Raw genomic sequence first — 72,089 nt, 5'->3', positions numbered from 1 at the left:
AGCTTCAGTGCTGTGTGTAGCTTCAGAGCCACAGGAGGGTCTCTGTTCAGAGTGAAACCACACAGTGTTCTTTCTCTGAAGATGGACTAAAGATGGGTGACAATCACAGAGCTGTCCAAGCTTCAGGATGCTCAGCAAGATCACCAAGAGGAGCAGAAAGCAGCTGACTCCTGTCAGGGATTCTCTAGAAAACAAATATAACCAGGACACCACCAGTGCCCAGAGAAGAGCACAGAGGTTGCTCTGAGCTTAAGGAGATGTTGCTTCCTTCACTACAGGGAGATTGGAAGGACTGGCAAGAAGAGCAATTCTTGGTGATGATCTTCCTCTGGTATCTGAGATTCTTCTTCCATTGTTAAAAATCTTCTGACTAAAGTATGCCTAGTCAGGACTATTGCCATCACAGTAGAGTACAGACTTAGACTTTTCATAACCTACTTTAATAAGGATTCGTAAATGCTTAACCTTCCTTCTAATACATTGATCAAAGGTAGGGGAGAAAGATGGATAATCAGATAAGGAGAAACGCAGCTGTTTAGAAGTAGTTCTATGGGGAGATTGTAATGTTCATTGTCAGAATATGAGCAGTCCTGTCCAAAACATCAAACATGAATCAGGAGCTGCCATCCAAGCAGTAGCTGCAGTCCAGTCAGCAAACACCCAAACATGAACGGTAGCAGCAGCCATAACCAGAAGAAACCACAAGGCTCCATCAAATTGGCACAAGTCTTCAGAAATAGCAGGAATACTATGAGAAATTCTTTGGCAAATCTCTCTCTATGAAGTCATGACAATCAAAAATCTTTGGAGACCAGCAAAGTGATGTAAGGCATAGCAATGCAAGAGCATTTTCAGTAAAGACCAGTGAAGCATTGCAAGGTAAACTAATGCAAGAGCATCCTCTCACTGTCTGTTGGGTTATATTTATACTTTTTATAAACATCCCTCACACTCTCAAGCATCTGCTCCAGGAAAACATCATATACCTTCTCACAAGACAGCATCCAGAAAAAACACACGTGTCTCAGCAAAACCTCCTCTCATAAGACAGTTTCCAGAAAAGCATCACATGACAGAGTCGAGTCTCCAAAGAAACCAGAAATTACCACTTCAGTAGGGAAAGCAAGTTTTTGTATCTTTCCTTTAATCTACAGAAAACTCACTTCCTAATTAGAGAACAGTGTCCTGTAGAGAACAAATTTCAAAATAAGTATAAAATTTTGATGTGCTTCTCACTGTCTGGCTTTCACCCGACATGAACTAAAGTCACTTGGGAATGGGAAACCTCAACTCAAAAATTGTCTCCTTGAGGTTGGGGAACTGACTCACAGTGGACCTTGTATCCTGGGCTGTGTAGAATAGCGAGCTGAGCACGCCATGAGGAACCAGCCAATAAACAACATTTTTCCATGGCGCTTCTTTAGTTTCTCCAGGATTCCATACCTAGACTTTGCTTAATGATGGACTACAGCCTGTAAGCTGAAATAGACCCTTTCTTTTCTAAGTTGGTTTCATCTCAGTTAACAGGGACAGTAACTAGAACAGAAATTGGTACCAATTCTGATGGATCTGATCATGTGAATTTTTATGCCTTGGACGATTTTATTTATGAATGGTAGAGAATTTGGAGCTTCTGACCATGCTTAATGAGATGTGGGAATATGGAAGAAAAGAATGTTAGTGATGATCCCCGTTTGAAAAGTTCTGAGGGAAGCTTAAGATTCCCCCATGGACTCTACTTGGAATGTGTGTGTGGTATTTTGAGATAAGAATCTATGGCTTCTGGTCAGGTAGGACTGAAGAATCAGCTGTGAAGTGAAATTTCTGCTTTACTAAGATAATTAATGCTGGTTAAGTGAATATTAAAAATCACCTATGATTAAGAAGAGACAAGAATAATTAAAGTGAAATTTAGAAAGTATTTCCTCAAGGTTTACACACAGATGTGGTTCAGAGGGGACCCAAACTGCATCTCAAGATGGCAGCCAAATTTCGTCAATAATGTATAAATGTCTTTCAGAAAAATACATAGTGATTGAAGAGGTCATATAGAGAATTTGAGGCTTGGTGATTTGAGGTAGAGTTAGAGTCCTTGAAGATGTTGTAAGAGGGTCTTAGTAAACGGGAAGCTTCAGTGGTAGTGGAGATCCTAGCATAGTAAAGATGTCATGACTTCTGTGGGGAGCACCAGGAACTGCAGTTGATATGAAGAAGAGCTTGTTCATATAAGCATATGAGACAAGCACGGCTTGTAGTGGCTTGGAGAGTCAGAGAAATTGAACTGCCAGTCTCTTTGGAACCGGGAAGACCATGAGTGAACTCCAGAGGCCAGATACTTAGCTCCATTATTTGATTTGCACTGGGGAATGTTGGGATTTTCTTTGATATGACTGTAACTGTGCCCTGGTCCATCATTTTTGATTCTGCAAGAGAGTCTGAGTATTTTAGAGACCGAACAACAAATGTAGGGCTTTTAAAGTTATACCGTGCTTTATATCATATTAGCAAGAGATCTTAGAAATAACAAGAAAAGAAAGGCCATGTTTTAATTGTGTTGCCTTTGTGTGTCAAATTGAAAAAGGGTCAATTCTATGGGTCAGTGTTTTATCAACTTGACACAAACTAGAGTCACCTGGGATGAGAGAACCCCAATTAAGTGTTTGCTTCCTTATGATTAGCCTGTGGGCATGTTTGTTGAGGTACTTTCTTGATTGGTGATTAATCTGGAACTTCCTAGCTCGTTGTGGACAATTCCACTCCTGGGAAGGTACATGGTCTTAGCTTGTATGAGAGAGCGAGCTGAGCAAACACAAGAAGCCAGCCAAAAAGCAGTACATCTTCCTGGTTCTGCTTTAACGCCTGCCTGGAGTTCCTGCCCTGACTTCCTCAATTGTGGCCTGTAGCCTCTAAACAGAAATAAGAGCTTTCATATACAACTTGCTTCCGGCCCATCGTTTGTTATAGCAAATGGAAAAGTAGCTGGAACATTCATGTATCAAGGAAAAGTTATATTTTCTAAATTTAGCTATAAATTCTAAAATGTTAGAATCTAAAGTGTTAAACTTGTGACTTTAAAATTTTTTGTGAACAGAAGATGTGCACAAAAATTTTAGTGTGAAAAATACAATATCTTGATATATTAAAGGCATTTATCAGAAATATCACAGTTCAGAAAACTATAACATATTTTATTGCTAAAGTTCAAAACATCATCAAAATGCACCGTCGGTAGAAATTCGACTGATGCTACTACGTCAGGATTTCTTTTTTCCCCCCTCCCAGGAAACATTAAAAATGTACAGTTACAAGAAGACCCAATTAAGAATTATTGAACCTAAAAAAGAATTACAGAAGTAAATCAAGTAAATAAAAACTATTATAGCAGGCTTGAAACTTACAATTTCCAGTTTGCTGCACTAATTCAGAATTAAATTCAACAGGTGTCACACTGATTAGGGACTAAGTTAGCCATGGGAACGTCTCTTTGCCATTTCTCTGACGTGTCACCGAGTCCTAGGAATGACGCCTGTCATAGTGTAGGGCTGTCAACAAGAGACTATTCCAGTCTTGAACAGCAGAGGGCGGCAGTCATGAGCATCACCTTCCATTTCTACTGCCAGGATTGTAGTTCTAGTGAGGGGTTGTGTATTAAATTATGCAAAGAAACATAGAAGAATCAGAATAGTTATTGTAAGCCTTAACAGGTCCATTCAGTGAGGCAATTTTGTGCCAAAGGCAGCACACAAAAGACAGAAGCCCCCTCAGAAAGACCAGAGGGGACGGTGTGGCCACAGTGAAGAGTGAGAGCAGAAAAGAAAACTGGAGGAAGTCAGGGAGGGAAGATAAGGATCCCAACACTGGAAACTGTTGGGAAATAAACTGACTCTGAGTTAAGCAACCGAAAAAGAAATCACAATATAAAAAAGCTGCAGCTAAAGGCTGTAGGATCTTGGTGACACCGAAGTGTACAATGAAAAATACGTTGACCACACAAGTCTGTGAAACTCAGCTATTCACTTCCTCTAAATCCAAAATATGTTTATGGCCACCTTATCATCTCTTGGAAAATTAAAGTCGTAATGATTGGCATCGGCCAATCCTAAGTGTGGGTAAAGGGTTCATTAAGTTGTGTAGACTCGGAGTCTAGTTAATTTTGGTGTGTGATATTTTTATTTATTTTCAAGACTTTCTTTTAATAAAGTTTATAAAGCAAAATAAAATTGTAGTAACAGGGAATTCGGAGAGAGAAGGCTTTCCATACATTTTAGTTTTAAAAACAATATAAAACTCAAAACCATGCGGACATCCCAGAGGGCTCTTCTTGGGCCTACGACTCAAAGTAAGAAACTCTGAAGCATGAACTTTCTAATCCCACGTGGAAGTTTTTAGATCATTTATCATCTAAATGATACAACAAATATTTTAATGTATCCGTTTATCACCTTAATATTCATACCAGTGAAAAACAAGAAATATGGACACTGACCTTTTACATAAGGAAGGCGAGTGATCAGCTTGTACAGCCTAAGCTAATGCATAACTTATTTATTATCCCATTGGAGGTCACTTGGGTTGTACCCATCTCCTAGTTGGTGGGAAGTGTGTAAGTACAGGTATTTTTGTGGTTCATGGTCTGAGGGTCCATTGGATATATGTCTCAATCACGTGGTTGGATCATATGGCCATTCTACAATTTTTGAGCAGCCTCCACACTGGTTGGTATAGTGACCATACCAGTTTATAACCCCTCAGCAGTATATGAGGACTTCTCTTTCCTTACGTCCTTAGTGGTGTCTGTGTTAGTTTTATAATAATGACTTAGCTGAAGTGACATTCACTTGACTGAAGCCTTCATTTGTGTTTCCTGATAGCTAAAGGGATTGAAAACCTTTTATAATACTTACTGGCTATTTGCATTGATATTTTGAGTATCTATTCAGGTCATTCATTCATAAATTGGTTAAATGATTTGGTCTTTGAGCTTTCTTGAGGAAAAACCTCCATAGTTTGATCTGTAGTGAGTCTTTAGGCCATGTGCTTGGTTGAAGATTGGTGTGGGAGGGTCCAGCTCAGTCATGTGGTCCTGGATGGAATAAGAAAGCAGGCTGAGCATATCGCATGGGGCAGGCCAGTAAGCAGAACTCCTCCACAGCCTCTGCCTCTGTTGTTACCTCCAGGTTTCTGCCTTGATTTTCGTAGGTAATGAAACATAAAACATTCCCTTCCCAAGTTATTTTGGTTACAGTGTTTAATCACAGCAACACAAAATTAAACTAGACAACCTTCTAGTGTCCTTTTCAATTCTTCCTTCATTAAAGTTTTCTTTGGGAGATCTTCCACCTCTTTGTTTATGCATTTTTAAGCCATAGAGAAATAATTTTTCTTGATTTACTTTATGCCTGGTTTTTTATTACTTGCACACAGAAGGTGTCTGGTATCTGTATACTGGCTTTTGTATCCTCCACCTCCCAGTATTCCCTTCCTAACTTAATGGTTTTTTTCGTAGCCCATTAATTCCAATGAAGGCTTTTTATACTCGCGAGGGTCTGGGGCCATTGATTGCAACATGAATCTTTCTTCCACATTGTTTTTCCATTCTTAGAACTGCTTTTCTCATACCAACTCCCTTCCCTCTGCAGTCTGACTTTATTCTCTATGCCCTGTATTGAATTCACCTTTAAATTTAGTAGTTGACCAGTCATTTTCTGGAACTTAATGTGTTGCATTGATCATTTATTAAAAAATCTAAAATATAAAATTGTGAACCCTTCAGGTGTAAAATTAGTAGTTGAAGAGTTATGAGCTTTGGGTATAAAGTTATAGTTTTCACATTTCTTATGTTTCTGTGATGTTATTTGCCCATGTATTGCTTTGGAAACCTCTGAGAGTTTGCATTGAGCAAGCTACTGTTGATGTGGGGGAAGGGCAGAAATAGAGTAGAAATGAGATTAAATAAATTTCTAGAAATAAAAAGGAACAGAGGCAATGATATGGGGAAAGCAGAAAAGAGCAATGTACTAGAACATAACAAAAGCAAAAGAAATAAAATAAAACTTCCCAGGAATTTAGAGTTAAATTGACATTGCAATGAAAGTTCAAAATGAAGTTAAATGAATGCGAGAAGGGAAGCGATGAAGGTACTACTAACAGCGTAACAGAGAGATGGAGAAGCATAGTTGACGGTAAGAGAGAAGATGACGTGGGAACAAAGTTGGAGGTGTGTATGAAGGGGGATAAAACATTAGAACGGTTCATTAAACACAATTAAGTAAATACACTGCTAAATATTCAGTTTTAAAGAAAGAAAAAGATGACGCTTTGGGTAACATTTTTGTGCTTTAAAAACTGGAGGAAGTAGGCTCTGTGCAGGAGAGGGGACTGTCTGGTGACCGCTGTCTTTTCTTGGTTTCTGCTAGCGCTCAGTCTGTTTTGCACTCGTGCTTGATATCTACCAGAGACGGGTTTTTCCTTTGTTTGTTTATTTGTTTTTAAATATCTTCCTTTTTTTTTTTTTTTCTTTTTTTTTTTTCGGAGCTGGGGACCGAACCCAGGGCCTTGCGCTTGCTAGGCAAGTGCTCTACCACTGAGCTAAATCCCCAACCCCATCTTCCTTCTTTGTATACCCAGAGCCTCTGCTATCCACAGTTAGCTTTGTTCTTCCATGAGCTAGTCAGAGTCACTCATCCAGGACTCCAAGATCATATTTCCTGGGTTGGCTATTGTGCTAGACGTGGGGGTATCCTCGAGTGTGCTGGGAATATGAGAAAGAACCACGTCACTGAAATCTATGCAAAGTGCTCCCCCTCCCCCGCTCTCTCTCAATGTGTCTGTGTGTGTGTGTGTGTGTGTGTGTGTGTGTCTGTGTGTGTATGTTTTATGAGCATGTACATATATGTGCACATGAACATGGATACAAGTATGTAGAGGCCTGAGGAAATTGTTAGATTTTTTTTCAACCACTCTCCGACATTTTTTTTTGAGACGAGTCTCTCCCTGATGCTGAGCTCACTGATTCTGCTGTGCTCTCGGGTCAGTTGAGAACTTCTTCCCTAGTGTTCAGATTGCCAGAACTTGCCACTAGTCCTAGCTTTAGTTTCAAAATTTTGATTTTAATTAACATAGCATTGTACCATTTCATTCTCCCTCTTTTCTCTCCAGCCCCTTTTGTATTCCTCTATCCCCTCTCAAATCCACAGCCTCTTTTATTCAACTATTATTGTTACACACATGCATGCATTCACGCACGCACACATGCCTGCACATACACGTGCACATACACATCATATGTATGTTGTATGTATGTTGTATATTTATATATAACATGGGAATAAATATATAAATATAACCTGGTGAGTCCATTGAGTGTTTCTTGTGTGTATAAGCCTTTAGGACCGACCATTTGTACTAGTTAGCTTTACTTTGAGGTGATGCTGGGGACTGAAGTAAGGAACTCACATTTGCACATAAGTCCTTTGCTGACTGAGCACGTACCTCTTGTCTTTCAGGTCTCCTGTGTACTATCATGTCACTTGATGTCGGGGAACATCAAGCTACTAAGCCTGTGTCTTTTTGTCTGGAACAAGATGACAAAAAGGACAAGCAGAGTAAAGCATGTGGGTTGTGGGCAGGTTCAGCTAGGGCAAGACAAAGACAATGGTTACAGACAGACAAGGGACAGGCTAATAGGTAAGGACGAGCAATGCTTTGTATCAAATGTAGTACCTGCTTAATAACTACCTTCATTCTGTTTTCAAAATAGAAACGTATCCCAGTCCACTGGATGCAGAATAGGAAGCCAGGTAAGCAAAGGTGCGAGACCCTAGACAGTTGGAGGAGGGAAGCAGCAAGGGAAGGCTAGTTTTACTTTCCTTTAAAAAACTTAACAGTAGAATTACTCATTTGATCTGAAAGTAATTTAATAGTTTTCCCATCTGAATAAAACCAACACTAGATTATAAAGCTGTACTGAATTGTGTTTTCCTTTTTTCTACATATACATTTTTGTCACAGGCAGTTTTTAATCAAGTGGCTGAGTGCAACATAGACCTAACAAAAAATTCCAACCAGAGGACTCGGTAGCAACAAAGTGGAGATATGATGAGCAAGAATGGGTCTCTGAGATATGGGGTGGATGGTGAGTAATTTCAGGAAACCCCTAAAATAACAGCAGAATCTCTAGACTGCAGCAGAGTCTGGAGCCTGGCGGCCATTATCAATCACCTTACTTACAGAAGTTGGAATAACCCTCCTGCAGTCTGTGATAATGGATCTGTGGCCCTCACCCTGAAAGATGTGCGCTGTTATGTCTCCTGCGTTGGCCTGTCCACCTTTTACATGCTTGCAGCCTGAATCAGTTAGGACTTGGATTGAAATTGAAATTGTTCACTGTTAAAAACTGTTGCCCCCCCACACACACACACACATCACAGACCTCCGAGGATTAGCGGGGTTTACCCTGTCACCTCTGTCATTCTCTGAAAGCCAGGGTCCTGTGCCAAGTGACACAGCATCAGGGTCATACCTTTTATAAAAACTTGGCCGGCCACGCTCTTTTTCTCTCTGCTCTTAGCAGCTGTGCAGCTTGGCCTTTGTAACCCAGCACTAGCTGAGGCTTTGATGTTGAAGAGACCCCACCTAGGAACAAGGCTTTTAAGTCCCCAAAAGATGAACTTTTATTATTACTTTATAAGGGGAATCCAGGATTCAAGATCTCTATGACTACCCGACTCTCAGCTTTCACAAGAGGGGTCACTGGAAAATCCAGATGCCTGGTGAAGTTCAGAATGATCATGTGGGCATCTTCCACATTTCTTCAGCCTAACATACTAACAACATTTCTAACGTTTTGTGAAAGGAACCATAACATGAATTCAATGGGAAATCAGTTTACTTATGTGTTATCACCTATTCTCACCCCCTGTTTTTTTTCCACCTCTTCACCATCCTAACTTTTTCTCTCCTTTCCTTCCTCCCCTTCTCTGTCTTCTTCTCCTCCTGAGTCGCACTTGTTTAGACACTGCCTTCTACTATCTGATGTGTGCTGGCATGGTACTGACATCCAGGACTTGACTCCTTCTCAGTTACACAGTTTATAATGAAGACCCTGGACAGGCGACCCACCTGAAGTGTCCCCTCAGCAGAAGCCTCCAAATGAGATCGGTATATTTAGGCAGATTTCAAAATTATATTTTTGCCCAGAAGAGGGCATTTGTGGAAGTTTTATACTTGTCCTTGTTGCACAAAGGCTTTTGTAGTATGATTATAGAAAGAGGTCTAACTTAAAAGAAACTTTTCTGCCTTAATTGGTCCCAATTCTAGCTTTGATAAAAGTCAGTGTATGACATCTTATTTAATAATTTGTCTGGCAGTTAGACATTCCATAAAAATACTGCAGAAATGACAGAACAACTCTTCAAGTTAAAAAACTTAACAGTAGAATTACTCATTTGATCTGAAAGTAATTTAATAGTTTTCCCACCTGAATAACACCAACAGTAGATTATGAAGCTGTACTGAATTGTGTTTTACTTTTTTCTACATATACGTTTTTGTCCCAGGCAGATTTAATCAAGTGGCTGAGTCCTGTTGATTTGCTTAGATACAAATTGTGGGTAGACAAAGAAATACTTTCCAAATGCTAGTCTGTGCTTACCTCTGAGCTCTGGGACTACAGACATTCACTACTGCATCTGGCTCCAAGTTCCTCCCCACTGACCTTCCCATCTCAGTCTACTCATGTTCTGCCTCTCATTAGAAAATATTAGAGAAACAACAACAAAACTTAAAAAATAATATATAACATAATGATAAAATAAAGTCTATCACATCAAAATTGAACAAGACAAACCAAGAGAAAGAAAAGAATTCAAGGGAAGGCACAAGAATCAGAAACCCACTTGTTTGAACACTCAGGATCCCACAAAAACACTCAATTGGAAGCCATGATAGATGCAGAGGACTTAGTGCCGAACTGTGCTAGCCCTGAACATGTATACCTCAGGTAACTGATTTAAAATGGACATCTCACATGAATTGTACTAAAGTTTATTGCCAAACCCTTTCCTGTGCTACCATAGTCCTTGCCTCTTCCTGTCTGTGGAGTATATTCTCAGAATCTTTGTCTCTGGTTGAGGTTTTTGTGGGGCTCTTTTAGATGCCTCTGCCACTGTGCCCTCACTCATAGCACAGAAATATACTGCTGAGTCCTCAATCTGCGTGGCTCTGATGATGAGTCCAATGGAACTTTTTGACTTCTGGAAGTTCAGAGAATAACGACCCTCTGTTGCATTTTCCTTGTAATAGTCCTGACGAATAAGGAAAACCATTTCCGCACTTGCCGTTTGCTTGTACCAGAATAAGTAGTAAGAACTGTCCCAGGTTTCGTACATACAGTCCATTGCCACAGTTTTCGTCTCCATCACAGAAATTGAAGCCTGAGTTTGCACTACCTTCTGGGCCATGCTGGTTGCTAAAGGACAAAACACAGAGATATCAGCCTCTTTAACTACAACAGCGAGAGTCCAAAGGATGATGTAGCTTATGAGCCAGAGTTCCAATGATCTCTCTCTTTTGAGCCTCAGCAGAGAACAATAACCTCTCCCAGTGACATTCAGGAATAAGGGTCTGACCCTATGCTGGGAAACATCCTTACCAAGGCAAATGGAGCTGAAAGCTGCTCCCAGAAGGCTTAGAACCAGCATCTTGTTAACTCTTGTCTTGAGTGAAATTTTCTATGTTCTCTCTCAACCCAGATCTTAACCTATACTGTGTGCTTCAGAGGAACAAGCAAAGTTACTGGTCTGCGTGGTGCAACCACCCCAACAGGAAATGCCGCTGTCAGTTATGGGGCAGGTTTAATTGTGCCCTGTGATAACTTCCTGTATGGATGTGGGAGAATGTTAGACTGCTTTGAAGACCTGTCGATCTTATTATAATCGACTGGAAACCATCGTAAGAAGATGAACTAATTTTCAAATTGCTCAGATAGATAATGCAGGACATGCAACTTATTATGAAATCTAGTAATATGTGAATGACCTAGCCATGCTGCTTCTGGTTTTATAGATTCATCCTTTTTTCACTAGAGAAAAACAAAAGGTTGACAATTTAAAAACAATGCAAAACTTCATCTCAGTCTTGCTAAAATTCTAATGATGGGATTTGGGAAATTTATATGAGAAATAAGGATTTCTTTTTTGGCAACTAACATTTTTATTTTTCATGAGTTTCTATAAAATGACTGATCAGAGAAATCCTTTTTGTTTAATTGGATATGTTTTATTTACATTTCAAGTGTTATTCCCTTTCCCAGTTTCCTGTGCATAAACCCCCTATCCCATTCCCCCTCCCCTTTCTTCTATGAGGGTGTTCCTCTTCCTTTCTGCCCGCCCTAACATTTCCCTACACTGGGGGATCCAGCCTTGGCAGGACCAAGGGGCTTCTCCTCCCATTGGTGCCCAACAAGGCCATCCTCTGCTACATATGCAGCTGGAGCCATGGATCTGTCAATGTGTACTCTTTGGGTGGTAGTTTAGTCCCTGGGAGCTCTGGTTCGTTGGTATTGTTGTTCTTATTGCATTGCAAATCCTTTCAGCTCCTTCAACTCTTCCTCTAACTCCTCCAACAGGGACCCAGTTCTCAGTTCATTTGCTAGCATTCTACTCTGTATTTGTCATGCTGTGGCTAAGTCTCTTAGGAGACAGCTATATCAGGCTCCTGGTAGTTCTTAGTGAAAGCTTTCATATGTCCCCTGAGTAACAAAATCAGGCATATGTGACATGTCAAATAACAGAAGGAAAATACACATAAATGCATACATAAACACACATACACACATACACACACCCTACCTGTCTGTCTATCTACATGAAAATGTGTGCTTCATACTTACAGGAATGAACAAAAATAAATTCACAAAACTTTTATTGAATGAGAAGATGGAATGGCTTTCTCACAAGGACTCTTAAAACCTTCATTCCTCATAAAATCAGCACACCAGCCCTTTTCCCCTTTCTGTGTTCTGCTGTCCCTCTCTGTAGAATGGGATATTAAAAACTGTTTCACTCTAGTGAAGTGGAAGTAGTATAGTCTCCCCTAAGGTCTGTGACCTCACAAGCTCCAAGGAGTTGACTACGTTTCCAGTATTAGGCACAATTTCCTCCCCATTGAGCAGATCTTAATTCCTATTAAAGAGCTTTGGTTACAAGGAAGGTAGCGATATCTTGCCACACAGTTTATTGTGTCCTTCAAAGTTGTCACAGTTGGACAAACCTGTTGGTTGCTTCACTCTCTTGGAAGCTTACCTAGCACATTCGTGTACCATGAATGGTAGACTGCCAGAAGAAGATTTCAGGTTAGATCTATTGGAATCTGTGGAGTCCTATGTCCAAAGTGTGTGGTGTCCTCTGCAGAGGGACTTATGTTCCACCTCTGAGCTGTAGCTAAGAGCAAGAACAACAGCCTATATTAATTTGAGAGTCATGGTATCGGGATTTAAGTTAGTCTGTGGCTCTTACGTCAGACCAACTGTAATAATTTCAACATGCATACATGCATACATACATACATACATAGATACATACAAACATACATACATACAACACACATACATACATAGATACATACATAGATACATACATAGATACATACAAACATACATACATACAACACACACATACATACATAGATACATACATAGATACATGCAAACATACAAACATACATACATACAACACACACATACATACATAGATACATACATAGATACATACAAACATACATACAACACACATACACACACACACACGCACACGCACACGCACACACACACACACAGAGAGAGAGAGAGAGAGAGAGAGAGAGAGAGAGAGAGAGAGAGAGAGTTTCTCATCAAAAAGCTTCTTTTTGCAGTAATAAAGGCTCTTGAAGAAAAACATGACTGGCATCAAATCACTTGCAAGATTTTTTAAAAAACAAAATTTGTCGTCTCATACATTAAGCAAGACAATCATTCCCCTCAGCCTGCGAATTCTGTTTAGAGGCACTGGGCGAATTTGTATTTATCAATAGCATAGAGGCGTCGCTCCCCCTTGTGGTTCCCGTCTGTACTGCAGTGTGAGTTTCTCTCTATGTGTGGTAATCTGTCCTGGATCATTAAGTTGTAACATTGTGTTCTGGATGGGAATGCAAGAATGCTACACCAAAAACGTTCTGCAGAGTTTATCAGGGTATCTCAGGCTTCAAAAGTGGGCTTTAGCTTTGTTATCTGTTTGACATGTGAGGGAAAGAGGGCCTCCTATGTTTCCCCAGTCCTCAAATGTCATGTCTATACTACTTCTCTTCATAAACATCTCCCAGCGCACTGTGTGCATGACAAAGGCTGTTCTGAGATCTCTTAACGTCTGGTCACCGTTTCCCTGGAGCCCAGGATAGACCCCTTGATTAGATACTTTCGTCTGTCTCTCGTTTTGCCTATTAACTGCGTCATGAATGTTTCTGATAGGGGGGAGGTTGCAATTTTTAAATTAACCCAAGAGTTCTTTAATAAACCGTCTGCACACAATTTTACTATTTAGCAGAGCCACAAAGGATCATCTCAGGAAACTGTCCCCGCCAGCGTGGACCCAGTTATTCAGGGTCCCAAAGAGGCCTTCTACCTGTGGGCCAAAATGGGGGAGAAGAGAAGAAGGAGACCAAGCAAAAGTTCTTTTGTCAAGATCTCGTTTATTGGAGTGAACGTTACAGCTTTTAAAGCTTTCAGGTAGGGGGAGTGTCCTTTGTGAAACACAGAAGAGGGGGAGATGAAGATATAGACAGTGATAGCTGGAGGCAAAGAAGTCAGGCGGTAGGCGATGATGAGGTCAGGAGATGGAGACACCGGGTGTTGACTCAGGAGATAACTAGTATCTGCGCAAGCTGAGGCATCCCTTGAATGTTATCTTTCTGTGCCGTAAATTCATGGGAGAGGCCTCTGTCCAACAATCTTAAGACTTATGGCAGTCATCTTAGTGGTGAATATCTGTGGCCAAAGAGCCCAGAGTCACCTAGTCACTTTGAGCCATGCAGTCAAAAAGCGGCTAGGCCCAAATCCAATATGGCTCCCTACAGGAAACTATACTGTGCCTGTAACATTATTGTGTGTCTATTGAATTTCAAGTATATACATACAAATAATGAGAATTCTCTTCCAATGGGAAGACAATCATGACATTGTTAATTCAAATTCCTTAGAGTTTGCCCTTGTGTAGGTCATAACCAAAGTCATACTCGTGCTATTATGAACTTATGATGTTGCGAAACATCTATGATGTGTGGATTTGTCGATGTTATCATCCCACTTGTCCTTAGTTTGCTGAAATTATAAAATAGATTCTCCTGAATCAAGGAGGATGTTCTGTTATAAACTGGTCATCCAAGTAATTAGAAATACAATTTTATGTAAAAAATGAGGGAACAGATTATATCAGATTAACAAGGTTTTATATAGAAATCAAAGAATTTGTATAATGAAGAGACAACATACAGAATAGGAGAACTTATTTTCCAACTATTCATCTGTCACAGGGGTGATTTGGAAACAACAACAAAAAGAGAAGTTATACATTAAACGATGGACAAAAGATCTGAACGGAGGAGCAACGAAACACAGTCAAGAAGCAGATGAGGCATGCTTGGTGTCATTGGCCTTTGGTGGAATGCAAAACAAAACCAAGTATTAGACAGCAGATCACTCACTGTGTGGAAGCCATGAGGGCTGATGAGGGTGCATGGTAATGGGATTCAGGAATGCTGATGGGCAGAGGGGGTTAATCAAGAGGACCACTGCAGCGAGCCTTGTGAAATGCTTAGAAAATCAAAAGCAAAGCTAGTGTTTATTCTCTTTCTGGAAATAAACTCAGAGAAGACAAAACTGGCATGCCATAGTTATCCACAGGTTTATGTACCTCTAGTCATAGCAGCTTAGATTGGAAGTCAACTTAGGTTACCATCAGCAAATGGGCAGACAGAAGTGCAGCATCACAAAGAAGAACACTACCCAGGAAAAGGTAGAATAAAACTGTCATTTCCAGGAAAACTGATGGACCTGGAGGACATTAAATGAAAAAAGCCAGACTTACATTCCTACCCCTGTGCTACCCCGAAAAAACTAAACTAAACAGTAAATAAATAAATAAACAAAGCACACAAGTATCCTGTATTCACCTGAAAGCCTAGAAGGCTTGGGATGTGTGCATACAGAGGAGAGAGGAGGTTTGATCAGTGGATATACTGTATGCATGTATGGGAACATCTCACTGAACCTTAATGACACATAAATTAGTAAAATGAATGCTATAGGACAATATTATATGCTGTAGCATTTTTTTTCAACCAGACACAAACTAGCATCACCTGGAAAGAGGTATCCTCAACTGAAAATTTGTTCCCATCAGCTTGGTCTGTAACCAAGTGTGTGGAACTTCTTCCTGAATATTGATTGTTATGGGAAGGCCAAGCTTTGTTTGGGCTGCCACCTCTTGGAAGGGTTCCAGGATTGTATGTAACTGTGATGAATGAAGACTGTCATAAGAAGATGGGAAAAGTTGGTTCTTAAAGAATGAATGCTGTGATCTAGGCAAGGATGGATGACAGATATTGTCACCACACACAGAGACTTCTGTTCACCTGGATCCTACTTGCTCCTTCCTAGACGAGGTAATTTCCTCATTGAGGGTGTGCTGCTATTCTAGCTCATATGCTAGCCAAAATTGATTCCATTTCTTATCACTAAGAGCACTTTTCTTACATGCTCTCCCCTTCTCAGTATACTTCCTTCTATAGAGCACATCAGAATGGGGCAGCAGGGAGCATGCTTCCCTGCTTGGAAGGGGAACTGACTTTAAGTTTTCCTTTTCCCAGTGTGTAAAACAGGGTCTTAAAAACCACAGTCCTCTTAAAGACAGAACCAGATTTAGATGTTTGTTTCTTTGTCTTAGAGATTCGAATCTTTGCCTCCCTGCTATGCAGTGGCCCCATGCCCCAGTTGTAAACTAAGAGGCTGAGGTAACGTGTGGAGGGCTTCTTCCTCTAACGTCTGGCACATGCTTGTTAACCTGGAACTAGAGAGATGTAAGAATGATCTTGGCCTCTCGAGGAGCCAACCAGACCTCAGGACTGCACAAGGGACAGATGGGACCTTCCCTCACCCTGCACAAGGACACCAGGCTTATTAAAAACCTAAGCCTGAAGTCTCCTCAGGCTCACTGGCTCAGATTTCATATGGAGAAACTGGAGAGATCACACTGACGATGAGCTTGAGGACACAGGCAGAGCAAAGCCTGTCATTTCAGCATCCTGCTGCCCTCTGACCCAGCTTACAGAGGTAAAGACAAACAAACAGAAATGACACATTTAAAGCAGTTCTCCTTCCAGTTACCAGGAGACACTCCTGGAGTGACATAATCTGTATTTCACCCACGGTTGGGGTCTAGGAAGCAGCCCTGAGGGTTTGTGTCAGGGCTGCAGGTGCCTGCCCCACACTGTGCATCTGTAGCACAGAAGTATACAGCAGTGTCTGCAGACTGAGCAGCAGTGATGGACAGGGAGCTGCTCTGGCTGGAGGTGTCAAGGGTGGCTCTTAGTCTCCCGCTGTGCTTCTCTCTCTCATTGGAACGTATTAACATTAGCAGGACAGGACCTCCGCCTGAGTCCTGTCTGTACCACTGTACAGCAGTTGTATAAGTCTTGTAAGTGCAGTTCATGGTGACATTGTCACCCTCCTGGGTGCTCAGAGCCAGAAGATTCTCTTCTCCCCGTTGGCTATTCGCCCCTACATAGAAACAGACCAGAAAACAATAGTCAGTGGATATGTTTTCAAATTGCTTTTCCAAATGAACACTTCTCAGCCACGTGGCCTCTGAACTCAGCTCTCCCCATGCCTATCACTACCAGCCCCAACTCACAGGCCACTTGGAACCAGAGAGTCAGCAAAGATACTCTCAGAAATTCGTTCATTCTTCTTGTTTATTGACACCACAGGAAACGCTGTGCTGCACCCTGAAGTGGAGCCTGGCTCCTAGGGCAGAGGAGTCAGTTCTGGGTGACGAATATTTAATTTTTTGTCCCTCTGAGTCTCAGGTTTTTGCCTAGCCAATCAGAGACAGGCTTGGTTCAACACCCTCACCCAACCCTAACTGCGACTCCCATCTTTCTAGCGGAAATGCACTGCCCTCTGGTGGTGGGCACAGCATTCTGCGGCTGGAACCTAAGGGTTCTGGAATGGAGCCCTGTGCAGAGCTGGGTGCTGCAATTACAAGCCTGGTTTACTTTGCCTTCTTCTGGCACAGAGTGAGGGAATGCATAGATTAGTTCTGGTGAGAGGTCAGTGGAGAAGAATACCGAAGTCCAGGATTCACAGAATACTTCTGAACAGCCCCATTAGAGTGTCTTAGTTAAGGATTTACTGCTATGAACAGACACCATGATTAAGGCAACAATTATAAAGACAACATATAACTGGGACTGGCTTACAGGTTCAGAGGTTCAGTCCATGATCATCAAGGCACAAACATGGCGGTGTCCAGGCAGGCACAGTGCAGGAAGAGCTGTCCCAGAGGCAGCTAGGTGAGGATTGGCTTCCAGGGAGCTAGGATTAAGGTCTTAAAGCCCATGATCACAATGACACTTCTTCCAACAAGGCCACACCTACTCCAACAATGTCACACTTCCTACTAGGGCCACCCCTGGGCCAAGCATATTCAAACCATCACACTAAGCAAGTGAAATTCCTGAAAATATACCTGAGAAGGCAGAAGGATGGCTCACTGGGTGGTGTTTGCTATGCAAACCTGACGGCTTCAGTTCATTCCATAGACACACAGTGAATGGACAGCACCAACTGTAGGACGTGGTCCTCTGATCTCCACATAAAACATCACACACACACACACACACACACATGCACACACACACACACACACACACACACACATGCACACACACACACACACACACACACACACACACTGATAAGTAAAATGCACAAATTATAATGTACCTGGGAATTTCCTAAAAAAAAAAGATTGTTCTTCCCAATGTTTGAATGATATTGTGTTTAAGTGAAAGATCCTACTGGTGTGTAGAAGAAACAGACACCTATTAGATTAAGTAGAAAATGAATAAAATAAATTAATAATAGGTTACACTCAAAATCCACAACAGGTTCAAAGGTTCAGTCTATTACCAACATGGCAGGGACGTGGCAGCGTCCAGGCATGATGCAGGAAGAGCTGTTCAGGAGGCAGCGAGGCAAAGACTGGCTTCCAGGGAGCTAGGATGAGGGTCTTAAAGTCCATGTCCACAAAATTCTCAGGGTCTGAGGATCAGGATCAACAGCCTCATAGACAGGAACAGCACAAATCATAACACAGACCGTCTCTAAGAGGATCCATTGGCTGTAGGCTGAGCTGCAGACTCCAAGCCATGTGTGCAAAGCCTCTCACAAAAGACCTTATGGGCAGCCTCAGTCCACAGTCCTGCCTTCTTCTTCATCTTGGTGAAATTAAAGCTGCCTACAAAAGGAATCTCTTAATTGAGTCTGTTTGTGTGAGGAACTTAAAAGTCACAGTTGGCCAACAATGCATCTGACACTAGGGTCTAAGCCATGTGCTCACATCCAGGCAGCTAGAGCTTCCAAGTGTTATTTATGCCAGCACAGCTATAGCAAAATGCCATAGCCTGGGCAGGTTAAACGACAAAAATGTATTCTCATAGTTCTGATGACCTCGTGTTTAAAATGGAAGTTTAGCAGCCTCAGCTTCTCCTGGGGCTTTTCTCCTTGACTGGAAAATTATCACCTTCTCACTGTTCTCACGTGGTCATTTCCCTCTCTGTTTATTTGTGTCCCTAAGTCCTCTTTGACAAAGACACAAATATCTAAGGTCAGCCATGTTTGAGGTACTGGGTATTCAGGTTTCCGCACATGAACGCCACGGAACTACGTTTTGCAAGAACCGCATATCTGAGATTTTCAGGTTCTGTGGCAGGAAAGGTAGGGGTGGTGAAGAACAGGTGTCCCAGTCAGGCCTTCAAGGTAGGTTGAGATCTACCCGCCCAGAAGCCGCCTGCATCCTTTGTAATGGACAATAATGCAAGCAATGGTGGGGCAGCGCTACCTCTCCAGAGATGTGGAGAGTCAATGCTGAGACAGATAGGGTTCCACCATATTAGGGCATGTTTCCAACTCTGTTACTGCTGCAGGAAAGGAGATCTTCATGCAGAGTCATGTGAATGGGGGCAAGATCCTCCACAGTGTGTCAGTAATGTGCGAGCTTGGATTTAAGATATTCTGTGTATGAAAAAATGATGGGAGAGGGAAAGAAAGGAAATAAAAATGAAGGGAGGATAAAGGAAAGGGAGGGACTGTTGAGTGGGGCAGGTGTGATTAGACAGTGCTGGAGAAGAGTCTAGGATAGTCAGTGTTAGATGAAACCCAAGGTGGAGCCGTGCCTGTCCATAGAAAACTAAGAAATGTGAAAGGAGCTAATGCTATAGAGAAGGTAGAACTATAATTTGTTCTTTGCTCAACAGTCTGTGCATGAGGGGATCTCACTTCCCCATGTTACCAACAATTTTTATTTGTGTTCATTTCTTTTTTTTTTTTTTCCAGAGCTGAGGACCGAACCCAGGGCCTTGCGCTTACTAGGCAAGCGCTCTACCACTGAGCTAAATCCCCAACCCCCACTGTAATTGGGTTTCTTTTTTTTTTTTTTTCGTTATTAACTTGAGTATTTCTGATTTATATTTCGATTGTTATTCCCTTTCCTGGTTTCCGGGCCAACATCCCCCTAACCCCTCCCCCTCCCCTTCTATATGGGTGTTCCGCCCCCCATCCTCCCTTCATTACAACCCTTCCCCCAACAATCACATTCACTGGGGGTTCAGTCTTAGCAGGACCCAGGGCTTCCCCTTCCACTGGTGTTCTTGCTAGGCTATTCATTGCTACCTATGAGGTTGGAGCCCAGGGTCAGTCCATGTATAGTCCTTGGGTAGTGCCTTAGTCCCTGGAAGCTCTGGTTGGTTGGTGGTGCTGTTCATATGGGGTCTCGAGCCCCTTCATGCTCTTCCAGTCCTTTCTCTGATTCCTTCAACTGCGGTCCCGTTCTCAGTTCAGTGGTTTGCTGCTGGCATTCGCCTATATATTTGCTGTATTCTGGCTGTGTCTCTCTGGAGAGATCTACATCCGGCCTACATCTAACTGTCGGCCTGCACTTCTTTGCTTCATCCATCTTGTCTAATTGGGTGGCTGTATATGTATGGGCCACATGTGGGGCAGGCTCTGAATGGGTGTTCCTTCTGCCTCTGTTTTAATCTTTGCCTCCCTATTCCCTGACAAGGGTATTCTTGTTCCCCTTTTAAAGAAGGAGTGAAGCATTCACATTTTGATCATCCGTCTTGAGTTTCATTTCTTCTAGGCATCTAGGGTAATTCAAGCATTTGAGCTAATAGCCACTTATCAATGAGTGCATACCATGTGTGTTTTCCTGTGACTGGGTTACCTCACACAAGATGATATTTTCCAGTTCCCTCCATTTGCCTACGAATTTCATAAAGTCATTGTTTTTCATAGGTGAGTAATATTCCATTGTGTAGATTTACCACATTTTCTGTATCCATTCCTCTGTCGAAGGGCATCTGGGTTCTTTCCAGCTTCTGGCTATTATAAATAAGGCTGCTAGGGACATAGTGGAGCACATGTCTTTGTTATATGTTGGGGCATCTTTTGGGTATATGCCCAAGAGAGGTATAGCTGGGTTCTCAGGTAGTTCAATGTCCAATTTTGTGAGGAACCTCCAGACTGATTTCCAGAATGGTTATACCAGTCTGCAATCCCACCAACAATGGAGGAGTGTTCCTCTTTCTCCACATCCTCGCCAGCATTTGCTGTCACCTGAGTTTTTGATCTTAGCCATTCTCACTAGTGTGAGGTGAAATCTCAGGGGTGTTTTGATTTGCATTTCCCTTATGACTAAAGATGTTGAACATTTCTTTAGGTGCCATTTGGCAATCCTCAGCTGTGAAATCTTTGTTTAGCTCTGAACCCCATTTTTAATAGGGTTATTTTTCTCCCTGTGCTCTAACTTCTGGAGTTCTTTGTATATTTTGGATATAAGCCCTTTATCCGTTGTAGGGTTGGTAAAGATCTTTTCCCAATCTGTTGGTTGCTGTTTTGTCCTAACCACAGTGTCCTTTGCCTTACAGAAGCTTTGCAGTTTTATGAGATCCCATTTGTCGATTCTTGATCTTAGAGCATAAGCCATTGGTGTTTTGTCCAGGAAATTTTCTCCAGTGCCCATGTGTTCGAGATGCTTCCGCACTTTTTCTTCTATTAGTTTGAGTGTATCTGGTTTGATGTGGAGGTCCTTGATCCACTTGGACTTAAGCTTTGTACAGGGTGATAAGCATGAATCGATCTGCATTCTTCTACATGTTGACCTCCAGTTGAAACAGTACCATTTGCTATCTTTTTTCCATTGGATGGTTTTGGCTCCTTTGTCAAAAATCAAGTGACCATAGGTATATGGGTTCATTTCTGGGTCTTCAATTCTATTCCATTGGTCTATCTGTCTGTCTCTGTACCAATACCATGCAGTTTTTATCACTATTGCTCTGTAATACTGCTTGAGTTCAGGGATAGTGATTCTCCCAGAAGTCCTTTTATTGTTGAGGATAGTTTTAGCTATCCTGGGTTTTTTGTTATTCCAGATGAATTTGCAAATTGTTCTGTCTAACGCTTTGAAGAATTGGATTGGTATTTTGATAGGGATTGCATTGAATCTGTAGATCGCTTTTGGTAAAATGGCCATTTTTACTATATTAATCAGGCCAAACCATGAGCATGGGAGATCTTTCCATCCTCTGAGGTCTTCTTCAATTTCTTTCTTCAGAGGCTTAAAGTTTTTATTGTACAGATCTTTTACTTGCTTGGTTAAATTCACACTGAGGTACTTTATATTATTTGGGTCTATTATGAAGGGTGTCATTTCCCTAATTTCTTTCTCAGCTTGTTTCTCTTTTGTGTAGAGGAAGGGTACTGATTTATTTGAGTTAATTTTATACCCATCCACTTTGCTGAAGTTGTTTACCAGCTTTAGTAGTTCTCTGGTGGAACTTTTGGGATCACTTAAATATACTATCATATCATCTGCAAATAGTGATATTTTGACTTCTTCTTTTCCGATCTGTATCCCCTTGACCTCCTTTTGTTGTCTGATTGCTCTGGCTAGAACTTCAAGAACTATATTGAATAAGTAGGGAGAGAGTGGGCAGCCTTGTCTAGTCCCTGATTTTAGTGGGATTGCTTCAAGTTTCTCTCCATTTAGTTTAATGTTAGCAACTTGTTTGCCGTGTATGGCTTTTACTATGTTTAGGCATGGGCCTTGAATTCCTATTCTTTCCAGGACTTTTATCATGAAGGGGTGTTGAATTTCATCAAATGCTTTCTCAGCATCTAATGAAATGATCATGTGGTTTTGTTCTTTCAGTTTGTTTATATAATGGATCACGTTGATGGTTTTCTGTACATTAATCCATCCCTGCATTCCTGGGATGAAGCCTACTTGACCATGGTGGATGATTGTTTTGATGTGCTCTTGGATTCAGTTTGCCAGAATTTTATTGAGTATTTTTGCGTTGATATTCATAAGGGAAATTGGTCTGAAGTTCTCTTTCTTTGTTGGGTCTTTGTGTGGTTTAGGTATAAGAGTAAGTGTGGCTTCATAGAAGGAATTCGGTAGTGCTCCATCTGTTTCAATTTTGTGGAATAGTTTGGATAGTATTGGTATGAGGTCTTCTATGAAGGTCTGATAGAATTCTGCACAAAACCCGTCTGGACCTGAGCTTTTTTTGGTTGGGAGACCTTTAATGACTACTTCTATTTCGTTCGGAGTTATGGGTTTGTTTAAATGGTTTATCTGTTCCTGATTTAACTTTGGTACCTGGTATCTGTCTAGGAAATTGTCCATTTCCTGTAGTCAAGTTTTGTTGAATATAGGCTTTTAAGTAGGATCTAATGATTTTTTGAATTTCCTCTGATTCTGTAGTCATGTCTTCCTTTTCATTTCTGATTTTGTTAATTTGTACACTCTCTGTGTCCTCTCATTAGTCTGGCTAAGGGTTTACCTATCTTGTTGATTTTCTCAAAGAGCCAACTTTTGGTTCTGTTGATTCTTTCTATGGTCCTTTTTGTTTCTACTTGGTTGATTTCAGCTCTGAGTTTGATTATTTCCTGCCTTCTACTCCTCCTGGGTGTATTTGCTTCTTTTTGTTCTAGAGCTTTTAGGTGTGCTGTCAAGCTGCTGATATATGCTCTTTCCTGTTTCTTTCTGCAGGCACTCAGAGCTATGAGTTTTCCTCTTAGCACAGCTTTCATTGTGTCCCATAAGTTTGGGTATGTTGTACCTTCATTTTCATTAAATTCTAAGAAGTCTTTAATTTCTTTCTTTGTTTCTTCCTTGACCAGGTTATCATTGAGTAGAGCATTGTTCAACTTCCATTTATATGTGGGCATTCTTCCCTTATTGTTATTGAAGACCAGCTTTAGGCCGTGGTTGTCTGATAGGACACATGGGATTATTTCTATCTTTCTGTATCTGTTGAGGCCTGTTTTTTGACCAATTATATGGTCAATTTTGGAGAAAGTACCATGAGGTGCTGAGAAGAATATATATCCTTTTGCTTTAGGATAGAATGTTCTATAAATATCTGTTAAGTCCACTTGGTTCATGACTTCTCTTAGTCTGTCTACGTCTCTGTTTAATTTTTGTTTCCATGACCTGTCTATTGATGAGAGTGGGGTGTTGAAATCTCCTACTATTATTGTGTGAGGTGCAATGTGTGTTTTGAGCTTTAGTAAGGTTTCTTTTACATATGTAGGTGCCCTTGTATTTGGAACATAGATATTTAGGATTGAGAGTTATCTTGGTGGAGTTTTCCTTTGATGAATATGAAGTGTCCTTCCTTATCTTTTTTGATGACTTTTCGTTGAGAATTGATTTTATTTGATATTAGAATGGCTACTCCAGCTTGCTTCTTCAGACCATTTGCTTGGAAAGTTGTTTTCCAGCCTTTCACTCTGAGGTAGTGTCTGTCTTTGTCTCTGAGGTGTGTTTCCTGTAGGCAGCAGAATGCAGGGTCCTCGTTGCGTATCCAGTTTGTTAATCTATGTCTTTTTATTGGGGAGTTGAGGCCATTGATGTTGAGAGATATGAAGGAATAGTAATTATTTCTTCCTGTCATATTCATATTTGGATGTGAGGTTATGTTTGTGTGCTTTTCTTCTCTGTTTTTTTGCCAATACGATTAGTTTCTTGCTTTTTCTAGGGTGTAGCTTGCCTCCTTATGTTGGGCTTTACCATTTATTATCCTTTGTAGTGCTGGATTTGTAGAAAGATATTGTGTAAATTTGGTTTTGTCATGGAATATCTTGGTTTCTCCATCTATGTTAATTGAGAGTTTTGCAGGATACAGTAGCCTGGGCTGGAATTTGTGTTCTCTTAGAGTCTGTATGACATGTGTCCAGGATCTTCTGGCTTTCATAGTCTCTGGCGAGAAGTCTGGTGTGATTCTGATAGGTCTGCCTTTATATGTTACTTGACTTTTTTCCCTTACTGCTTTTAATATTCTTTCTTTATTTTGTGCATTTGGTGTTTTGACTATTATGTGACAGGAGGAGCTTCTTTTCTGGTCCAATCTATTTGGAGTTCTGTAGGCTTCTTGTATGCTTATGTGCATCTCTTTCTTTAGGTTAGGGAAATTTTCTTCTATGATTTTGTTGAAGATATTTACTGGTCCTTTGAGCTGGGAGTCTTCACTCTCTTCTATACCTATTATCCTTAGGTTTGATTTTCTCACTGAGTCCTGGATTTCCTGTATTTTTTGGACCAGTAGCTTTTTCCGTTTTACATTATCTTTGACAGGTGAGTCGATGATTTCTATGGAATCTTCTGCTCCTGACATTCTCTCTTCTATCTCTTGTATTCTGTTGGTGATGCTTGTATCTACAGCTTCTTGTCTCTTCGTTTGGTTTTCTATATCCAGGGTTGTTTCCCTGTGTTCTTTCTTCATTGCTTCTATTTCCATTTTTATTTCCTTCAACTGTATGATTGTGTTTTCCTGGAATTCTTTCAGGAATTTTTGTGATTCCTCTCTATAGGTTTCTACTTGTTTATTTATGTTTTCCTGCATTTCTCTAAGGGAGTTTTTCATGTCTTTCTTGAGGTCCTCCAGCATCATGATCAAATATGATTTTAAATCTAGATCTTGCTTTTCTGATGTGTTTGGATATTCCGTGTTTGCTTTGGTGGGCGAATTGGGCTCCAATGATCCCATATAGTCTTGGTTTCTGTTGCTTGGGTTCCTGCACTTGCCTCTCGCCAACAGATTATCTCTGGTGTTACTTTGTTCTTCTATTTCTGACAGTGGCTAGACTGTCCTATAGGCCTGTCTGTCAGGCGTAATGTAGACCTGTTTTCCTGTTTTCTTTCAGCCAGTTATGGGAACAGAGTGTTCTGCTTCTGGGCGTGTAGTTTTTCCTATCTACAGGTCTTCAGCTGTTCCTGTGGGCCTGTGTCCTGAGTTCACCAGGCAGGTCCCTTGGAGCAGGAAGGTTTGTCTTACCTGTGGTCCTGAGGCTCAAGTTTGCCCATGGGGTGTTGCTTATGAGCTCTCAGTGAGGGCAGCAACCAGGAGGACCTACACCGCCTTTTCTGGGAGTTTGCTGTTTCCTCTGGAGTCAGAAATGTGGGCAGAGTGTAGTCTCTTCTGACTTCTTAGGCATGTCTGCCTCTCTGAAGGTTTAGCTCTCCCTCCCATGGGATTTGGGTTTAGAGAAATGTTGATCTGGTCCCTTTCGGTTCCAGCGGTGCCTGGGGCTCAGCGGACCTGCAGCTTCAGTTCACCTATCTTCCGGTTCTGATTTCCTTCTTACACTACACATTTATCAGGGTTTTTCTTTATATTTTAAAAGCTTGTATTTTCTTTCAATAATTATTGTTACTCCTTGAGCATTTCATAAACCCTTTTGTTTCCTCCTCTGTACCAAACATCTCTCTCTCTCTCTCTCTCTCTCTCTCTCTCTCTCTCTTTCTCTCTCTCTCTCTCCACTTTATTGTTTATTTTTCTTCTTCTATATCCCACTAAGTCCAATTCTTTCTGTCCCCATTTGGATGGGTGTGGAGCCATCCACTGTAGCACTGCACATCTACCAGTAACTACTTCCTTAATGAAGAATCTCCTCCCTCAGCAAACATCAACACCCAATATGTCCTCAATAAGGACTGGGCCTTTTTCCCATTTATGTACAAATCTTGGTTGGCTTGGTCTTGTATAGGTTTTGCATGTAACCACAGCTGCTGTGAGTTCACTAGTATGACAGACCCTCATGCGCAGATGACAGCATTTCACAGAGCTCGCTCTGCATTTTGTCATGCACATTCTTTCTGCCTCTTCTTCCTCAATGCCCCTTGCACCTTCATGGGCTTGGTAAAGGCGTTCATTAGGGTTGCACACTCAGTGTTTCATTCTCAGTACTTTGACCAGTTTGATGTCTTCATTGACTGCTGCCCACTGCGAAGACAAGACTGTGGACATAAACTCACACATTTAGATCACAGTCTGAGGGCAAAATGTAGTAAAATAAGAATGGTATGTTTCACTCAAGGGCCTGTGGTAAAAGGTGGATGGCCAGCCATGTGCTTTGTTTTTTAAACATGCATTTATTTTTATTTCTATATGAATGAGTGTTTTTGCCTTCATGTATGTCTATGCCCCCTATGTATTCAGTGTCCGTGGAGCCCATAGGTGTTGGGTTCTCTGAACCTAGAGGTGCACATGACATTAGGTGCCATATAGGTGTTGGGAAATGGGCTGTCTATCTAGTCACACAGGGCTGTGGCAAGGGTCGTAGCACCAAGCATGGCATTCTCCCCTGAGTGTGTTAGGGAAGGGGTACTAGGAAATTACAATGCTTATGAACACACTTGTTTCTAAGAAGAGTGCTGTACACAGGTGCTAATCCAGAGACACTCCGTGGATATGAACAAGACCCCAAGGGAGGGAAAATAACCCTAAGTGCCCCTCGAGTCTACTTAACAGCATAGAAACATCTGAGGATGTTTTCCTGCTCCATCAGTAGGTCGGACGCATGTGTCTGTCCTTGCTGTGGGCCACTGGGGCCAGGAGTGATGGTGCTTGAGACATCAATGTCAGATGACAGCTTTTGCAATCATCCTTTTGCTCCATAACTTTTAGGAGTTCAGGACATGTGCCTTAAATGCTGTGGGCTTTTCCCAGTCCAGTTTAGAATGTGTATTGATGTCATTCTTGTTCAGCTCGTGTTTGAGCAGTCATATTGGTGAGATTTATCTTTCTGATGTTAACAGATGTTAGAAGGAGGCACAATCTCACAGCGATCTTCCTAATCTTTTGGCTCTTGTGATCTTTCTGCCCCCTCTCTATATTGTTACCTGAGACTTAGCTGCGCGTGCGCGCACACACACACACACACACACACACACACACACACACACACAAGCTTTGTTGATGTATCCAAATTTCATGTTGACTCATTCCTCCCATCAGATTCTCTGTTCATTTCAAGATGAACATTTGTGTTTCAGGAGGGAACATATATTGAGAAATGAGTATTAACACCAAACTCCTGAATCCAACAAGGCCAAAAGGTTGACAGGGGGAGAAACACTGCCAACTCTGGAAAGAGACATTGAACTAGATAGATGTTCTGTGGCAGCTTCCTGATCTCTTGTGACTGCAAAGGGCCACACCCACCCAGCTGAGGGTTTATGTACAGGCTGCAGGTGTGTGGGGAGCACTGTGGCTCCATAGCACAGAAATAAGTGCCTGAGTCTGTGGTCTGGGAGGAGGAGATGTGCAAAGAGCTGCTTCGTTCCTTAACCACTGTTATGGATGTCAGTCTTCCACTCTGTTTTGTCCCAGATGGATTATAGAACAGGCTGACGAGGCTTCCCCCAGGAGTCTGGTAAAACCACTGCATACTGTTCAAAACTGTAGAAAAGTTGCACTGCAGCTCTGCGTTCTCTCCCTCCTGCAGAACCAAGAACACAGGACTCTGCTGCACTTGCTGTCCTTTCACCCCTGATTAGAAACAGAGAAAGAGACACAGATGACTGTCACTGCAGTGTCCACAGAGCCCTGAGTACACCCATGACCTCTGAGAAGGTGGGAGATCTGCAGGACTCCTAAGCTGCTCTCCCACCCCTCCATGTGCTGAGCCAGATCCTCTCAGGTGCCCTGAATGCTGACAGCCAGACTCACAGCAAACTTGGGTGCACAGAAGCCCCAGCAGAGAGCACAGCAGCCTCTTCATGGTGCTTGTATGGCTGCTGGAGACAGAAGCAAGTAACCAACCCCTGTCAGTGTGGCTGTTGAACTATTCCCTCCTCCTTCTGCAACTAGTCAGCTCCACCCAGGAACCTGCCAGGCCACACCCTGCTGAGTTCCCTCCCTGACTTCAGAGCCTGAAGCTCCTCCCAAACTCAGACTGGCTGAGAGTATGGATGGAGCACTGTGGAGTGGAGAGGGACCTTTTGAGATGACCCTGGGATTTCAGCTCTGTGGATGATCTTTGAGGAAAATTGTCTCAGCTCTATAACAGGAGACTAAAGAACACTAAGAAAAAAAAAAGAAACAACTTAAATATTTATGCCAGGAAACAGATGTATCTGAAACTGAAGAATCTTTACTGACCTATGAGTTAAATAACGTGAGAAGCATTTCAATCATGGAAAGTAAAACACATCTAACTGTTTTTAATGATTTCCTATTCTTGGAATGGATGAAACATGTGTTGTAGCAAATGCGTTGTTATAAAAATACCTTACAGTCTAAGAGACTGGAACTTTTGCTAAAGGCTGCTACCCTAGAGTAGACTCAGCCTGTTTATTTAACCTGCCTTTAAAGAACAGCGTAAGAACCAACCTTATTTGCCCTGGCTTCCTCTCTTGGTCATGTTTTACAACCTACGTTAATGCACAGCTGTGATATTAAACCATGTATACTTCAATGCCCCTGACCCAGAGTAAGGCATGTGTGTATGTATGCTGTGATGATAAATGCCTAAAATAGCAAACATACATTGAAATCAATCATAAAATAATATCTGCCACTACTATTAAAGACGACACATAGACATCATGTAATAGTGTTCACTTGTTTGTTATCTGGACCATTTGGTATAGGTTGGAGTCAATGACGTTTGTAAAATTCTTTTAAAAATTATGTAAAGTATCCCTCATTCTTTCCCCATGTGATGCTTTCTGTGTTGTTCAATATAGAACAGAAGTCCTTTGTGGGAGATAGACCTTCATAGACACAGGAACAAATGAGACAACGTGCTCAGGAGACACAGGCATAACTCACACAACAGACAGACAGAGACCTGGAATGACGGAAATCACAGGGAAGGAGAAGCAAAGAATTCACAACCAGGCGTTCTCTCAAATTACACCGAAGAGTGCTTTTTACTTTCTTTTCCAAAGAGCAACATTGAAGCATTTTGGGTACACCGAGGCTATTACGAATGTGTTCAGACACTCACAATGTTTATTTTAATAGATATTTTAATTATAATAATGGTTTGTGTTATGTATGACTGTTAAATGCCCCTCCCCCCATAAGAAGAAAGCGGAATGGGGCAAACTAATGCAGGGTGCTGCATGTCAGAGTGACTGGGGACTGCGGTGGTGCGCTGTTGGCGCTTGGTGACCGCCGGAAATAATGTATTGTGCATTCCTAACAGCAGAGAAGTGTGCTTTAAAGTTTTATTATGAATATAATTGATTGAGAAATGAGAATAGCAATGTAAAGCAACACAAGGATTTGCTGAAAATTAGCTCACAGGCAACCTTATTCACCTCAGCCCATCACTGAGGAGGCTCCTGAAGGATAATTGGGGTCGAATCTTGAGTTGGGTAAAAATGTTGTCTTTCAGATCTTTCCTTTGTAAAATGAGAAACAATGCCAACTGTCTATCCCAGAGGAATGAAGCACTTCCCAAGATTCCACTTTCTCTGACTGCTGCCTTCAGCGACCATGTTATCTCACTGAAGTTGCATGAGGCTGGGACCCTGGTCTCTTACTCTGCAAGTCTCATGTTGTGTCCAGCCTTGCACTTGTGACTAAGGTCAGAGGAGCACTCAGCTCCCTCACTCAGGGGATCCTCAGATGGAGAGATGGTCACCCTTCCTGCATTGAACCTGAACCCTACCCTACCCCCTTGCCTGAGACAGACACCTTCCTGTGTGAGCTTCAGGAGGGGCTGCAGATGGAGGTGAGGGTTTGCAGGGAAGGACCCTGAGGGACAAGGAATGAGCAGCTGCCCCTTAGCTGCAAAGTAGCTGCTGCACATGCACAGGTGCAACCATCATGCTGGGGCGCCCCTGGGCTCTGCGTCTTCCTGCAGCATCAGTGCTGTGTGGGGAACTCAGTCACAGGAGGGTCTCTGTTCAGAGAAAAACACACCATGTTCTTTCTGTGATGATGGACTAAGGATGAATAACACTGAACAATAGGGCTACTCTGACCCTCAGGATACACAGCAAGGTCACCAAGGTGATCAGGAAGCAGCTCACTCCTTCTTGGGAGATAGCTAGGAATGAAATAAAGACAAAGCAATGGGAGAGGTAGACAGAGGGATTTTGATACCCTTTCCACAGTAACATTGATCAAACTATTAGGGAGTGTAAGCCTTGGCAATCAACCTGTCTCTGGTGTCTGAGATTCTTTCTGTTACTATCTAATACACCTTCAGTCCAAACAATGATTTAAATTGTAGAGAAATTAGGTTTTGGTATCTGTGATTCAATCTGCATAAAAAGCCCTTTCCCAGTTAGAGAGCAGTGCTCCCTAGGGGCTGAACTGAGAAATAAAATTGTATGATTTCTGTGTGCTTCTTACAACATTTCTAGGACCGAATTTCAAAGCTTCATGATCATAAACAGAGCAAGATCTGTGCTTTCTACAGCATGAAATTTGTGACCTTTACAAAAAGAAGAGTATAAAGTTATACACTGAAAATAGACACAAACTGATTTAGTTTGAGACAATCGCAACATCCACCTTTATACATTTCAAAGGAAAATGTCAGAAAAACCCTAGTATTTAGAAAATCACATGCTATTTCACTGCTAAAATCTAAATGACATAATCAAGGTGCACACAGAGTAAACATTTAGATTAATACTGCTAGTAATAAAGGCTGCATTTCCTTTTTCTTTCCACAAGAAACACGACAAATGTGTTGTCACAAGAAGAACCAGCTTGGAAGTACTGAGCCAAAGTCAACATGTGTTAGACAGCCTGATACAGATAACTTTATTTTGATAAACGCAAAGACAAATTCATCATGTGTTAGAGGCTTAGCTGCTGATGCAAAATCTTGCTGCCTTTCTTATGAAATGTAATCCAATTCCAGGGTGAACTCTGTCATATTCTAGGTCCTTCCTACAGTAGTAGACTACACTATGCTTGCACACCAGGGGGCAAACATTGTAAGCATCACCTTTCAATTCCAAGAAGTCACCACTTCCCTTTACCAGTCCCTCTCCCATCCAGTTCCCTCCCTCCATCTAACTCAGATTAACTATATTTCCCCTTCTGTATGAGATTCTAGCATGCTCCCTTGGACTCTCCTTGTTATTTAGTTTCTTTGGGTCTGTAGATTGTAGCATGGGAATGTTGTGGTAAAAATTAAAAAGGATCGTTTGCTATCAGTTCCTGTGAGCTAGATCTGCTCAATCTGGCTGCTACTCTGCAGTCTGCAAGCCACCCACTCCCAGCTGTCTCCCTTTTAGTCGCCATCTGCTCTGTGCCCCCTAGGTGATAGTTACCACTAAACACACACACACACACACACACACACACACACACACACACACACACACACACCTCACACCTCATTCTGCAGACCTTTCTAACATGGTACCACATCAGGCTAGCCCCAGGCATGCTATACCCTAACATGGCTTCCAATTTGTCTCTCTGGCCGCCAGGAACTTTGCTCACATCCCCTGTAGCCCCGTAAGGTCAAAGCTCTAGAAACTTGTAGTTTAAAAGTTATATTTATATATTAAATTTACAATGTACATCCACAGGATAAATTCACTGCCAATTAATAAAGATGGAAACTGCCCGCCTAGACAAGATAAAATTGACCTAGACCACCTGGATCAAAATCCTCCTCCTCTCGATTGTCCTTCCTTGACTTTTCCCCACCTACCCTTCCTTCTCATCCAGTGATAGGCTTCGCCTTATCCTGGACCTGTCTTATTGCATAATGGCATCATCCTACATGGGTGTCCTGTACCTTATGGCTAATATCCACTTATGAGTGAGTGCATACATACCATGCATGTCCTTTTGGGTCTGGGTTACCTTGCTCAGGATGATATTTTTGGAGTAGTTGTTGCTCTAGAAAAGATTCAAAGGCATTATCTTTTTCAATATTTGGGACATCAGTTGTTTCCTAAACAAATTGTGGCACAGAAAATTCAAGTAAAAAAATTAGTTTACTTACTTTAAATTATTTTCAAAAGCTGTTGGAGATGTTAATTGGCTAAGATCTCACTTTAAGCTTACCACAGGACTTAAGGTTCTATTTGATATTCTCAGGGGGGATGCAAATTCTAATCTCCCTTAACAATTAACTGATGAGGGGCAAAAAGCTTTGCAGAAAGTAGAGGAAGCTATTGGCCAACAACAGATACATTAAACAGACTATGATCAATTGTTGGTTGTTTGTACCCACAGCAGTTCTTTGATAAAAGGGACCATTAATGTAGATTTATCTTTCTTCTCCATATAGTTTTAACACCCTATTATGAAGCTGTTACTCTGTTAATACAGAATTGTAAGTTAGAATCACGAAAGTATTTGGAATGAATGTCTTAAGAACCTGATGAAGTATGTATTTCTTATTCCAAACAGCAATTAAATTGGTTATTGTAGGATACTGATATTTGGCCTATTGCATGTGCAAACTTTTTGGGCAAAATTAATAATCATCCAAAAGGCAAGTTGTTTCAATTCGCCTTTATGCATGCTTTTGTACTTCCTATAAATTTACACATGCAGTCCATAGAAAATGCACTTATTGTATTTATAGATGGCTCATCTAATGAGAAGGCAGCATATGTAATTGGATCACATGTTCATTCTCTGAGTCTCCCCACCCCCACTTCAGCACAAATAATTGGACTATGTGCTATAGCCACTGTTTTTGATATGTTGAAAAATCAAGCTTTTAATTTATATAATGATAGCCAATATATAGCTAATGGTTTGCAATTGCTTGACATATTTCCTTTTTTTAGATACTGCTAATTCTCAAATTTGGCAATTATTTATGCAAATATAACTCAATTTAAGAGACTGTACTGTTTCTAACATTATAGGATATTTAAGAGTTAATCCAGGACTTGTACATAGTCAATTATGGCAAATGGATGTTACTCATATTTCTGATTTTGAAAAATTAAAATATGTACATGTGACTATTGACACTTTTCAGGCTTTCTAGTTGCAACTGCTGTAACTGGAGAAGCAACTAAAAATATTATTAGTCATTGCCTCCGTTGTTTCTCTATGCTTGGTTTTCCAAATCAGATTAAAACATGTAATGGAACTTGCTATTACAGTCAAGCATTTTGAGATGTTTTATCAACAATTTAATATTACTCATATTATTAGGATTCCTTATAATCCTCAAGACAAAGTACTGTGAAACAGGTATTGTAGAACTTTAAAACAATATCTTCATAAAATAAAAAGGGGGAGTTATATCCCTGTACACCACACAATTATTTAAATCATGCTCTTTTTATTTTAAATTTTAAAATTTGCTTGCCAAGGAACTCTCTGAGTGTCTATTGCACCATACATATGGCATGTTTGTGGTTTTTCTGCAGGATACTGCAGGGGCGTGCTAGCTGCCAGAGTGATTGGTGAGACAGGCTGATGCTGGGACAGAGAATGATGCTGGCCTGTGAGCTTGCTGAGTGCCCTGACAATGGTGACTGGGAAGCTGTAGGGTGTATATTCCTGACTCATCTTTTCTTCTCTATACCCCAGATTGGACAAGCTCTTCCTTGCCTCAAGCTTTCAGACCTTGTGGTACAGAGAACATAGAGACTGTGGAAACTGCCTTCAAAACATTAATCAAATAAGAGAAGTTATGATGACTCTTCTCCTTCCTTTAATATGACCATTTATTCTGACTCAGTCATGGACTGGTCTAGAAATCAATCCAATTGGAAGAGTGATTCTGGACATTTTCAGAGACATTTGAGAATTGAAAGTTGCCTTGTATGAAGTTACATTTGCAGTGGATTGAATGGGACAGGATCTGATGACAAACACGTGTTACTGCGTGTGTTATGGCTCCCAATCTCTTATTAATTGGTCATGTTAAAACTACTTTTGTTTCTTCCACAGTATTTAACGTATGTTGTATTGATTGTACACTTTCTAATTTTGTTAATGTATTGAAATTGGCATGTCAGTTATGATGGTCTATCAAACGGCTTTTGTTTTATTGTCTGTAGTACAGGACCTTGCTATTCTGAACAAAGCTTGCAAATACTAGAAGTGAGTCAGGCTTTAAGCAGAAGCAAGTGGGTAGTGGGCTTGATTATTGCTGGTATAGCAGCTTTAATTACATTAATAGCTGGCACCCCTGTTTCTGTAGTTGCTTTGATACAAGAAATTAAGACAGCTATTTTTGTTAATCATTTAGCAAAAATTTTTACTAATGTTACAAGTATTCAAGAGGATTTAGGAACATTTAGATAGGCCTTTGGAACAATAGATTGATGTTCTTTAAGATACCATTCAAATTATTGGAGATGAGGATCAGAGTTTAAGAATAAGAGGCAATTTTGAGTGTCATGATAAATATCAATAAGTTTGTGTTAGTTCTAAAATTTACAATGATAGTCACTATAATTGGGAAAAGGTTGAAAGACACTTGTAGAGTATTTGGCATAATTCTAAAACCTCTGGAAGTTTTAACTTTGCGAACCAAGATTATAAATTAAATTTAAAGAATGCTGCTCTGCTGAGCTTTGATGCTACAGATATTGCTGATAAAATTATTCGTGCCCTGAGTTCAGTATTCCTATCTTGGTCAAGCTTCAAGGATGGCATATATAACTTGCTCATGCTAGCCCTTTTTGTCCTGTGAATAATATTATTCCTGCCCATTGTGATAAAACTTGCTTTTAACAACATCAATATGTTGTCTGCCAAAATACATGGCTTGAAACTAAAAGTGGATCCCCATACAGAGTTATTAATTTAACAGGCTGGCAAGCCAAGGACGGGTAAGATTCTGCACAGAGCCTTACCAACCTAAAACAGAATAGCATTGCTTCTGATAATGCATATTCCAGGATAAGTAATGAAGGCATTCTTGTCAGAAAGACCTAAGACAGGCCCAGTCTCCTTTATGAAATAAATAAGGGGGAGATGTGGAGAGCCTTTTGGTGCCACTTGCTTCTAGATACTTGGCAGGAATTTGGCCTGGACAAAAGAAGTAAGTTCAAGGCAGGGAATCTGACTTTAGGTCAGGACTCAGGAAATAAGCACATATTAAGAATATTTACATTTGAGTTAATGCAAATCTCAGAGCAGGCTCAGTGGAGACATGTGTCAGTCCTTTTGTCTTGGTCATCTTGACTAGCCCCTAGAAAGTTGTTTACAGGATTTTGTTTATTGCCTTGCTTGTTCCTTGACCCAGACCTGATCTTATTATTTTGCATGTACTTAAAATGGTATAAAAGCAGACCAGAACTGGCTGGAGTCTGTAATAATGATGTCTAATTGTCTTTTTTCTTTTTAATTCTCAATCCTGCCCTGGAGAACCCGTTGACTGACTGAGCTGGCTTGGTCACAAACGTCCTGAACCAATAAGATGCAGACTTTGCTTTACTGTGGCAAGTGATGCTGGTTGGCCATGGCTGAATAATTAACTATGATTAAAAAGAGACACACATCTGAGGTAAAAATTTTCTGTGAAGGATTTCCTCAGTAGCAGCACATAGAAGCTCCCTTCCAGAAAAGGCCAAAGCCTCACCTCAAGCTGGCAGCCAAACTTAGTAATGTGTAAGAGTCTCTCTCAAGTGGGGTTGATTTTGATAACATGGAAGCTGCTGGATTTGAAGATGTCATGGAGAAAAACAGGCTTAGAACCATGTGTATGGTTTGAGTCTTTGAAGAGGAAAGGAGAGGGCATTGCTGAAGGTGTACCCTAAGTTTCAGTAGAGGCCCCAGAGTATCGGAGATGCCAGAACTGTGGGATGACTGCCAAGAAATGAGACAGGTATGTAGTGAAGCAGGCCTGAGCCTAAGAGATAAGCTACCTGTATTGTGGATCTTTGAGGCTATCCAAGCCCTAGGGAGCCCAAAGCTCATAATTGAGTGGGCATTGAGTCACAAAATTTTGTTGATGCTATTGGGCTTTGATTTGAAAGACCCCTGGAGCAGGGAGACCCTCACTCAAGTCTCAGGATGACCGGATCCCCTAAGAACTCACGTGAGACCATCCTGTAATTGTCCGAGGTTTATTGATAGGAACCAGTGCACTGGGGTCAAGACTCGTATCCCACACAGGGGTAGAAGAGTTTGACCCCGAGTAGCTGGGGGAAGGGGTATTTAAAGGAAGAAACCACAACTTAAGGGAGTAGGGATGGCATCACTGGAAAATGTAGAGAATACCAGTGAAAAATCACAAGGGGAAACTCCCTGTTTTTCAAGATTGTTCTCAAGATTTTAATCTAACTTTATGGTCAGCTAGTCCCTGGGAGAGAGTTGTTGAACCGGCTGGTGTAGTCATCAGTTTTATGGTCAGTCAAGTCCCTGGAACAGAGTCACTGAACTGGCTAACCTACATTTTTGGCTCTACTCTGCTTGTTAGGGGGTCTGAATTTTTCCTGGTCCTTCAGATTTTGCTTAAGTGTTCTTGTTTTTATGCCTGGGTTCTTCTCTCTTGAAATAAAGAAGTGCAACTTATTTTGAATTTTATATAAACTTACAGTTAATAGACTTTGGATACTAAGATAATTGGGATATGTTTGACTCAGGGAGTTGCATTATTAGGAGGTGTGGCCTTCTAGAAGTGGGTGTGGCTTTCATAGAGTAGGCATGCCACTTTTGGCATGGGTTTTAAGACCCTCATTCTAGCTGCCTGGAAGCCAGTCTTCTTATGGTGGCCTTCAGGTAAAAATGTACCATGCCTGCCTGGACACTGCCATGCTCTCACCTTGATGATAATGGTCTGAACCTCTGAGCCTATAAGCCAGTCCCAATTAAATGTTGTCCTTATAAGAGATGCCTTAGTCATGGCGTCCATTCACAACAGTAATACTCTTCTAAGGCAGACACTTTAATGAGATTTTGTAATTCAGTATTTCAGTTTTTAGAAACTGTGGGTATTTATTTTTTTAAAATAAAAACATAATTACATCATTTTTCTCAACTTTCCTCCTTGCATCTTCTCCCAGGAATCCCCTCATTCTTGCTATCTTTTAAATTTCCATCCTCCCTTACTGTAGTTAATTGTATATATGCCTACATATATAAATACAACTTGCTTGGTCCATCTGGTGATACTTGTATATATATGAATTCAGGTTTCACTTCTTAATCTTGGATAACCAATAAGAGACTGAGCCCTGGGAAAGACTAATCCTCCATCAATAGTTGTTAGTTGCCTATAGTTCCTTCTGTAGGGTGGTGCCTATGAGGTTACCCCCTTTGTGTTAACATATTTACTGTAATTAAATTTCTTCAGTGCTTGTTCAGGCAGCCATATTGTTAAGGTACTGTGGATGAGGAATCCATATCATTTCTAGGAGACACAGCCTTGCTAGCCCTTTGGTTCTTAAATTTTTTCACTCCATCGCCCACTGATGTTCCCTGAACCTTAAGTACAGAAACTATGTTGTCAATGTATAGTAGAACTCAGTACTATGCTCAGTTGTTACTGAATTTTGATTGGTTGGGGTTTTTCATACTTGGCTTGATCTGTTGTAAAGAGAAGTTGCTTTGAAAGCATCATATGGGAAAGGAAGGGGAGACACTTTACAGAACTCTTTAACAGAGTTTCACAGGGGATCAAGTTATTTATTAAAAATGATCACAAAGTATCAGAAAAGCAATCATTCAGTTATCAAAATCTATGGTGGATATTTGTTTTATAAGGTTGGTTTCAACCTCTTTGCTGTTTCAGCAAACAATTATCATAAAACACAAAAGAATATACACATCATCCTCTGGATCAGTGACGTGGAAGAGAACATAATTTAAGATTATTTTTATGCATTGACTTATGTTGTAATATTTCATTACATGTAAAGTCCAAGGTAAGGAAGGTTACATTGTTTTCTTTAAGGTAGATAAAACAGGTTGAGAATGCAGCACAATAGCAGTCTAAAGTGGCCTAGGTGTATTATTAGCTCCACTGTGAGGTCCAGCAAAAGCTCTAGTCCCCTTGAATGTAAGAAATGTTTTCATAATAATGTATCACCACACTGCTGGTTTACTGACACTTTTCAGGGGTCTTTCTCATAGGAGAATTAGCTAAAATTCAATTGAGCTAAATCCAGAAATATGCCGAGCAGGAAATTTCATTGCACTGCCTCCTTAAATGCCACTTGGGAGAGCAATGCAAGCACTCAGTGTGCCTTGCAGGAGGCATGAAAATTGAGGTCTTGGAGAATACTTCTGGCCTGCAGAACTGGGGAGGAAACAGCCTCTTCCAGGGCTGCTCATGTCCAGGTATGTGTACCACATGGGACCCTGAAAGTGTACCTGCACCCCTCTGAACTCTCCTCAGAGCTCTGGCAGTGCTTCTGCAGCACAGAATGTGTAGCCAAGTCTGACCCCTTCACAAATCGGTTTTCAAACCGAAGAAGCTGTGATCCACAGGGAAAATAGGGAGGACAGCTCTGCTTCCTGACTCCTCAACTAATGAATTCCTGAGGGGAAGCTTCAGCAGCTTGCACTGCAGCTATCAGGGAAAGAAAGTAAGGTGCCAGACTGGCACATGAGGTTCAGGTCTGGAGCTGCCCATCAGGGAGGACAAGTGGCCTCCTGTAGGCCACAGAGACACCAGAGTTCCTGCTAAAAAGTTAACAGCTTTTTGTGCTTGTGATGTAAGAGGGTATCTTCAAGTCTGAGGGGCTGCCATCCTGAAACCAAGGAACAGAACATCTTGGGCAGTTGAGTAAATGTTACTGTTTGTATTTCAACAAGCCCAGTGCCCTGAGTAGGAATTGCTGGCTGAGATACAGCGGACCTTTGCTTTCTTTTGCCTCCACATTGTTTACTTACACCAACACCGAGAGAGTTCTTCAACTAATTACTTGGTACCTTGTGGGATTTTTAAAAAAGAAAATCTGGCTCTTATATTAGCAAGACTAATACTTTCCTGACTGTTGGGGACCAGAGGTAGAAGCTGGGGAGAGCTGCTTAGAAGTCTTGAGTGAATTTGTATTAAATCAAAGACATGAAGGACACTTCTCCCCGACAGTTCATCGCTGCTTGGCGCATGCTCTTCCTTTTGAATGTAGTGATTTTGCCTTATGCGGTAGACAACCAGGAAGGGAAGCAGATGTCTGTGGTCTGAGGGGGCTGCAAGAAGAGCGCACCGCAACATCAGGTGTGTTCCTTCATCTTCTCTTTGAAGTGTAGGGAAATAGAACCATTTAGGTGCCCCCGAGTCCCTGAATGTAGTGCCTACCTCTACTTATAACGACTTTATCATCTTAGTGATTCTAAGAATGCCCTCAAGGTTCTCTTCTCAAGGAACCCGGATGTATCAGTGCCTCTCAGAATTAAGAAAAATAAAGATTCTTCTGAAAGGAGCCACTTCCCTAGGTCCCTAAAAATACACAGAGCAGGGAAAATTAGCTCCAAATGGTTTATGTCCCAGATTTTACACAATTACCAAACAAAAAAGGACTACAGATTCTACAAAATTCAACTTGCAGTGTTAGTGAAAAGGATAACAGGACAAATGGTTTTGCTCACAGTTATGACACGACAGACAGATAACAGTGTTATTGACTAAGGTTTTTTTCCCCCTTGGATTTTTATTTCTGTGTTATAAGTAATAGTAAATGGGTTTTTTCATTTTGTAAATTACTTCAGGAATTTGTTAATAAACATTTACTGTACAATGTTATTGTTTAAAGAAACTACAAGGAGCCATCTCTGGAAAGTATATATTGTGTATTTATTGGCATTTGTGTCCATTTGATTTCATGCTTTATATGCAAACAGTGGACATGAGTACTACACCCCATACCTTTTTCATTTTTTATTTTTATTTTTGTTTTCAAGACACAGTTTCATTGTGTAGCCCTGGCTGTCCCTGAACTCACTCTGTAGACCAGACTGGCCTAGAACCCAAGAGAGCCATTTGCCTCTGCCTCCTAAGTGCTGGGATCAAAGACGCGCACTACTACCACCCAGTTTATATCCCCATTGCATAGAAAGAAAATAGTGACATTGTTAAGGCAGATTCCTTAGAGTTTGTCCTTCTGTATACAATAACTTAAATCATACTCATGCTATTCTAAAAACTTTACCAACAGAAACATCTATGATACATGGATTTGCAGAATATTTTATCCTACTTAGTCCTCAGTTTGCTGAAAATTATAAAATGAAAGCTTCAAATCAAGGAAGATGTTCTATTGTAAGTTAGTCATCTAGGTAATTTGAAATAGTTATTCAAAAAATGAGGGAGTGGGTTATATCAGATTAAAAAGGTCTGCATAGGAGTCAAACAATCTGTAAAAATAAGAATCATAATAGGAGAAATTATTTTCCAACTGTTCTCTGTCACAGGGTTAAATGGTAAACAATAACAAAAGAAGTTACACAATTAATAACAGACATGAGAAGTGAACAGAGAAGAGAAGACTCAAACAGCCAAGGATGTGGAGTGCACAGTGTCGATAGCCAGTGGAGGAATGGAAAACAAAACCAGGTGCCAGGTCACTCATCCCATTAAAGACCAGGCTGAGGAGGGAGTATGGTGAACGGATTCAGGAATAGTGAAGGGAATATCAATAAATAGAGCCACTGTGGGAAGTCATGTGAAATGCTTCAGAAAATCAAAATCGTAACTACTGTCTATCCTATGTCTGGAAGCCCACTCAGAAAACATAGTTTTACACACACACACACACACACACACACACACACACACACACACACACGTTTATGGTATAACACGGTTACACATGCACATATATGTAGCTCTCTCCAGAGTAGATCAGATGTAGAGTCAAGAAGATTATTTTCAGCCAAAAAGATGACCAAAACAATTACTTTCAGCAAAAAAAATAGAAGTGAAATGAGACATGTTGTCCTAGAATAAACAAATGTCCCATATTCCTCTGCCTAGATGTTAAAAAAAATGTTCCCTGTGAAAACATCCTAATTGTTGCTGAAGACTGAGAAGCATTGTATGGGGTGTGTGTAAGGGAGATGATGTATAATCAGTGCATACTGTATGCATTTATGGAATCATCTCTTCGAAAATTATGTTAAACAAATGTGCTAATGAAATAAACGATAAAAACAAAAAAAAATGTTATTCCTTTGTCTAAAAGAAAAACTCAACATCTCAAAAACACCAGATTTTGAAAACTTCTCTGCAGAAAGCCCAGTCTGTACAGACTCTGAGTAGTTTGGTTTCTGAGTTCTGATGTAAGTACTCAGCTCACCACTCTGGCATGAAGTCGGGTGCTCAGTGTCTACGTGAGTGGGCTCAGCTGCTGCCCACTAAAGCTCCATTTATGAAGACAGATGGCCCACCCTTCTTTCTGACTTCTGCTCATAGCTTGATAACTCCTGCCACACCCTCAGCACTGAGCCGCACAGTTCCAGACACATGAAGACTGCTCTGCCCAATGTTTAAGTTTCTTTAATTCAACATTACCATAACTCACTGTGGAGAAGGAAGGAATCGAGTTAGTTACTGAAAGGAAAGAAGGAAAGGGGAGGGTTGATGATCCTCAGGCCTCTAGTACTGTGATGCTAAGCATTCACAGAGGAGCAATGCAGATTATTGTCTATTTCACTCAAATGACAATTAACAAGTAGCCCAATATCAATTGCTAATTTACTCAAATTATTGTCAAGGTCATATACAAACATGTAGATGAAGAAAATAAAAATTAACCACTTCGTAGAGCTGGTGATTCCCATTGACACCGACATTACTAGAACAGCATTTGCCACAGTGAGTGTCTGTGGTTTCTGGGGCTGGGCTCAGGCATTTGCACGGTGACAGCCAGATGTTACAGGAAGTCTCTGTGTGCTCATTTACCTGATGGTGCTACAAATGGAACTGCTGGCATGTTAGCCCAGCCGACATCAGTGATCTGACCCTGGAACACTTTTCCTGTTCCTCATACAGACAGCTACTAAATACTTGCAGAAGGAAAATGTGTTTGCTTAGAGAAGGACTGGATAGTCCTTCCTGTGCAAGTCTGATGCCCAGATCACCCTGAGGTTCCACTAGGGAAGGCAAGAAATGACCCTGGAAAGCTGTGCTCCAACCACCACTGTTGTGGTCACCCCCCAACACACGTGATAAAAACAAAATAAAAAAGTTAAAGTTCCTTGATGATCAAACAAAAATCATTAATAAAATGGATTGTATCTTTTTTCTTTAAGAATCATAAGTGACATCTCTTATTATGCCTTGTGACAAGCTATTAAATGGCATGTGGCACCTTAGACTACACTGAGCATGTAGGATCTCAAAGGCAGCTCCATTAGGGGGTGGGCTGCCGATCAGTCTGTTTGTAGGCACACTAATTTGGTGTTTTGTAAGCTTCCTGTATGTTTATGGGAATCTCTTTAGGTTAGGTTGTTGAAGATGTTTTCTGGGCCTTTGAGCTAGGAATCTTCTCTTTCTTTTAATCCTATTATTCTTAGGTTTGACCTTTTCCTAGTGTCCTAGATTTCCTGGATGTTTTGTGCTAGAAGCTTTTTAGATTTAGCATTTTCTTTGACCAATGTGTCAATTTCTTCTATTGTATCTCCTGTGCCTGAGATTCTTTTGTCCATTTCTAGTATTATGTTGGTGATGCTTGCATCTGGGTTTCCTGTTCTTCCCTAGGTTTCCATCTCCAGGACTCCCTCCATTTGTGTTTTCTCTATCGCTTCTATTTCCAAAGGACTTGAACAGTTTAATTCATTTCCTTCACCTGCTTGATTTTATTTCCCTGTATTTCTTTAAGTAATTTATTTGTTTCCTCTTTAAAGGCTTCTATCATCTTCTTCATAAGATTAGGTTTAAGGCCATTTTCTTGTGTTTCAGGTGTGTTAGGTATCCAGGGCCTCTGTAGTAGGATAGCTGTGTTCTGGATGTGCAATATTTCCCAGGCTTTTATTGATTGTGTCCTTATGCTGGCCTTTAGCCATCTGGTTGTCCCTGGTGTTGGCAGGCCTTGTAGTCCCTGATGGCAACAGGTCTCTGGGACTGCACGTAGAACTTAAAGTCCCTAATGTCTTTGAGGTTACAGATAGAGCTGGGTGTCCTACGTGGCAGTAAGCTTCCAGTGATGGAGGCAGAGTTGGTAGTCCCTGATAGCTTCAGGCCTCTGGTTGACCTGGGTAACCACATCACCTCCAGGAATGCAGGCAGAGATGTGGTCCCCAATAGCTGCAGACCTCCAGGATTGTAGGTAGAGATGTGAACAAGAAGTTGAAGAACATAGGGAATGGAGCAGACCTCAAGGCTGCTGGGTTTACAACAGGGGACCAGCAGGGAGGTGATTGGATCATGGGAGTTTCACCTGGTTGTCCCAGATGACAGCAGCCTCCAGGGATGCACTCAGAGCTGTGACCCAGGGAACAAAATGCAGAAAGGAGAAGTCAGAACCTGCTCTTTCTACTGCTGGGTTTGCTGGGAGGACTGGAGCCAGGCAGGGAATTAGGATAGGAATGTCACCTCCTAGTCCCAAGTGGCTCATATGTGTGTATCTTCTGCTTTTTCTTTCTTTTAAATTTTTATGTGATTGATTGTCTTCTAAAGATATATAGAGAACGTAGGTATAATATTTGTTGTATGGGGAGGTGGAGAGAATACAGAAGGAATAGGAGGAGTTCAAATCATGATCAGAATAAGAATATAGTGTATATATTTTTTTCAATTAAACTGAAAAATATTTCAGCCATACCAATATTGTGCTATGCATCGTCAGAATAATAAAATAGTATCCTTATAAGTCAAACCCTTGTGTGCCTCCCAATTCCCATTGCATATGGAGGACAAAGAGAATAAGCAGAATCTCTCCCCTTTACATTCTGAACTGTAGCTCAGACCATGTGGAAGCCCAGGAAGTTTAGGTGCCGAGGAATCACTGTGCACTCGCTGCACAGAGGTAAACTGCCGAGTCACTGGGCTGAGAGTCTGTGATGTGCAGGGAAACATGCAGGCTGGTTCTATTGAGGTGAGCTGTGAATCTGCCTTCTTTCTTGTTGCCATTGGAGAATATGGATATTAGCATTTTGGGGCCTTTCCCAGGATGGTGCTGGTATCACCAGAAGGACTGGGAAGCACTGTCGCTGAAAGTGCAGTTGAGAGAGGCTATGGCTCCCTCTGAGACACTGAGTGATTCTGGGCTCTGCTGCACCTTCTGCTGGCTGCTCACCCCTGTGCAGAAAAACAAAGGTCAGACAAAATGAACTGGATGCATACGGACGTTAATACTCTAGAATAATTTTTCCATAGTCCTCCCACCTGCTTTAGTTGCAGCATGAGAAAAACAGTATTTTTACCCTCCAGACTAAAATGGGCAATATGATACACTGTATTTTTATCTTCCCATAGAAACGGCCAAACTCACCACTCAGTTGAAGCCAGAGGACCACTAGTGAAACACATGAGGGAGTCATTACTGTTTCCACTGAAGATTCGCACTTTAAGCACAGCACACGGGGTGGCATTTGGGCAGTTCAAGTTCTTCTGCTTGGAGATGCACAAAAAAGAAAAACCCCAAACTGTTCATCCAATCAGAAAGTAGATTCTAGTTTTCACTGCTACATCAAAAGCCTTCCTCCTCTCTCTAAGCCGCCCTCTAACACACACACACACACACACACACACACACACACACACACACACATGGGACCATATGAGACAGTTCCTCTGGGTCTTTGTGAAGATACTGCCCTCCTGTGGGTTCACCTTAGTGTCAGATAAATACTTAAGCCCAGATTCTTCTAATGTGAATTATTAAAACAGGTGGTGATTTAGTCAGGTGAGAGACATTCGCTCATGTTTATCTATGTGTGTGCTTATGCATACGTTTTTCACCAAATGACAACTTACTTTCTCAGTTAAAAAGTGTCTCCCTAGTCAGTTTTCCATAATGTTTCTAAAGCTTTTATAATTAAATAATAGTTTATGTAAGCTTCTTCTTACAGTAGGGGGCAATTAACATAGAGACCCCCCACTGGTCAATGTGCAGAGAAGAAAAGGCTTTGGAGTGCTCAGTCCTAAGTAGGACATCTATACCCTACAGCTCCCATAAGGACTCAAGATTCCTCACAGGAAAAGGAATGGAAGAGCTGTAAGAGCCAGAGGTAATGGGCGACTTCACGGAAACAAAACAAACCAGGCGCATGTGAACTCGCAGCAGATGTGACAGCATGCATATGACCTGTGCCAAGCTCAGCACTGACAAAATTCTTGTACGGAAGATGGGAGGGAGCAAAAATCGCGATTCTTACCAGAAACTAGCATTTGATAGCTGCTGGGAGGAGGGGAGTTAGTTTCTTTATAAAGGTGTGGTTCCTGGTATATGGGCCACACAGCAGGGCAGATTCTACAATTAATAGTAGTTCCCAACATATGAGAGAGAGAGAGACAGAGACAGAGACACAGAGAGAGACAGAGACAGAGACAGAGACAGAGACACAGAGAGAGACAGACACAGAGAGACAGACACAGAGAGACAGAGAGAGAGAGACAGAGACACACAGAGAGTGAGAGCGACAGAGAGACACAGAGAGAGAGCTAGAGACAGAGAGAGACAGAGAGAGAGACAGAGAGAGACAGACACAGAGAGACAGAGACAGACACAGAGAGACAGAGACACACACAGACAGAGACAGAGAGACACTGAGAGAGACACAGAGAGAGACAGAGACAGAGATACAGAGAGAGACGGGACAGAGAGAGAGACAGAGAGACATAGACAGAGAGACAGACAAACACATACAGAGACAGAGAGAGACAGAGTGAGAGACAGAGAGAGACAGAGAGAGACAGAGAAAGACAGAGAGACAGAGAGACAGAGAGACACAGAGAGGAGTTGGGCAGGTAGGGAAGTGAAGTGGATTTGGAAGGAGTTGGGGAAGAATGAATATGATTAAGCTATGGATAAAGTTGTATGAAACACTCAAAGAATTAATTAAACATTTTATTTAAATTAGTTTTAGTATAAACTCAAAAATCAATGAAAAATATCAGATGTCCCTTTCTTCGGGTCCATGGATCCTTTGGGAAGCTTCTACATTGGTAGGTTTCCATGGAACTTTTTCAGTCTTTGGTGTTAATTTCCCTCCCAGCAACCACTTCTCTATCCAATCTCCCTCTTTCTCTATTTAATCATTAATCCATTCTGTTTTATAGTTCCCTTTTAAACATCTTATATTGATGCTTCTCTCAACCTTTCCTTGAAACCACTCCTTCCCCCCTGCCAGCCCACCACGGTCCCTTTGTAATTTTAGGTCCTTTGTGGATATTCCAAATGGAACACACATATCTAAATACAAAGCTAACATGTACAGATAAGAGCAAACATTTCGTGTTATAACTTTCTCCCTCAGGACTCTTTCGATGTATCCCAGAGAGTATGGGCAGGCATTCATCGCCTTTTAGGACGTGATTCATTGCTTTAATCTCTTCTGTCTTTTAACTTTCCCAGGAGTCAGCTGCTATTATCATGTCTTTCCTTTTGTTTGTGATTTGTGGCTTCTCTCTTGCAGATTTCAAGAACCACTTTTGTTTTCTATATTTCGTTTTGTTCCCTGTAATACATGGGAAGGTTTGTTTCCAGTGCTATCCATTTGGTGTTCTTTGTACCTCTTAGACCCAGATGGGCATTTCTTTCCTTGACTTTGTAACACTTTCCTCTGTGATTCCCTTAAGTTAGGTCCTAGACCCTTGAACTTGAGTTCTTTTACTTCTGTGCTCATAATTCACAGATTTGATCATTTCAGTGTCCAGTGTTGGTGAATAGCTGTTCAAAGGATTTTACATTCATCGTTTTCCTTGATTGAATGACGTCTCCTTTGTCTTTCAGCCTTGATAGTCTCTCTTCTGTGTGATCCACTATGCTGGTGGGCCTTTCCACTAATTTTTTTTCTTGGAAGAAAAAAAAATGTCTCCATTTTCTTTAAAGGCTTGATAAGATTTTGAGCTTTTGCTGATTTTTGACTTTTGTATTAAAATATTAAAATAATTAAACATTTTAAATCTTACCTATGAATACATCCTCTGAATTTTTATTCAGTTTATTTAGTTTTTCACCTCTAGCTTCAGTTCAGCTTTTTAAAAAATATATTTGTAATTGAAATAAAATTACCCACTTCACCCTCCTTCACATCTTCTAAGCTTCTCAGAGTTACCATCTCTCGAACCCTCCTGTCCTCAACTCTCAAATTGATAGCCCTTTCTCTTATTATTATTGTTACAAGCATGTAGTGTGTGCGTGTGTGTGTATGTGTGTGTGAGTGTGTGTATATGAGTGTGTGTGAGTGTGTGTGTATATGCGCACAAATATACACAAATAAAACCTACTGAGTTCATTTTGCTTTTCGTATGGCTTGAGGAATGACTGACTGCTCAATCAGTTAATCAATAAAAGTCTCATCCCTGGGAGTGACTAATTCTCCTCTTCCAGTTTTTATTAAAACAGGGGTGTGGGGGGAGGGGGGTGTGGGGGGTGTGTGCGTGCGCACGCGCAATGATAACATATACATGAGACCACAGTTTTGAGGGAGCAAGGGGACGCTCATGGGAGGGGTTGGGGGACCGAGAGGAAGCAGGAGTGGTGTGATTATATTTACTTTAAAAAAAGAAAATGAATGACTTGGCTCAGCTGCCCCTGAGGTGCTCAGTCCTTCAGAAGAATCTAAGGCCTTGTTGAGATGAAGCCTTCACTTCATCCTGGGACTTCTGCCGCCATACTTTCCGAAGACAATACGCAGAAGCCCCCTTTCCTGGCAAACCCTGTTGCCTGCAAATACAAAATACAACTAGTTTTACCAGAGCTGTGGAAAGAAAATTTGGAGGACATACTTCATCTACTGTGAAGAGCAGACAGACCACTTCCTTATTCACAGAGCTTTACTGTGAGGCTCCTTCACCTCTGCACGAGGTATTTTTGCATCGGATTTTGGTTTAGTCCCAGTCAAGACCAGGGTGAAAGTGTCTACTTCTTGTTCTTTCTCTTGAGGTTACTCGTGTAATTTTTGTGCCAACCAGAGAAACCGAGAGGCACACAGCACAAAGAGGAGCCAAATCAATCTCAGAGGCTCAGCGGTTAGGCCTCTGCTTCTCAGAGTTTGTGCTCAGCTCCCTCTGTGATTTCTGCCACTGTGTCATTCAGAGCACAGTAGTACACGGCCGAGTCCGACGCTTGCACTGAGGCTTTCTGCAAGTGGAAGGACGTGGTTTCTTTCTCATACGTAGCTTCAAAACCTCTGTTGCTTCCCTTCTCGTTGGCCCTTAAGACTCTAAAGAGGAGCTGTAGACCTTCTCCGGGATACTGCACATACCAGAACAGAGCCGGGTCCCCTGCGGCTGAATAGTTGCAGTGTATAGTAAGAATGTCCTTTTCTGAGAGGACGACTTGACCTTGCGTCTGAGTTACTGAGTCTCCATGGGCCCTTGCTAGGGAAGAAAATGGAAATCAGCTATGAATGTCATTAAAGACAAAGCTCTTGGATGAAGTTAGGGCTCGAGATTTTTCTGATATAAAAAGGTGACGGTTTCAAGTCACGTTACTTACTGAGGATGAGGAGCATCACAGCCAGGAGGCCCTGAGAAGAGTCCATCTTTAGAGCCACCTCGACAATGTTCATGATCCTTAGATGTTGAAAACACAGAGAGAAGCGATTAGTCTAAACTTAAATTCATACAGGAAATGCTGTAGTGTTGGGATGCTCCGCCCTCTGGTGGCCAGAGAGTAAAGCAAGTTAAATGGAGCAATATTTGCTAAAAGACACAAGGAACTCTTTGAGAGTTGAGAGATCTCCTGTACTTCAAAGGTCATGTTTTCTCTCTTCTAAGAGAATGGCAATTTTACGGAATTTTTAATTTAAGTTATCCAGGAGAGAAACCACACTCCATAAAAAATACTCAATATTTCTAAATTTCAGGAAAATGGAAGAAGCACAAGTTATTGAATTCCACGGAGTGGCCTGAATGTTTGGAAAAGGTTCCCCTCTCCCTTGAAACATTTCCTCCTAACATGAACAAGCCGGTTTACATGAGCTATGTCTGCAGAACAGACTTGACTTTCTGCCTTCACCTGCACTGGGCTTCTCTCGGTGTTTACATTAAGTTCCTAATATATATTTAAAATATAAATCTCTTTCCTTGCTTCTACTAAGATAATTCTGAGATGAAATATAATAACAATAGACATTCTTCTAGTTTCCTGTTACCGTGTTCATAACTATTTGCATAAAATTGTTTGGACGCCATGTGTGGTCATTGTTTTAATTCTTTTATGGGTCATTTTGTGTCCTAAAGCAGAACCAAATAACAAAATCTACGGCCACTTTTTTTATGCACCGTTTACATTTTTTCTTCTATAAGAAACACCTACATCCTGAGGTATGCCAGTAGCTTAAGATAATTACAACCTCTCTGTTTCAATAGAGAAAAACACTTGAGAAGCAAGTCATGCTTCTATCCCATGGCATTATCAGCTGTGGGAGAAATGGAGCATCTGTAATGGACTTTCCTCTCTAGGATAAGAGTACACAGCCATGTGGGGGGAAAGGAAATAAAAGATGCAGTTTGAGGTACCATCCTGATCTTTCTAGTTCAGATTTTATTTTGTTGTTTTATTACTATTTTTGAGATTATTATTTAATCACAATATCTTCCCTTTCATTCTTCAAAACTCTCCCATGCACCCCTTCCAAACTATCCTTCAAATCCATGATCTCTTTTTCTACTATTTGTTGCTGCATGCATATGAGGATATATACATACATACGTACATACATACATACATACATATATAAACACACACGTACATACACACATATACATATACATATATATGTATATGTATATATGTATATATGTATATATGTATGTATGTATATATATATATATATATGGAACACACATTCCTAAATGTGTATGAATGTTTTTAGGGTGGCTCTGGACAACCAAGTAGTGAGCTGCTCCCTGTGTAAAACCCAGGTCCTCTAATCCCCAGTTTTTCTCAGTTACCTATTGTAGACATCGTGTTTTTGGGCAATATATATATATATATATATATATTATATATTATATATTCTGATATTAGAGGAGACATGATGCTTCAGCAAACTCCTCGTCCTCTGGATTTTACAATCATTCTGCCTCCTCTTCTGCAATGTTCCTGGGTATTCTGTAGATGTATCCACTGGAACTGGGCTCCACAGCTCTTCATTTTGATTGGCAGTGGTATTCTTCAGTGGTCTTTATTGCAAAAAGATGTTTCCTTGATAGGGGTTAAGCACTTAAGGAAATTTTAACATACTTAGTTATCAGGGAAATGCAAATCAAAATGACTCTGAGAATCTGTCTTACACCTGTCAGAATGGCTAAGATCAAAAACTCAAGTGATAGCACACGCTGGCCTGCTGGGAGAATCCTGAGAAAGAGGAAACTCCTCCATTGCTGGTGGGAGTGCAAACTAGTAAACCACTTCAGAAATAAATTTGATAGTTTCTCAGAAAATTGAGGATAGCTTTACCTGAAGACCCAGCTATACCATCCTTGGTCATCTACCCAGAAGATGCTCCACCATAGCCAAGGACATTTGCTCAACTATGTTCATAACAGTTTTATTGATAACAGCCAGAAATTGGAAACCATTTAGATTTCCCTAATCCAAAGAATGGATAAAGAAATTATGTTACATTTTCACCGCGGATTATTACTCAGCTATTAAAAACAAAGGCATTGTACAATTTACAGGCAAATGGATGGTTCTAGAAAATATCATCCTGAGTGAGATAACCAAAACCCAGAAAACACTCATGGTAGTACTCACTTCTATAGATATTAGCCATAAATTACAGGATACCCAAGATAGCCCACACACCCAAAGCAGCTAAATAACAAGGAAAGTCCAAGGTGGATGCCAGAATCTCACACAGAAGGGAAATACAATAGAGGTGGGGCAGTGGATGGATAGAGGGGACTGGGTGGGAGACGTGTTGGGGAGATGGAGTGAGAGGGCTGGGAGGAGAAGGGAAATCAGTGTAATGGGAGAGGCTATCTCTGGGATGAGTCAGAGATGAACAGTGGGATGGAGAGGCTCCTGGGAGTCTATGGGGGTGACCTTAGCTGAGACTCCCAGCAGCAGAGGATATAGACCCTGATGTGGCCACCTCATGTAATCAGATTACTTGTATCCTGATAGTCCCCTCTACCCTCCTTCATTTTCTCCTGTGTTCACATCCCTCCCCCTCCCTAAAGAGCCCTTGTTTTTCCCATTTCTTCGATCACATAATTTGTCCCCCGCTGTTGTTCTGTAACCTTGTAACTTGGAAATGGTCCGATTTACTTCCCTGGTTTCTGTAGTTACCCCATGGACTCAGCACTGAAGGTTTGGAGATGGAGCGTAAAATAAAAGAAGATGTGATGTCTGCCTCTCTGGGTCTAGATTACCTCACCCACTATGGTCTTTTCTAGATCCATCTGTTTACCTGCAGAGTTCCTGACTTCATTTTTCTTCACAGAGGAAAAGCACCCCATAGTATTTCTGCAGCACATGGTCATCCTCCATTCATCAGCCATACCATGTTTACATTGTTTTCTCTCTCTACCTATGGTGAATCAAGTTACAGTGAGCGCGACAGAGCAAGTGTCTGTGAAGTAGTGTGTCCAGTCCTATGGGCATATGCTCAGGTGTAGTATGGCTGGGTCAAATGAGGTGTTAATTTTTAGCGTTTGATAAGTATCCACACTGCTTTTAATGATGGCTACATCAATTTGCAATCGTATCCATAGTGAACAAGGTTTGCGTTTTTTCTATACCCTCTCCAGCGTTTGTTTTCAATTATTTCATGGATATTTGTGGAAATCTCAAAGTTGCTCTGATTTCATTTCTCTAATTTCTAGGAACGATTCACATTTTTTTGTGTGGATATTTTAGTCTTTTTTGGTTTGTTTGTTTTGAGACTTCCCTATTCCCTTCCCAGGTCGCGTTTTGAATGTGTCTTTTTTGTTTTGTTTTGTTTCATAAACTCCCACTTTCTTTTTTTTTTCTTTTCTTTTCTTTTTTTCGGGGCTGGGGATTGAACCCAGGACCTTGCGCTTCCTAGGCAAGCGCTCTACCACTGAGCTAAATCCCCAACCCCATAAACTCCCACTTTCAATTGTTGGCTTTAGTTCTTGGACCCATGGAGTCTTAGCAGAAGGTCCTTTCCCCTACATCATGTTGGGCACTGCCTATGTTTTCATCTAGCAGTTTCAATGTTTTGTGTTTTACATTCAGACCTTTGGTTTTACATTTGTAACTATTTTTTGTGCCAGGTGATAGATAATAGGTCTATTTTCATCCTTCTGTATATGAACGTCCAGTTTTACCTGCACTATTTGTTGAATATGCTTTTTTCCCTCCAGCAAATGTTTTGTGGCATCTTTATCAAATGTTAAGTGGTTAAAGTTACATACATATTCCCATGTAGGCCTTCAATTTTGTTCCATTAGTCTACTCTAATCTGTTTTTATGACAGTACCATATTGTGTTTATTACTATGGCTCTGTAACATATCTTGATTTGAAATTATAATTTTTTACCAGCATTGTTCTTTTTGCTCATGATTGCTTTATATAACCAATTGTTTTGTGATTTTTATATGAATCTGAGGGTAGATTTTTACTTTTCTGTGCAGAATAAGATGGGAATAATGATTGGAATTGTCCTGAATCCCCAAATAGTTTTTGGTAGAATAGTCGCTATTACAATGTTAATTTTACCAATCCATGAGTCTGTGGTATTTCTACTTTCTAATGACTTTTTCTATTTCCTTTTCAGTGGTTTAAAGTTTCCTTTGTGGAGTTCCTTCACTTCCACAGTTAAGTTTATTCATAGATACATTGTTTCTTTGAAGTTACTGAGAATGAAAATGTGTCCATGAACTCCTTCTCTATATGTTTCTCAGTGGGGTATAGAAATCTGATTTTCACAAATTGATTTTGAATGCTGCCATATTGTTGAATTATGTTTTTGAAGAGGAAAGGGTTTATTTGGCTTACATTTACACGTCACTGTTCTTCATCAAAGGAAGTCAGGACAGTAGCTCAAGGAGGACAAAACCCTGGAGGCAGATTGTGAGAGTGCTACTCCACATGCTCACCCATTCCCTCCTCACTGCTCTAGCATCCTCTTACACTGAGGTATCAAGCCTCCACAGGACTAAGGGCCTCCCCTGACATTGATGCCAGATAAGGCAATCCCTTCTACATATGTAGTTGGAGCCATGTGTCCCCTCCATGTGTACTCTTTGGTTGGTGGTTTAGTCTGTGGGAGCTCTGGCGGGGGAGGGGTCGTCTGGTTAATTGATTTTGTTGTTCTTCCAAACCCCTTCAGCTCCTTCAGTCCTTCCCTTAACTCCCTAATTGGGGTTCCAGAGCTCACTCAGTCAGATGGTTGGCTGTGAGTATTTGCATTTGTATTGACCAGGTGCTGGCAGAGCTTCTCAGGAGATGACTATTCCAGACTCCTTTCAGCAAGCACTTCTTGGCATCAGCCATAAGGTATGGGTTTGGTGTCTGCAGGTGGGATGGATCCCTAGGTGGGGCAGTCTTTGGATGGCCTTTCCTTCGGTCTATGCTCCATTTTATTTGTCCCTGTATTTCCTTTAGATAGGAACAATTGTGGCTTAAAATTTTTGAGATGGGTGGGTGATCCCATCCCTCAACTGGGGGCTGTGCCTATCTACTGGAGGTGGTCTCTACAGGTTCTATCTCCCCTTTGTTGGGTATTTTGGCTAAAGTCATCCCTGTTGAGTCCTGGGAACCTCTCGCTTCCCTGGAGTCTGGGACTTTCTAGTTCCAGCTCCCCATCCCCAATTGCTACATATTTCTGTTCTGTTTCCTGACCTTTGTACTGTTCTCCTGTCTCCTCCCACAGCTGATCCTGCTCCTCCCCCACCTCTCTCTCTCCCAGGCCCTTTCCTCCCTCTAACTCCTACGATTATTTTTTCCCCTTTCTAAGTAGGATTGAAGCATCCACACTTTGGTCTTCTTTCTTCTTAAACTTCATATGATCTTTGAGTTGTATCATGGATATTCTAAGCTTTTGGGCTAATATCCACTTATCAGTGAGTGCCTACCATGTGTGTTCTGTTGTGACTGGGTTACTTCACTCAGAATGATATTTTCTAGTTCCATCCATTTGCCTATGAATTTCATGAAGTCATTGTTTTTAATAGCTGTTGAATTTTTAAATAACTTCTACAAGTTTTCTGATAAAAAACTCTATAGGATCTATAGGATCTCTATAGTATCCTATCATTTGCAAATAGGGATAGTTTGACTTCTTCCTTTTCTATTTGCATCCTTAATTTCCTTCTCTTGGTTTATTGCATCAACTAGTGCTTCAAGCACACTGCTGACAAGGAACAGGGCTAGTGAACATCCCTATTTCATTTCTGACTTTGGCAGGATTGGTTCAAGCTTTTCTTTATTTAGCACAGTGGTTCTCAACCTTCCTACTGTGTCAACTCATTAATACAGATTCTCATATTGTGACAACCCACCAATCATTAAATCATAAAATTATTTCATTGCTACTCATAAGTATAATTTTGCTACTGTCATGTATCATAATGTAAATATCTGTATTTTCTGATGATTTTAGGTGACTCCTGTGGAAAGGTCATTTGATTCCAAAGGGTCAGCACTCCCTAAGTTGAGATTTAGGATGAAGCTCTGGGCTTCTCCTGTGTAGCTTTTATGTTGGGGTATGTTTCTCCTAGCCCTATATTCTCTAGGACTTTATCAAAAAGGCATTTTTGATTTTGTTAAAGGTCTTTTCGGGATCTTCTGTGATGATGATGTGACTTTTGTTTTTAAGTCCATTTATGTGCTTTATTACATTAATTGTCTTGTGCATTTTGAACCAATTCTGCATTTCAGGGATAAAGCCGTTGTGGTTGTGGTATATAATCTTTTTGATGTATGTCTGTATTCTCCTCACAAGTATTTTATTGTGTATTTTAGAGTCTATGTTCACCAGGGATATTGTCTGGTAGTTTTATTTATTGTTGTTGTATTTGCCTGGTTGGGGAATAATGACAGTGGCTTCAGAGGACTTTGGGAATGCCCCTCTTTCTATTTTCTTTAATTGTTTAAACAAGACTGTCTGTAGATTTTCTTTGAATATCTGGTGGAATTCTGCTATCAATATATCTGGTCCAGGAATTTTTTTTTAGGTTGGAGCCTTTTTATTTCTACTCAAATTTCTCATTTGCTATGGGTCTGTTTAGGTTGTTGGTTTCTTCTTGGTTAATTTTGATGACTTGGCTGAATCTAGAAATTCGTGCATTTCTTTTATGTTATCCAGCTCAACAGAGTATGCATTTCCCTTAAATTGTTCTGGATTTCTTTGGTGTCTGTTGTATTGTTTTCCTGTTCACTTCTGAGTCTGATAATTTGAGTCTCCTCTTTCTGTTATTTAGTTGGGCCAAAGATCTGCCAATCTTGTTACTCTTCTTAAAATAAACAAATAAACAAACAAACAAAAACATCCATTAGATTCACTGATTTTTTTGTATGCTTGCTTTTGCTTGTCCTTGCCAAATTTTTGAGTTGCATCACTCAGTCATTTATTTGTGCTTTAATTCTTTTAAGGTAGGTACTTAGAGCCATAAAACTCACAGTTGTTTTCAATGTGTGCCAAAGGGTTTTATTGTATTATGTTTTCACTTTCATTTAATTCCAGGAATACTTTCATATTTCATCTTTGATTCCTTCATCATTTAATAATGAATTGTTTAATCTCCATGAGTCTGTGTATTGCTAAAGAAGTTTTTATTTTGTCAGATTTTTTTTTTTAGTTATTAAACAAGATTGTTTTATTTAGTTTGGTTATATCTCTGGTGTTGGTTGTCATTCTTTATGTTTTGACAAATAAGGAACACTACAAATACAAATAACTTGTATGATTTCTTTTTTTTTTTTATTAACTTGTGTATTTCTTATTTACATTTCAAGTGTTATTCCCTTTCCCGGTTTCTGGGCCAACATCCCCCTAACCCCCCCTCCCCTTCTTTATGGGTGTTCCCCTCCCCATCCTCCCCCCATTGTCGCCCTCCCCCCAGCAATCACGTTCACTGGGGGTTCAGTCTTAGCAGGACCCAGGGCTTCCCCTTCCACTGGTGCTCTTACTAGGCTATTCATTGCTACCTATGAGGTTGGAGCCCAGGGTCAGTCCATGTATAGTCTTTGGGTAGTGGCTTAGTCCCTGGAAGCTCTGGTTGGTTGGCATTGTTGTTCATATGGGGTCTCGAGCCCCTTCAAGCTCTTCCAGTTCTTTCTCTTGATTCCTTCAACGGGGGTCCTGTTCTCAGTTCAGTGGTTTGCTGCTGGCATTAACCTCTGTATCTGGCTGTGTCTCTCAGGAGATTTGTCAGATTTTTAAGGTGGAAATGGCTGCTTGCTTCCATACCCATGTGACTGTAATACTTCTGCCCATCCTTTTACTCTAAGGTGGTGCCTAACTTTAAAACTAAGTCACCTCTCTTGCTGGCAGCAGATAGATGGATCTTGTCTCTTCATCCATTTAGTCACACAGTGGATTTTGAGTGAATAACTGAGCCTTTTGTTATGTAAAGTTATTAGTGAAATGTGTGTGTTAGATGTGGTCATCATGTTGTTGATGTTGGGGGTTGTCTGTGTTCTCAGAAGTATTGTATATTTTCATATTTATGGCTTTGTATTTCTGTCCAAAGCCTCTCTCGTATCCCCATTTCTCTCTTCAGCCCCAAATGACACTTCTCATATTTTCTTTAGGTTTGCTTTATTAGATATACAATCTTTCTTGCTCCTTCAATCAATCATGACACATATATAGGTTTGTTTTAGAATGGTTATTACAGTCTTTTGGGATTTGGAATGCATTGCTCCAAGGTCTTCTGGCTTTCCAATTTTCATTTTGAAATAAACTCTCATTATAATAGGCTTTCCTTTATTTTGGACCTGTGTTTTTTCTCCTTCAGTTTTCAATAACAATTTCTTCTCTAGATATACTTAGTATTTTCACTGTGATATGACATGGAACATTACCATTTTTGGTTTTGTCTATTCAGCGTTCTGTGTGCTGCTGTAAAAATCATTAGGTGTTTTATTTTCTATTTCTGTGAAGACTGCTGTGGGGTTTTGATTGGGACTGCACTGAATCTTTAATTACTTTTAGTGCAATGGTAATTTTTACAATATTAACCCTACTAATCAAAGAACATTAAGAGGATTTTCCACTTTCTAGTGTCTTCCTCTGATTCTTCAGAGATTTATAATTTTTCTTGAAGAAGAATTTGATTTCCTTAGTTAGGTTTATTCATAGACATTTTATTGAAACTACAGTGAGTGGGAATGTGTGCATGATCTTACTCTCAGCATGTTTGTTTTTGGTATGCAGAAAGGCTACTGATGTTTGTAAGTAGATTTTGTACCCTACCATGTTGCTGAACTCATTGAAAATTTCTATAAGTTGTCTGGTAGAGTCTTGGAGATCTCTTATGTATAATATTACATCATCTGATAATTTGATTTATTTTTTCATGTTTGTATCCTTTTGATATCCATGTCGTACCTTGTTGCACAAATCTCATAGTGGTCTGTTTTCTAGACAAATAACTACAAACAATTAAGGGAGAGAGGGGAAATTATTCAGCTCAGAGAATAACCTCCCCAATTAGCTATCCAATAGTAAGTTTTCAGATCTAAAATTATATAAAACGATCAATGCTAATAAAACACAACTGATTGTATGTATACATATATGTAATATTAATAGTTAAAAAGGAGAGACTGTGGGTTTGTGAGGGAATGAAGGAAATGTATAAGGGGATGGAAGGATGAAAGGAGAAGGGCAATTAATGAAATTATATTTTTAATTTTAAAATGAAATTTAAAACCTGCAGGAAAATGTTCTAAATTGTTTCGAGCAACTTGAAGTGACTTTCTTATTTTGTGTTTTAATGTCTATATTAGTTAGAAACTGCAAACTGACAACTGGCAGATGCTGCCCTGGGAGGCCTGTGACACAGGATGCAGATGGGGCTCCAGGCAGGTTTGGGCCTGGGCTGCAGGTGCCCGTGGAGCTGTGTGCACTTGCAGCACAGAAGTACATGGCTGAGTCTCCAGGCTGGGTGTCTGTGATGTGCAGGGAGAAGCGTTTGGCTTTCTCATTCAGTAATAAGACGAGTCATTGGGTCTGCTTTCTTTCCATATTTGAACGAATGTCAACGAGGAGCTGAAGATGCATTCCAGGCTCTTGCTTATACCACGGGAAGTAGAGAGAGGCACTGTCTACATAAGTGCAGTTGATGATGGCACTGGATCCCTCTTGGACTCTGAGGATGGAAGGAAACTGCTTCACTTGCTCGCCTTGGCTCATACCTATGTAGAGATGGAAAGAGAGGAGAAAGGTGTGACGTCATCCATTTCCAGGATTCTCTTTTTCTACAGTAACTAGAATAAACCTGAATAAAATAGAGTTCCACTTAGATGTCTCAAAAATGACCCTGATTGTTCTGCGGCCTTCAAATATTAACTCACCGTCCAGTTGCAGCCATAGAAAAATGAATAATGCAGGAACATATGTTTTCATTTTTCTTCCCAACTAAATTATAATCCAGTACAGATTGTTATGACTAGCAGGTCAGCTATAATTACAAGGATGTTGTTCTTTCTCAGTTACAATTCTACCTCTGGAGTCATCCGCTCAGCCACTGAGAAAAAGGCTTTGCATCTGTCACAAAGCCTTCATAATCAACATACAAGGAAGTGCATTGTCTGCATCTCCCCAGCAGTTAAGATTTACTGACACCTTGTGGTTGCATTCCTAACCACTGAGGCCTCAGGCTAAGTTCTCTCTGAACATATGAGGGACTCAGACACATCAAACAATAGTAAGTCATCTCAAGTGAGTTTTAGTATTGAGAGATCAAGAATGGTCTTTGTACACACGAGTGAGGCTGTTTCTTCTTTGAATATAACACATCATATACATTATGTTTCATATGTCAGGGTATATAAGTGATGTTTTCATATATAATTGTATATATGCTATATGTTCGTGTGTGTGTGTGTGTGTGTGTGTGTGTGTGTGTGTGTGTAAAACATTTCTTCTGTCTAGAACTGTATTTGCTAATCAAATCCAGCACAGCCATATCCACTAGAAATAGCGAGAGTCATGGAAGCAGCACCCCTGCTTTACACAGTTTCAGCAGAGCTGAGGGAATGGCTGCAGTTGCTGTCCTTCTGTCTCTAACTTTGCATTTTGGTCTTTGCCTGTTCCATTATTGGACATTTTCTGCATTATGATTCATTTTATGTCTTTTCCTAAGAAAACACATGCCTTAGTTGTTTTAGGAAAATCTGAAAAAATCTTAAAATTAACTTTATCTGGCCACTATTTGGAAGTCTTCCATGTTCCCTGGAGATCATTATATAGAGAGCACATTATATAGCACATAGCTAGATGAGATTACTCTAGGAATCTTCTTGGGGTATCTGCCCTGAACTATCTCACCTAGTAAAATTGGTGCTGGGCAAATAGAGACAATTGACAAACTCTGACTGGACAGAATAGGTTATAGAATTAATGTCTCTTTTTATTAGAGGCTTAGCGAGTCAGCTGTGAGTCTCTGCTGACCATCAAGCCTGGCTCACTTCCTCCTCTGGCTGACTCCTTATCTCTTCTTTTGGAAGGATCCTTCATCTCTCTTCTCTATTACTCCAAGGCCCTCCAGGAAGGCCTCTCAGACACTGTTCCTCCTATTTCAGTGAATTCTGGCTGACATTACAGATGTGATGTTTTTACTTGCATCTTACCTTCCAGAGAATCTGTCCTGGAATCACAAATACCCATAGCTACTCTTAGGGAAGTTCCGAGAAGTCATTTGACCTTGAAGATGGCACTGTCCATTTCCTTCACTCCAAAAGCATCCAGTGTTGGGAGGCTGAATTACTGATAAAATAGCAGTGTGAATTCCACAGAGAATGCGCAAAATCTTGCAGGAAGCCCAGGTTTTCTTCTTCCTGTGGACTCTCCAAAAGCGCCTTCCGTCTAGCCAATTTACTTTCCTAAGTGTCAACTATGAATACCTACAAACACGGTCTATCTGGAAACTCAGTGTTCACATGGGCTTGGGAAGCAGGTGGGCCATCTTCACTGCTCTTTCTATCATTTCTCCTGGTACCATTCTCAACCCTATGACCTACAGGAGCTGTTCTCTCACTGTTCCTGCATCCACTGGGACTCAGCTGAACCTTGTTACATTTCCTCTCCTCATCCCTGTTCCTTTGTTTCAAAGGCCAATAGAGACATTCCACCTGTGAACCTGGTGGCCACACCCGCCTAGAAAGCAGGTTGTTCATCTTAACTCATCTTCATGCTCTATACTGGAATTTTCAGTTTTACCCCTAACCCTGGAGCAGACCACTGTAGGATCCTGTTCTTCTTTCTTCTTTCTATTTCCAATTCCCAGGCATTCCAACAAACCTTGCAGATGACGCAGTTCCCCATTTACTGTGAACCTTTTAAGCGATGACTCTAGTTCATCCCCTTTCCTTCTCGTCACTCTCCAAAGCATAAAAATGCTCCCTTTCCTGCAATATCCCCATTCTTATCTTTAGCCTGGTAACAACCTGCTTAGAGCTCCCCTTTTTGTCCTTCATTCACTGGACACTACAACTCTTAGTTCAGACACAGGGTTCCTAGCCCTGTAATCCCCCATCTCTTTACATAAGTCTTTGCCTACTTACAGGATCCTTTCTTTGCACTACACTCTCAACTCCTTATGTTTCCCATCTCTAAGTATGAACAGGATCCCCTTATCATGTCACTGAAGCATCTATCAGCCTTTTCTCCTAGCCCACATCTATTCCTTTCTGCTACACATTGGCCCATGGAAGTACTTTTTTAACAGAAAATCACTTCAACAAGATTTGAAGAATTCAACAGAAACCAAGGAATTCATCCACTTTACAGAGACAATACTATATATCAACACTCAGAAACAAAGTCGTGCCAGGCCCAGAGACCAGTACAAAACTACAATCATTAATACCCAAGACAATATGTTGCCACAAGAACCCAGGAACCCTACTCCAATAGACAGACATAACAATAACCGACACCTCAATGGACACTACAAAAGCCAGAAGAGCCTGGACAGAGGATAAAGAGACACTGAGAGAAAGATGCCGTTCCATGTGAACAAAACCAGGCAAACTATCAACTAATAAAGAAGCAGAACCATTCCATGATAAGAACAAACTTAAGCAATAACCATCTACCAATCCATCTCGTAGAAGATGATAGAGGAGAACCCAACGAGGTAAACCACGCCTAAGAAAGCACAAGAAAGAAATAATCCCAGTCAGCAAATTATAAGAGTGGGGGAAGCACAGACCACAGCAACAAAATAACACGAGTAAATGAACACTGCTCATTGATAATTTTCAATATTGATGGTCTCAATTTTCCAATAAAAAGACAAGAGACTAAGAGATTAGATTAAAAATAGAATATATGAATATCAGAAACAGAAAGTATAAAATTTCATGTACACTGAATGAATAATCACTGTCCCTATCTTCAAATCATCTCACAAAACAGAAACAGATGGACCATTGTCTATTCTTTTAATAGACAATATCTAAAGTACACAAAGGTCCAACAAAGAAAGAAAATTACAATCTGGTGTCTGTTATCAAGATAGATGTAAACATTCTCAACAAAATACTGCAAACCAAATACAAGACACATCATACAAAATTATCCACCATGATGAAGTATGGTGACACAAATAGGGAAGGAAGAAGTCTAAGTATGTTTCTTTGAAGATGAAATGACTTTATATATTAAAGACTCCACTGGAAACTCCTAGACCTAAAAACACTCTCAGCAAAGTAGCAGGATAAAAAGTAACTTGCAACATTTAGTAGATTTTCTGTATTATAATTGTAAACACACTAAGAAAGAAATCATGGAAATAGTGCCTATTATAATAGCTCCAAAATAAAAAAAGAGTCTTTGAAAAACCCTAACTATGCAAGTACAAATTTTGTATAGTAAAAGTTTTAAAACATAAAAGAAAGAAATAGAAGATATTAGTCTAGGAAAAGTCCTCTCATGCTCATGGTTTGGTAGAATTATTATAATGAAAGTAGACATCCTACCAAAAGCAATTGAAAGACTCAATGCAAATTATAAAAATTCCAAATTAATTTTCACAACAATTTAAACAAAACAAAACACAAACTAGTTCTGATTCATATGGAATCACAAAAACACAGGACAGCTAAGTCAACCATTAATAATACAAGAACTTGAGGCATCATTATCACCCCAGATTTCAAGTTTTACAACAGAGTTATAGTTTTTTGGTTTTTTTGTTTTGTTTTTTTTTTAAAAAAAAAAACAGCATCTTTCTGCTGGCCCTCAGGGGTTTAGTCCTTTTCCTATTCTCCCCCAATACCTGACCACGTACCCCTCTTCCCTTTCCCACACAGGTCCCTCCCTCCCACCACCTTCTTGTGATTGATTTCTTGACCCTCCCAAGTGGGATTTAGGCATCTTTTACTGTGGGACATCTGGGTTGTTTCCAGCTTCCGGTTATCACACTATGAACATAATGGAACTCGTGCCCATGTGGCATGGTGTGGCATCTTTTGGGTATATGCCCAAGAGTCTTCAGGTAGATCTATTTCCAGTTTTCTGAGGAACCACCAGACTGATTTCCAGAGTGGTTGTACCAGTTTGCATTCCCACCAACAGTGGAAGAGTGTTCCTCTTTCTTCATATCCTCGCCAACATGTTCTGTCACCTGAGATTTTGATCTTAGCCATTCTGATTGGTGTAAGGTGGGATCTCAGGGTCGTTTTGATTTGATCATCTCTTTAGTGCTTCTCAGTCATTCAAGATTCCTCTGTTGTGAATTTTCTGTTTAGTTCTACACCCCATTTGGGAAGTAGGAGGTGGGAGTACCCTCTAGAATGTTCCAGAGACCTGGGAGGTGAGAGACTCTCAGGACTCAAAAGGAGAGACCTTAGATGAAATGTAACACAGTGGGGAGAGGGAAGTTGTAGAGTTCACTTCCAGTAAAAAAAACACGGCATCAAGTGGAGGGATGAGCTTTCCATCTCACTATCAAATCTCTGACCCAGAATTGTTTCTGTCTGAAAGAACTGCAGGAAGAAAAATGGAGAAGATCCTGAGGAAAAGGAGGTCCAGTGACAGGCCCAAATTGAGATCCAGCTCAGGGGAGGCATCAAGGCCTGACCCTAATAATGATGCTATGATGTGTTTACAAACAAGGGCCTATCATGACTGTCCTTCGAAAGGCCCAACAAGCAGCTGAAAGAGTCAGGTGCCGATATTTATACCCAACCAACGGAGAGAAGCTGCTGACCCCCGTGGTTGAATTAGGGAAAAGCTGGAAGAAGCTGAGGAGGAGGGTGACCCCATAGGAAATCAGTGTCTGAACTAACCTGGACTCTCAGGATCTCGCAGACACTGAGCCACCAACCAGGCAGCATACACCAGCTGATATGAAGCCCCCAACACATATCAAGCAGAGGACTTCTGGGTCTGGACTCAATCAGAGAAGATGCACCTAACCCTTGAGAAACTTGGGGCCCCAGGGAGTAGGGAGGTCTGGTAGGGTGGGGGTGGGGTGGGGATATCCTTTTAGAGATGGAGAGGGAGAGGTATGGGATATGAAACAATCGGAGGGTGGACCAGGAGGGGGATAGATTCTGGAGTGTAAAAAAAGATTAAATAATAATAATAATAATAATAATAATAATAATAATAATCCCAACATCAGATATGTATGCAAATCAGAAATGCTAATCAGTGGAATAGCATTGAATACCCAGACAAAAGTCCCCATACCTATAAACCTCTCATTTGATAAATAAGCCACAAACACATACCAGAAAAAAGAGCATCTTCAACAAATGATGCTGGTCAAATTGAATGGCAACATGTAAAAGAATGTGGATAGAATAATTTTTATTATCCTGTACAAACTCAAGTCCAAATGGATCAAGGATCTCAACATATGTCCAAATATTCTGAATACAGTACAAGGAAAATGTTGAAAGATATTGAATTAATTGGTACAGGAAAAGACTTTGTGGGCAGGACACCAACCAATAGCACAATCACTAAAAAAAAGTTGATAAATGGATCTTCAAAATATTGAAACATCTATGTATGGGGCAAAAGACACCATTATTTGAACCAGTGCTTATTTTGGAAATGGAACATATTATTACCACACTCTGAATGGACTCACTCCATTAGATAGAGTCCCTGCCTTATACTGCTCCAACAGCCAAGAATCTGAGACTCGTTAGGCTGTAGACCTAGAGGAAACCAAATATTATTGCTCTCCTAAAGATATATAGCCTTCAACAGAGGAATGGATACAGAAAATGTGGTACATCTACACAATGGAATATTACTCAGCTATCAAAAACAATGACTTTATGAAATTCGTAGGCAAATGGTTGGAACTGGAAAATATCATCCTGAGTGAGGTAACCCAACCACAGAAAAACACACATGGTATGCACTCACTGATAAGTGGCTATTAGCCCAAATGCTTGAATTACCCTAGATGCCTAGACAAATGAAACTCAAGACGGATGATCAAAATGTGAATGCTTCACTCCTTCTTTAAAAGGGGAACAAGAATACCCTTGGCAGGGAATAGAGAGGCAAATATTAAAACAGACACAGAAGGAACACCCATTCAGAGCCTGCCCCACAGGTGGCCCATACATATACAGCCATCCAATTAGACAAGATGGATGAAGCAAAGAAGTGCAGACCAACAGGAGCCGGATGTAGATCTCTCCTGAGAGACACAGCCAGAATACAGCAAATACAGAGGCGAATGCCAGCAGCAAACCACTGAACTGAGAATAGGACCCCCGTTGAAGGAATCAGAGAAAGAACTGGAAGAGCTTGAAGGAGCTCGAGACCCCTTATGAACAACAATGCCAAGCAACCAGAGCTTCCAGGGAGTAAGCCACTACCTAAAGACTATACATGGACTGACCCTGGATTCTGACCTCATAGGTAGCAATGAATATTCTAGTAAGATCACCAGTGGAAGGGGAAGCCCTTGGTCCTACTAAGACTGAACCCCCAGTGAACTTGATTGTTTGGGGGAGGGCGGGAATGGGGGGAGGATGGGGAGGGGAACACCCATAAAGAAGGGGAGGGGGAGGGATTAGGGGGATGTTTGCCCGTAAACCGGGAAACGGAATAACACTCGAAATGTAAATAAGAAATACTCAAGTTAATAAAAAAATTTTTTTCTGAAAAAAAAAAAAGAAATATCAAGGTATGGCCAGTATTTATGTACCAGAAACAGGTGAATATTTATTAATAAAACTTCTAGTTGAGATTATATTACTACACCAAGCTTTGTAGCTCTTATTTTTAAGTCCGGATTCAGAGGACTGAAGCAAGAGGATTGCAGAAAATTTCAAAAAAACATGGGCGACATTCTGAGGAAATCCTGGGACAAAGACTAGAGCAGGGACTTAAGGAAAGACCATCGAGAGAGTACCCCACCTGGGGATACATCACATCTGTAGACATCAACTGATGCCAAGTAGTGTTTACTGATAGGAGCCTGGTATAGCTGTTCCCTGGGAGGCTCTGCCTCAACCTAATCCATACAGATGCAGCAAAACATTGGACTGAGGATGGGGACACCAATGGAGAACTCAGGGTAAGGAATGTAGAAGAAGGGGTTTGCAAACCCATAGGAAGAACAACAATATCAACCAACATGATGCTCCAAAGCTACCATGAACTAAACCACCAACCAAAGAGTACACATGGGGGAACCCATGATTCCAGCTGGATATGTAGCAGAGGTTTGCCTTAGTGGGCATCACTAGGAGCGAAGCCTCTTGGTTTTGTGGAGATTTGATGATCCAGGGTTAGGGGAATGCTATGGCACTGAGGCAAAAGTGGGTGGGCAGGTGAGGGAGCATCTTCATAGAGACTGGGACGAGGGGATGGGTGCTTGTGGAGGGGAAGCTGGAAAGGGAGATAACATTTGAAATATGAATGAATTTTAAAAATTATCTATCTAAAAAGTATATCTTGTTAATACATGTAAGAGAAATGTTTAATAAGTGATTATTAAATGACATATTTTGTTCTCCTTTCCCCCCACAAAAAAGATATATAGCAATATAATGACGTGGAATTGCTTTCTGCTACACCCCTAGACCAATGCCTTATTCAGTCATCATCAAGAAGCTTCTACCTAGAGTAGGTGGAACAAACACAGAGACCCACAACTTCACAACTGGAAAATGTGCCGAGAATGAGAGACCTTCAGCACTCAGTCCTAAACAGAATGTTTCCATGACACTTCCCCACTCAGGGTTCAGGGAATTTTGCAAAAGTGGAAACAGAAAGATTATAAGAGTCAGTGCAGATGGAAGACACTAAGGAAATAATGCCGTTCAGAAAGATGGCTCACATGTAATCTCATAGAGATGGCGGCAGCATGCATGGGTGCTGCATAGGTCCAATACAGACGTGGTCCTAGTACTAAAAGGGGAAGCACATGTAATTCCCTATCCCTAACCAAGAAACTATGTCCATCTGACCACCAATCACACAGGGAAATTTAGTTTCACCTACAGAGGTTTACTAGTTATACAAACCACACTTAAAGGCAGGCCTCAGGCCTCAGCAGTAGAAGGCCAAGCCAACTGAACTGAGTGGTAGTTTAGAGGGATTTTTGCCCCTCAATGCTTTATCTGGACGTTGGTTGCTTTCTTATGTATTATGGTTTCAAATGTTGTGTTTTACCAATTTTGGTGTGTGTGTACATGTGTTTCTGGATGCTGGATGTATATGTGCTTCTTATACATTTTCCCCTGTTCATTTGTTTTGTTCTATTCTGTTATTTTTTGTTTGTTTGTTTGCTTTTGCTTGCTGATTTTCTGGAAAAAGAAAGAGATTGAAAAAGATGTGGAGGTCGATGTGTGGGGATGTTTGGAGGGTCTGGAAGGAGATGAGGAAGGGGACATGTGATCAGAATATATTACATGAAAAAATCTATTTTCAAAGGAAGGGGAGGAGGAGGAGGAAGAGGAATGTACAGCCAGAGTCTAACTTGCTCAGAGTGCCCATGTTTGCACAGATTGGAGCTCTTGATTCTTGTCAGACATTCTGGACCATGTTCTTTCCAGACCTAACACACAGAACTGAAAATAGTAGATTTTCCATGAGGCGCTTGTTCCTGCAGGAATAAGGTCTAGACATTCCTAAGTAGAAAATCTGGAAACAAGATTTCTTCCTATTCACATTCATTGATCATTTTATCATGACAAAATTATCATTGATCATTTTGTACGTAGTTGCTGCCTTGTAATGGAATTGTATAAGGGACTTCAAAGAATTCTTCTGGCCTTGAAATTCTTTTATGCTACTGGACATAGAAAATACACAGAGAAGTGAGAGGCATAGAGTGGCCTGGGACTGGGGAGAAATCGTCTCACAGTATGGAAATCTAAACTGATTCACACTCCCAGATGTCTGACATGCCTGCCATTTCCTTGACAAATCCCTGAAAAATTAGATAAAATCCTATCTGGGTTTCCATAGCATGCAGAACATAAATGGATTGATAGTGGACCATGGGGAGGTGAAATGTACAGCCAAATAAATTACCATTGAAACTTGCTAAGTATTGTGATCAAGTGGTATGATAAGGTGGTGGACTGGATAGCTGGGCAGAGATAAACAGGATGCTCCTTTGTGAGGATCTGGTTTAATCATTAAATCTAATACACTTTTCTTGTAAGAAACGCATATTCCCTATGACTTGGAGAACCTGAGAATGGCAGATGGTTTAACAATATATGGCTTTCTGGAGTTAACTGTTCTTGTTCCAGGGGTAACTGGAGGCTCAAATTCTCAACATGGATAGTGATAAAGTTTGTGAGACAAGTAAAACAGAAAATCATTTCTCTCTCTATTGATGCTGAGAACTAGGCTTACATTGTTATAAAACACAACAGGGTTTGTGCTGAGGTAAAATTAGTTTACATACTGAAAAGTAGCTGTTGTAATCTAGCAAGAGAGAGGCTGAGCCAGGGATGGACCCTGAGGAGTGACAGTTGCTATAGATGGTGACTGTTCTTGGTTGGGAGACTTGGTTTAGGAGAGGAAAAGACAGTGAAAGAATTCAAGATTCCGCCTAATTTAAACCAGAAGTAACTAACTACAGTTGACTTAGATGACCTGCCACTTCAAGAAAGTTGCCAGATAATTTATCTTTTTTTCATCAAATATGGAAATAAATGAACTAAACTCTGAAGATTAAGCAAACATGACACATCTATTCAGAATTATTCAGTCACTAATGAAGGTGACAGCTTAGGAAGCAGCCCTGGCTTTGGAGAAGTTGAAAAGGCTGGAGAAGGACAATCAAAATTTGAAAATCAACTAAGACTAAGAAATGAAACTGAAGATGGTTTAATAGTCTTCAGGGGGACATGATACTTGGTTTTTGTATGATAGAGGTCACCAACTTGAAACCAATTAGAATAAAAATTTAGAGAATTAAAAAATGTGCAAAAACAAGTCAGATGAAGAGAAGAAAGTTAATGAAAAACTGGCTCTTTGAAATGAGGATGCAGAAAATGAAAACAAGTGAAGAATGAAGAGCTTACTCAGGACATTATTGATGACCAGAAACTAATAGATTCACGAAAGAAATCACTTTGACCAGGAAGTGGAGAAGTCAGTGACAACTAATCAGAAGTCTAAAGAGTACAGTGAACTTGTTCGACATGTGGATGAAGTCCAGGACTTAGTAACGGGTAGTGAGAAAATTGAAGTTCAAAACAAAGAAATAAGAAAAAGATCTAAAAGAGTCAGTTCAGGAAATGGAGCAGATGACGGATGACTGTAACAGGACAAAGTTAAGTGTGCATCACACAGATTCTATATATGGTAAACCAGATTTAAAAGAGAATGGCGTTGTCAACTTCAAGGGTGAGAAGAACTCACAGACCTTCTGAGAGCATGGGATGAAAGGGACCCAGGATTGATGGCTGTCCAGGGTAACACAGCAGAATAGAAGGGGTGCTTATCTCAATTGATACAATGTTTTGTTACTTTGTTTTTTTTTTTAATTTCAATTTTGATTTTAAGAATTTGCAGCAGATAATAATGTATATTGTTTTTTTTAAAAAAACCCTATATTGTCTGTCTTGTCTAAAAAAATCTCTAAAACTGCTACGTGTAGTCCTCAAGCTCATTTGTTTATTAAACAAACATTTTCAAGTCAAGATTAAGCCAGAAAGGGATTGGGAAAAAGATCTATCCAGATCAGTTAGAATGTGTTTTCCAAGTACCCCCTGCTCATGCCTAACTGCCACATTCCAATCTCAGCTGATTCCATGGCTGTAGCCTACCAAGGAGCAAGGGTTAGGATGGCTGCTATCTGTGACCTCTCTGAGGCGACTGGATCCTTACGTGAATGTTGACATAACTTCTAACCAGTCCCACAAAAGTCTTATTGACCCTGAGGGATTATTTAATGTCTGGGAAGCACAGATAATATATATTTTCAGGAAGTGTAGTTACAATGGGGATGAAGCCGAATGAATCACAAGGTTTCAGTTAATCTGTGACACTCTAGAGAGAAAATGAAAGGCCATCTAGTTGCTGTTGTAGTCACATAGCTGCTGTTCCTGAGTGAAAACAATGGAGAGATGATGCGTGGATGAATGGCATGGCTGAATCCCAGTTCCCTATAGAGACAAGGACAGGCCAGAGTTTTCAACTGTGGAATATAATCAGTCAACCCTCGGAGAAAAAGCCAGTTATTTGGTTAATATTTAATTATTGTATAATAAACCAGTCCCCTATTGTATGGTATTTAAAATGTTTTCACACTTTTCTTTTGAAAGCGGTGTTCTTTTTTATTCATTGTTTTATTAATTGTTTTAGTTATAGATATGTATATACATATATATGTATATATATGGAATATACACTGTAGATTCCATAAAATGTTCATTTTAACTATGTCTCAGGACTTACCATTTGGTATTAGACAATCAGTCTTTCCCTGTTGCTTTCCCTGGGGATGACTGCCTGTTCCAATTCCAGTGAAAGCAGTATTTTCAAGAAAAGTTTTGCATATAAGGGAGAATCAGTTGCTACAAGTTTTATTGTGACATAAATTGCAAATACATCTTCCTAATTTCATTTTATCTTTTGGCTACTAATTAATACATGAAATATTTTTTACACTGCATGAATAAATGTATTATATATTTAAAATATCAAGACATTTCTATAATGTCTTGATCTATTAAGATTTCTCTTGCCTTTCTACCACTTAATTTATTAGATGAATTAATTAATTTATCAACGTCATATTGAGCAGACTAGCTCAAAGTGTTGTCTTGTGCTCTTTAAACAAAGGATGAAAACAGTTGCTTTCAGTTTCGAATTTTAACAAATGACCCAAATGATTCTCCAATATGTAAGAGAGGTTTATATTCCATGACATTAGCCCAAACATTAAAAAAATACAGTCATGCATGCTGATATTTCTGAGCATTTAGCCTTCTAGAAGTCAGTGTCATGTCAGTCAGAATGTAAGTGGGAACTACAGTGGTACTTTTATATTTCCTCACATCTTTGTAATTTGTGGAGATCTGATGAAGCCACAGCTGTGCAAAGCCTCCTGCAGACTCTGCCTGTGGCAGGGGTTGTAGCTTCACAGCCAGCTGCAGTTTGGGGCCAGGCTGCAGGCTCACTGGGAGCACTGTGCCTCAGCAGCACAGAAGTAGGTGCCTGAGTCTTCCAGCTGGGCACCACTGATGTGCAGGGTGCTGTAGCGCTCCTTAGAATCGAATGTTGACTTTAACCTCCCATTCTCCTTTGTTCCTGAAGCCAGGTAGAACAGATGGATGAGGCTGCCCCTGGGATCCTGTCGGAACCACTGCACATTCCTCATGGTGGTAGAAAAATTACATCTCAGAGCAGGATTCGTTCCCTCATGGAGACTCAGGGCTGGAGGACTCTGCTCCACATTATCTCCTCTCACCCCTGTTGGAAACAGAAAGCAAAACAGAATTAAAAAGAGATATTCTTTCCCACCAGTCAAATACCCAGGAGACGCCATGAGGAAGAATGCACAGGAGATTTTCATCTACTTTCTCCCCCTCTACCACCAACATTTCTGGAGAATCCCTAATAGGAACTTAGCACAACTCACAGCAAATCTGCACCCACAGAATCCCCAGCACAGCTCCCAGGTTCCTCTCCATGGCCCCTGTCCACTTGCTGGGATGTCTTCTCTCCAGGTCTGAAGGGGGTCAGTCTTGTGCCCAGACAACTTGTGCTCACAGACTACAGGTTCTCTCTGAGTCACTGAGCTTCCTCATTCATCTGAACAAGAAACTCCACCCACCTCCACCTCATGACTGCACTGTCATTGCTCCAGGACTGTGG

Source organism: Rattus norvegicus, chromosome 15 (genome assembly GCF_021556685.1).
Source record: "Rattus norvegicus strain SHRSP/BbbUtx chromosome 15, alternate assembly SHRSP_T2T, whole genome shotgun sequence".
NCBI classification, from domain to species: Eukaryota; Metazoa; Chordata; class Mammalia; order Rodentia; family Muridae; genus Rattus; species Rattus norvegicus.
Note: the sequence above shows the minus strand (reverse complement) of the source record.